The following is a 67428-nucleotide window of genomic DNA, read 5'->3' on the forward strand; positions in this document are numbered from 1 at the left end:
GCAACTTTATGCTTCAAATGTAGTAATGTTCAGAGATAAATATGACACTATTTTGTTAGTTAGATTGTACTTTATTTATCCCCTGGGAAGGTTCCCTCAGGGAAATTGAGGGATTTTGCAGATTTGCAGATTTGCATTTAACATACAAAACACAGGACAAGCACATCAATTATGATGCATTATTATAGATTATGTAGAAGATTATAGATTAAAGATTTAACTTCCCATGTGAAATAGTTAAAATTTGCTTCAACTTAACAACAACAACAATAATAATAATAGTATTTTTCTGCATATTGCTTTTAAAATTTGATGTACATTTTTTGAGAAATATGTTTTTTCTTGGCACTAGGGGGCAGCAGAAACAAATTATGGATACAGCACTGACATATCGTCACTTGTTAGCAAAGTGTTGTTTGTTTACATCATTCATCTGGAGTCACGTCTCTTTTCACCTGCTGATTCTCCAATGAGGTCCAATATTCACTCTCTTTTTGCTATGTTTTTGGTCTCTACCAACCTGGGGGAGCAGCTAAATGTATGTAATAGACCTGCTGGTGCACTGAATCACTGCTGCATTTTGCCTCGCCAATCATTGAAAAGATCACAGTCTCTTCTGTGGTCAAGTCCTCAATACCTAACATACAAAATCTGGTAACATTCTTAAAATAAAGGCACCAAAACTACTTGGTTAAGTGTTGAAACAGTTTCACTTAAAATGAATACTTTCTCAAACCACCACTGACCGTTTTCCTCACAGGGGACTCAAACTTGGGTGGAAGGGTCCTATGAATAACCCGTATAACCATCCCCGACCTCTTCAAGACACAGACTTTCTGGTTCTTTGATTTGCATTCATCTATTGTTACCATCGGCCCGTAGTGTCACAATACCTTTATACACATGTGTTGTTTTCGCAACTAGAGAGCGTAACTGTCACCCTCACACGTTGACCTCCAGCAGATTGGCAGGTCTATTACCTGCTTTGACGTGAGACTGAGTTGCTAACTTTAACCATCTATTGTTTGGTGCTGAGACAGCGTGTTAGATCATGGGATTTTGGAGCTTTTCCACTGTTGCCTGCGATGGCCGAAAAAATGGTGCTGTGAGAGCAATCAGAGTGAACCAACCAGAAGGTTGTGAGCCAGACAGCTAAACAATAACACTCTGATTCTGGCTGCTGATTTGGGTGACAATGCTCAGAGGGTTTATCGTTGAGAGCGAGTTATAAATACATTAGATATCGATTTCTTTTGTTATCAAGTATTTTTACCTCTACCTCTTCAACCACTGCTTTGTCTAGAGAGTTTATGGATGTGTTGTGTTATGCTGCATTCAGGTGCATTGAAGATCAAGTGAATAATTCAGTTGCATCCATTGGTGAGGGTGCAGATTGCAACCAAAGAAATGCACCTTGGCCCCACATTCCCCTTTCAACGTGTAGGGAAACCTACGGGGGCCTTTAAAAACACAAATGACCCCCTCGAGAGCCAGTGTTTGGATTGTCCGTTCTTTAGAAACATGGTGGTGCAACGTGGCAGACTGCGTAGAAGTCTGTAGATATAAAAGGTTCATTCTAAACTGACAAAAACACAGAGCATGAAAACATAATTATGAGTATTATATTCCATTTCTCCCAAAGAACTCAGCACCAGATCTTTTTTGACGTTCGCATATCCAATCACTGGTCAGCAAACACAACACAGATAGGCTCAAACCCGTTGCTATGTGAACAGAGCTACCAAAATAAGCTGCTTTGAGACTATTCAATATAAAGCAATATGGGCTAATATTACCTCCAGCTTTGGGCTTCACCTTTGAACCTGCTGATCCACTTTTACTCCTGTTACACAAAGTCCGGCCCCAAGATTAGGCACTAACATGGTGGCACAGATGTTGTGATCTTAATCCTGCTGCAGTGATTGTGAAACTGACGTGATACAGCGTCTCTTCATTCGTAACTTGCATGTTTTTTGTAAAACAAGCCCGGATAATGCTTTATAATAATAAAAAAATATGTATTTGGGTGAAGTGTATAATAAGCCTGCATCAGTCCATGCTGCATAATTGAGATTAATGTGGAGCCCAGAGATAAGTTCCATAATAGGATCTTCCACCGTGTGATATTGTGAATTGATTTGAATACGAGAGGACGCCGGAGTTGATGCGAATATAAAGATGGATTTTTTTTTTAAAGGAAAATTTGTGCTGAGATACCGCTGCTGCTTTTCTTTTATTGAATGCTCAGTGAGGAACATTTGTATGGGTTTTCTCAGGCACTTTAAATTCAGATGGAGTCACACAGGTAGCTACAGCGGACTGAAGCATCTCGCCCCTGTATGATAAAAGCATGAATCACGCCGTCTGCTTCCCCTCCTCGGCTGCTGAAGGACAATCTCTCTCACACCCCAAAAACATGAGAAAAAATCGTTACATAACGCCGAAGCTGAGATCTAACGTTGAGGGTGGGGTGGGGGGGGGATCCTCAATATTTAACACCTCTCATCCTACATTCACTTTGACTCAGACCGAGGGATAACCTTCTGATCTCCCCCATCAAAGCTCGCTCAGACAGTCACCTCACATCTCCCCCCATCCCTGGATCTAATCGACACTGATTGGCTTATGAAAGCCCTAATCATTGAAAATTACTTTTAATGCGATGTCGGTATGGGTGGGTTCTGAATAACTTTAGGATGACGAGCGAGTGCAGGAGGGTTTTTCTGTGCCTGCTCGATTTGGAGTAGCTGTGCGCAGTCACTCCATATAGATGTGGCTCTGAAAGCTAATGAGACAGAGCGGACCCCTCTCCTCTACGGGGAAGTGGGCAGCCAAATCCCTGATGGGAAAAACACTACAATATCCTTTTATAATCCTACAAGGACACGACGAGCCTCTAGACCATATAGGGGGCTTCAACCGTGACGTTACAGCGTGCTTGGATGTATTTTTTATCTTCTATGGGATCATGTAATATGTAACACTTCTATACAAGCTTATCTGTGTTCCTGACCTTATCCTTCGTCAGTTTCATTTCTGAATTCTGTAATATTGCTATAAGATAGCCACTTACAATGTATCCATGCACTCCACCGCGATCTTATGACCTTATCTCACATGTCGGCATTTTAATGTCTCCTGGTAGCATATAACATAGATCATATCTTCCCTGTCTTGTGCTTTCTTTGGCTCGGGCACAACTTGGCGATGCCTGCTCAGTCGTCTCCTGGATCCAGACACTGAACATGTATTAGAATTTGTATCAGACAACTTGTAAACTGTGATTTTGTTGTTCTGTTTTGTACATGCGACATCTGTTTCATGTCTGTCCGTCCTGGGAGAGGGATCCGTCCTCTGTGGCTCTTCTTGATGTTTCTTCCATCTTTCTTTTCCCCTGTTAAAAGGTCTTTTTTTTTCTCAATATGGCAAGTTTTTCCTCACTCGACCCAAGGGTCTCAGGACCGAGGATGAGGTTCACCGTACAGTTTGTAAAGCCCGCTGAGGCAACGTGATTGTGATTTTGGGCTATATAAATAAAATGAATTCGATTTGATGTGTTTCTTTGCTCAGTAGTGGGTGTCGGTCACCTTAGGCAAGACTGAAATATCTCAGCGACTATTAAATGGAGCTCCATCAACGTTTGCGAAGGCATTCATGGTCCTCAGAGGATGAATTCTACTGACTTTGGTGATCCCCAGACTTTTCTTCTAGTGACAGGTTGCAGGGGTTTCGCCAACGAATCTACGAGTCGACTCTTCAGCTACTGTGATGACTAGTTGTAGCTGTAGGCATCTAGCAACTATTGGTGGACAAAGTGATGGCTACCGCAGCAGAGGCCGCTGACATGCAACTAAACAGGCTCGACCCTCGTATTTGTGGAAGTACTTCAGTGAAGATGGCACCAATTCCACGGTGAAGTGTGGGTTGTGTACGGCTGTGCTGAAGTACGACGGCGGTCAAACCCCCATCCCTCCCACAATGATGCCCTAGTTTTCCTCAACGCTATAAGTGAGCAGGACAATGACAGCAAGTAATACGAGTGTAGTCGGGTGGAGAGAAGGTCTCTAACCATAACTGTAAAATGTGTACAAAAAGACCAAATTTCTATCAACTACTCAAAAGCTCGTGAAAAGGCAACCTGATGAACTCATTCACAAAAGAGGATGTAGTGTAATGTAAACATGCTGTTGTCTATTGTTACAGTGTTTAATGCAAGTTTAAAAAATAGATATAAAGTGCGAGGCTATTGTTTATTGTTATGCCATCTGCTGTCATGGCAACCAAGCTGCCAGCTGACACCTGTGCCCCAGGTGGCTGCATCTCTTTGATGGCAACTAGTTATTTTGTTATTTTGTTTGGAACCAAATCGCGATTTGTTTTCTGGTTATTTTTATAAAATGTGATCCTGCATAGTGTGACATGACACAAAGTCGACTTGCCGACTGCTATTATGAAAAATCTGGCAAATTGAAAACATCACGGTCTCTTCTGTGGTCAGGTCATCAATAACAAACATACTAAATCATTTTTACATTTTTAAAATAAAGGCACCAAAACTATTTGGTTAAGTGTAGAAATGGTTTCACTTAAAATTAATACTTTCTCAAAACTATTACCACAGACTGATTGCCTCACAGGGGACTCAAACTTGGGTGGAAGGGTCCCATAAATAACCTGCACAATCATCCCCGACCTCCTCCAGACACAGACTCTCTGGTTCTTTGATTTGCGTTAATCTGTCGTTACCATTGGCCCGTAGTGTTACAGCACCTTTATATACATGTGTAGATCACAACTAGGTTTGCATAACTGTCACCCTCACCCTCATTGACAGGTCTATTACTACAAGTAATACTTAGTAGTCGTGAAACCCCTAGTTGACACATGTTATAGATAGCTATAGTTCCCAGGGGACAGAACTCGATGGCTTTTCATTAAGCGACCAGCTGTAGGACAAAGTTTTCACTTATTCAGTTACATGTCTCAACGATTGCTGGATGTATTGGCACAATATGAGGATGAATCTTAATGACTTTATGGATCCGCAGACTTTTCCTCTGGCATCATCATGAGGTCATTCAGCATTTATAACCAGTAAATAAACATGTAATAAACGGTATATACCGGGGGACAGCAACCTGCAGCTCTGGGGCCACATGCAGCCCCTTTGCTCCTCTGCAGTAGCTCCCTGTGACTTTGACAAAAAGTGACATGAAAATGAACTATGATAGTTATTTTTATACACTCCACTGAAGGCTTGAAGTGATTCTTACATTCATCGATTGTGAAAATGCGTAGCCTACACACAGAATACTATCTGTTCCAGCAAGTTGTGATCTTGTCAGGGAATTGGATGACCCTGAACTGATATCGTTGTGCTTTATGTTCAGGCCTGAGGGTTGAATGCTGTAAAAAAAAACAAAAAAACAAGAGGGTTACCTCACATTGAGATGGACTTCAGCCAAAATTAAAAACTGAGTTTACTTTTATTGCTGCTATATTTTTTTTTTTTACGATAAAAGTAGGTTACTTTTTATTTCATTTTATTTTCACAAAGACAGGTAGGATTCAAGTCACCTGCACATACTGTAGTTCTGTACCGCTACTCTATTTCACAGTTGGCCTACACATGCCAGTAGACTTCTCTCCTCTTTACTTCACAGGTGTTTTGTTGGTTATAGCATCCCCCGAAGAAATGACAAATTTTAACTGTTGCACAAAAATGGTATTGGGTAAAATGGTATTATTGTATTGGAAATGCCAAGAACGTAATGAGAATAAATAGCCCACTGCAGAGTAGCCACGCATGAAAATATTAATGAATGCTCATTTGGCCCTATTAATAATCTTGATAGGCCAATTTAGACTTTTTAAGCTGTGTTTTGTGGCTCCAGACAGATTTTTTTAGCGAGGGCGGGGGGCAAGAATAGCTCTTTTTGACAGTAAAGGTGGCTGACCCCTTGTATATACTGTAACACACTATGATAGCACATATAACTATATGACTACTGTTCTATGTTGTTGTTGTTGTTGTTGTTGTTGTTTGTTTGTACTGAAGCTTCTTGGGAAACGTTATTTCGTTGCATTGTGTACTGTGTTTATGGCCGGAATGACAATAAAACCCTCTTGAATCTTGAATAACAGGATTTGAAGTGTTTATTTAAGGATTAGTTCCCCCAAAACATAAATATAGTCAATACATACTCATCCTCAAGTCAGATGTAGTTTGGTAGTCCACAAAACATCTCTGGAGCTTCACTGTAAACAAGCGTGGCAGCACTTATGCTTTGAACTTAAGTGTGTCAATAACTATGACTACCTATGAATGAGTCTGTCACTATAAATGAGATCCGTAGGGCCTTTGTGGCGATGGGTGTACATTACAGCAGGACGACCATCAGTGCGGCACTCAACCAGTCAGGCCTTCATGGTAGAGTGGCTGCTCACTAAGAGGCACAATGGCAGCCCGCTGGGAGTTTGCTGAAAGGCACCTGAAGGACTCTTTAACCACAAGAAGCAAAATCCTCTCGTCTGATTGAATGAAAACTGAATTATTTGGCCACAATTCCCATTGATGCATGTGGAAGAAACCAGACACTGTGCACCACCTCATTAATACTATCCCTACAGTCAAACACAGTGCATCATGCTGAGGGATGTTGTTCTGCGACAGGGACTGAGAGATGAGTCGGGATAGTGCAAAAAAAAAAAAATGCAGAAAAATGTAGAGCAATCCTGAGAAAGTCTTATCCGGAAAACATAGGATACAAGTCTGCTAAAGTCCTGAACCTGAACCCAGTAGAGCATCTCTGAAGAGGTCTGAAAAAAAGGCTTTGCATCTGTGCTTCTCATTCAGCCTGGTTGAGCTTGTATGATTCTGTCAGGAAGAATAAGACAACTTCCGAAGGAAAGGTGTGCCAAGCCTGAAGGATCATTTCCAAGAAGACCTTGGGATATCATTGCTGCCAAAGGTGATTTTACCGAATACTGAGACGGGCCTGAATACTGAGCACTGAGAAAATCTATCTACTTTCAAAAGAGGAATGTGAAAACAGTCTCTGCACACACATCATCCTACTCAGTGCATCTCAACGATTCAACAGAAGGAGCGAGAAGGAAAACACTCACACAAAAAACCCGCATCTGCTTCGTCATGCTGGAGGACTGTGTGTAGATTTACGAGGGGGAAAAATGAGTTGAATCAATTTCAGGATGAGTGTAAAGTGTGTGCTCTGTGACTTGAAAGGGTCTAAAAACTTTGCATACGCGATGTATAACATGTCCTTGGTACTCAGTTTTGATCGAATGACCTTCTCTTGCTTGGTGAATTTCAATGCCCTACAGTGTCATCTAATATAGATAATGATCTGAGAGTCTTCTGTTCTGACTCTTGTCCTCAACACCGGGTTTAGTGAATTTATCAAACTTTACACAGCATTTGATGATGATGGTTGGGTCCCATTACTTTGAAATATAGTCAGCTACTGAATACAGATGATACAGTATTGTAATCCATTGTATTATAAAAGAAATGTAATCTAATCTGAACACTTTCTGATTAACTATTACACCTTAAACTAAACAACGAACACAGCCCCAGAAATGTATCATTACAGCTAGGGGTGTCGCAATGTTGCAATTTTACCGATAACAATGATGCTAAAAAATGAAATATTGATATCGTGTTAATAATATACATATGATAATATCGTCTGAATAATTCAGCAAAGATGCTCGGCCTCGTGCATCTTCTATTTATGAGTGCATCTGGTTGACTTTTCACTAGTAGTTTAGTAGCTCATAGAAAAAGTTTTTTATCACAGTTATGGTCACAGACTCTCTCCACCCCCCTACACTCGTATTTTGAGGGTAATACATATCGCAATAATATTGTTATCCAGAATTTGTCTGGGCACGATAATCAGGTAGTGAAAAAAAATTTTTTTTATTCATGTATTTATTCATTTTATTTAGTAATTAAACATTGGCATTTAAATGGCTCTACATAAAATCAACTAGGGCATACAGAAAAATCAACAAAAGAATAAAATACTTAGTAAATGCTTAAAAAGAATAAATAAATATAAGTGTTGGAAAAGGCAGATGAGACAATGTGTATGTTTGAACCCTTTTTGACGTGGCTGATATCCACGGTGACTATTTATCTACAAATATCCATTTTCAGCTATTATCATTAAGCTGTGACCTTTTCCACATTAAACACCTCATTGACCTTTTGCTGCTATTGTTTCATGTCTGGGGGTGTGACTACAACCACAGGAGTGTAATAGGTGTTTTTTTTTATTTTTTATTTTTGCAATTAAAAGTAGGGTCTTTGATAAATACGTTTTCTTTTGCACTATTTGATTTTTCTAGAGGGAAAAAATTGGGGTCAAGGTTTAATTTCATATCCAAGATTATTTATATTTCCTTATTAACATCCTCCCAGTACCCCTGCAGATCTGGACAGGCTCATAATATATGTGACAAGTCTCCTTGTTGGTCACAACCTCTCCGTAACCCTGAAGATTTCCCACATTAAGCCACCATGACTGGAGTTCTGACATGTCTATGATCTGCCCAAACAACTGAAAGCTTGTAAGTAACCAGTTGCGTGATTGGTGTGAACTTTATTATGTATGCAGATGATCTTGTGGTCCTTAGTCCGAGTAGCTCTGTTCTGCAGCAGCTCCTTACTTTATGTTCTGTGTTTGGTGTTGAGCATAACAATTACAATGCCAATAAGACTGTTAATCTTAATGTCTAGAGCCACAGAGGACAAATATTTAAAGTTTCCTGACCTCAAGTTGTCTGATAACTATGTTGAAGTCTGTAATGAGGTTAAATATCTTGGACATTTTGTCACAGAACAAATGACAGACGATGATGATGATATTTATAGAAAATCCCAAAAGATGTATGCACAAGCAAATATGCTCTCAGGCAAGTGAAGTATGTGTACAGCTGATGTGAGGATGTCTCTGTTCAGAGCATGATTTTATACTGCTCACTCATAGTCAAGCGACAGAAAAACAAGCTGACGGAGACTTGAAGTAGCTCATAATGATGCCCTGAGAATATTACTTAAGAGACCTAGACTGAATAGTGCATGTCTAGTCAATACTTTCCAAGCTCTTTGAAGAAATCTCATATGAATTTATTTGCCCACTGACTGTAATGTGTCGGAAAATGAAATCATCTTGGTTTTTGGTTTTATCAAACACACTGCCAATCACAGTAGTGGAGACGTTGGTAAAGCTGTCTCACGTACAGTACTGTAAACTGCTTTTCTCTTGTACACCGTGATCTTTTATTGTGATACTATAGGTAGTTTATTATATGGAGTGTCGCATTTTTAAGGAGCCAGAGTCATTAACACTTTTTGGCCTTCCAGTTAAACTTCATACGAATTGTGACAAGAGAAGCATTTTTAAAAAAAAGTTTGTTTGTTTGGTTTTTAGAATGCCATATCATAAAAACATAATAAAGATGTAATAATATCACCCTAACCAGAGTAACTATAATCTAATCCAACACTTTTTTAGTGTTTTGACTCTACCAGTGTTATAAAAAGTACCCAAAACTCATACTGGAGTTAAACTAAAGATATCATGTTAGAATATCATGAATAGCACTTGAGTAAAAGTCTTAAAGTATCCTTTATTAAATGTACTCAAGTGTCAAAAGTACAAGTAATTAGATATTTACATGTATGTATATACTCTATACATACAGTATATACAATCTGGCTGATTATCTGATTCAACATTCAGCATTTTTCTGATTATCGAAATCAATCTACAAAGTAACTAGTAACAAAAGTCATCAGATAAATGTAGTGGATTGAAAAGTACAATATTGTGGAAGCATAAAGTAGCAGAAAATGCAGCAGCAGTAAAGTTCAAGTACCTCAAAACTGTACTTAAGTACATTGAGTAAATGTACTTAGTTACATTCCATCACTGGACTACAGTGTTGTAAAAAAGTACCCAAAACTCATAGTTGAGTTAAACTAAAGACATGGTGTTAAAGTGTATGTATCAACTGTGTGCTAAAGGTTGACTTATTATCAGTCTGGCTGATTATCTGATTCAATAGTCAGCATTTTTTAAATTATCGGAATCAAAGTGTTTGCAGTATGCAAAGTAACTAGTAACTAAAGTTATCGGATACATGCAGTGGATTAAAAAGAACAATATCTGCCCCCGTAAAGTAGCAGAGAGTGGAAATACTCAAGCAAAGTACAAATACCTCAAAAACCGCCCTGAAGCACAGTACTTGAGTAAATGGACTTCCTTACGTTCCATCACTGCTTATAAATATGTTGTGATCCTTACACAGATGGCAGCCTTCCCCGTAATTAATTATCACATCAGTTATTTTCTTTCATCAGTAATCCTTCCTCCACTGCTCTCTGTTCTCGGCCTGTGACTTCCTGCAGAACATCCTGTGGAAAAACTGTTGCTCTGTCAGGAACAAGAGACAAACACGCACAAAATGACGGAGGGCAGGAGGTGGCCCGAACAGATGGCTGCTCCCTCTACATCGGTAAATTGACCATAAATTCAATTCAATACCCCAGTTTGTGTGTGTGTGTGTGTGTGTGTGTGTGTGTGTGTGTGTGTGTGTGTGTGTGTGTGTGTAAGACACAGACAGAAAGAATGGTATAGCTTGTATGCAGAAATCATTTATTTGGCACAGTCGCGTTGAATTAAGTGAATCTGAATGTTTCCTTTTTCACATCAGCGCCAATAAAGCTAATGCCAAATGATTTCTATTTAACTATTGGCAGGCGGCTGCTCATGCCTATTGTAGCCTGTATGGGAAATGGAGGCTATTGGTTTCCCTCTTGTCACTCCTGCATATTTGGACTGAATGGTGATTGATGGAGTGATAGAGCGAGGAGAATCGGGGGGAGAGAGAGAGAGAGACACACACACACACACAGAGAGAGAGAGAGAGAGAGAGAGAGAGAGAGCGAGAGAGGTGGTTGAGCCTATCCGGAGGAAGAAGAAGAAGAGGAGGAAGAAGAAGAAGAAGCCTCAGCAGTTAACACTTGGCAAAGCGGCTCCACGCAGCCAGCAGTCTCATGAAGGTTTTTATTATCTGACATTACAGTTTTGGTTTTTTTTAATAACATCTCGTGATGTCTGTGTAGTCTCGGACACGCGGATGGGAATGGGATTTTCTTCCATGTAACTTAACGGGCAGCAGCAGCAGCGGCGGCAGCGGCAGCAGCAGTTGTTGGACCGGCGTTTTTCAGCGCCTCCTCGGCTCGCAGCGGATTTTACAAAGCCTCCCCGGAGCCTGCGATGAGATCCAGCACCCTGGACAGAGACTGAGCCTTTCAGCACCCTGGACAGAGACTAACCGTCCTCTGGAGGTGAGCCAGCAGAGTTGAACAGCAGCTTTTTCTTCTCTTTCTTACATGTTAGGCAGCTCAGAGACGAAAGATCACTCTTGCACAATGTGTTGAACGTGTCTCAAGGCTGCTTCGGTTTAAATAAACCAATCAGATCATTATATAAAGGGATAGTTCGGGGTTTTTTCCCCCCCAGCAGGTGAGTTTAAAGCAAAAAATGTGCTCAATGCTGGTTACTTTGTACCGGTCCAGTTTGTGACTCTTGTGGCGCATTTAATGAATTCCTGTGCTGATGTGAGGATGAAGTGAGCTCAACTTAAAGCTTTTTTAAAAATTTTATCAGAAGCAGATGTTTATTTTTGAAGAGTCAGCGCGTGCCCAGGCAGCAGCAGCAGCAGCAGCTCGTGCCTCCGGTCTGCGCGCAAAATCAGCCCATCCATGTTCTGACACACACACACACACACACACACACACACACCACCCCCACAGCAGTCAGTCAGTCAGTCAGTATAAGAAAATATATCACCCTCACGACCCCCCTCGTGCCTCCTTCAACGCACCGACATTTTGAACTATCTGGTAATGAGCACGAGACAGGCGCTCCTCCCTTCTCCAACCTCTACATTTACATCATACAGCGTTTTGCTTTTGCCATCAGCCCAGTGTGATTGGATGTGAGTGGGAAGCCTGTGGGGGTTTTTTCTTTCTTTCTTTCTTTTTTTTTTTTTTTTTGCTCAATGGCACTTCAGCAGCAAACATGGCTGCCTCTTTAACCAAAAGTTCATCTTCCAGTCGATCCATGGCCGTACTGCTGGAGCGTGTTAGATATCTACAGGTACGATCCACCGAATGATGACATCCTGGCAATCAAGACTCAAATGATCAGTCTGTTCATTTTTTACACGCTAGAAAATGACTGTTTTCGCTAATGAAGCCATTTTTCAAGCACAAATGCTTCAGTGCCACATTATCAGCTGTGAGTATTTAATTAAATTTTTTTACATAATTTCCAGCTGCACAGTTTTTATTATGCAGTTGGAGATCAAACAGGGCATCTTCAAGAAAATAACCAACTTATTAATCTATAATGAAAATAATCATTTGTCGGGGCCATAGTAGGGCTCGGGCATATCGGGAATATCTCGATGTTATGTCATTATCGTGATATGAGACTGTATCATGGTAGATTTTGGATATCATTAGTCATGATATTGAGATATTCTTAATGGGACGTCAATGGAGACAGACAAATAATTTTTCAGTCCCGTTTGAATAGTGACATGAACTACACATTTGATGTTTGTCAATTTTAAGTCAATAAAGTCGCAGTTTGTCATAAAACTAATGAAATATAAAACTGTGAAGATACACAATTATAAAGACGACACAGCCAACTGTTGCGTTAGTGGCGTTGTCTAGTTGAACGGTCACCAGAACCAGTAACAGTAGAACTGGTCCTGTGTATTAGCGGCTCACAGATCTAATGAACTATCCTTTCACATGACTTCAGTTGTCACTATGACCAGATTTATTGTGATGTTCATCTTCTTTAGTACCTCTCTGTGCCGAGGTGGCGGCCATGTTGGTGTTGGTGACGTATGTTGAGTGAGACGATGTCGTTCACTGAGCAGTTTAACACAAAACTGGATGATATTTTACTCAAATTATGCAGAACTGTGACTGTTTGACTCGGAAAATTATCTTTTGAATTGACAAACATCACATGTGTAGTTCATGGCGCGATTCAAACGGGATCAAAAGATTGTTTGTCGCGCTCCATTCACTACCAGCCAAAGTTTTTCCGAAATAAGGTCCCACGGGGTCAACCGGAAGATTGTTTGAGCCTCCAAATAGTAATATCTTGGCAATCATTAGTTAAAACAAGAGCTAAAATGATTAGTCAGTTAGTTTTAATCGCTAGAAAATGACAATTTTGCTAATGAATTCATCGTTTAAGTGATTTTTCAAGTAAAAGTGCTTCAGTGCCACATTATCAGTTGTGAATATTTGCTGCTTTTTTGTGCTATGTGAGCAGCAACTGGAGGTTTTATATGTAGCTGGAAATCGTAGAAGGCATTTTCACTGTTTAGGCCTTAAGCAAGAAAATTACCAATTTGTAAATCCATAGTGAAAATAATCATCTATATCATGTTAGATTATGGTTGTCATAATGCCATGATATGCTTTAAATGTCGTCTTTTCCTGGTTTTAAAGGCTGAATTACAGTAAAGTGATGTAATCCCCTGAAATGACCTGTTTGTTTTTACCCGCTTAGTCATAGAGTGCTGCAGGAAGAAGTCCTTTAATATTAGCATTTTTGCACTTTGTGTTCCCTCACGTCAAAGTCAATGGTTTTCAGTTTAATGCCTGAAATAAGGTCCGTGGTTAACACACAAGCTCAAGATATATTCAGGTTTTGTTAGGCGAAATATGTCAGTAAATACCCAACATGTGAATAAAACTAGTGGCTAAATGAGACTACAGAGGGACAATAGACATCATCACGCTCATCTACTCACAGGTCCGCCTTTACAGATGGACTTTAGCTGCAAACTATTCTAACTCTAACTTTACAACTTGTAGATTGATCAATCAAGTGTGCATAGTATAGTGTATTAAGCCGCTTGGTGATGGTGACGTTGAAGTCAGTGCGACTGCAGTGTAGGTCGTTAAAAGCCTAAGATTAGCTTTTACTTCTGGTCATTTCATTTACGCTTCAAAATTCATAGAAGTGGTGTTCATCTGTGGACAAAACATGTAAGTATCACAAACTTGTGAGCTTATTTTAAGCAATGATCCGAAATTCAATTGAAAAATCTCACAGGCTTTTTGTCGAGGGAACCAGGGCGATGCTAACTTCTGGGTAAGCCTATCGTGTTTCGGGATACGGCCTTAAAATATTATTATTATTATAAGGCCATGTCGCCCGGCTCTAATCCACAGTCGTAACCCTCATGTCTCAAGCGTTGGTAAATGCTGTCATATTCAAGTACTTATTTATTCGACACCCTTGTAATCCCAGCAGCACATTAGCTGTTGCTGGGATTAGACATGTGACCTTTTGCTTACCAGCCGGGCGCTTGATATTAATGTGACCACCCGGCTCCCCGTTTCTCACCCGCTCCACGCATCGCTTGGAACCGTCTGCGGCCGCACCAAAGAAATTAATTCTGATAATGTAAAGGGAGAAAAATGCCTGTGTCAGGCCTGCTTTGAATACGAGGTGACCCCCGTGCCTTTAGCCTGCGGCACTCCAACAGGCTCTGATAGCCCTTAACACACGCTCTCACAACACACACGCACACATCCGACTGTGCAAACGCACGGTGATGTAATCCTCGCTTTTCTTAAAGCCTTGGTTTTAATGATGTTCATTAGGATTTTGATTGCGCCGAATGTGTGATAACTCTCGGCCCGGCGTTAAGTGTGTCTGATATGTCGTTCCCAGGCTGTGAGTGACAAGAGTTTAGTGGGAGGAAGCAAGACGTGTGAATCATAGCGGATACGTTGCCACTGGGCTCCAGTCCAGTGTCTTTAAGAGAAAGGCAGCAGATTTTGATATGCCAGTATCGCCTCTGGGTTATTAGGCTCTGGACGCTACTGTATAGAAATCGCAGCTCTGTGTCGTGGGGATGATGAAATAAATGCAAATTAATCTTTCACGCTCAATTTATTATCCAATAAACAGACTATGAATTTGAATGTGAATGGTGGCTCTACAGAGGGCAGAGCCTACAATTGCCTGTTACCTCTCCCCTTAAACTGCCTTTGTCTGGTTAGAAAAGGAAGTCCCAGGGTTGATGGGCGCGTCACACACTGAATTCAGGGCATTTATGTGGCGGCGTTTGAAGCAAGGCCAGTTTAACAGCCATTCGCCACCCAGAGGGTTACCTCTTAACTGGTGCACTGTCACGAAATGTGCCACGGCACAGCACATATCCTTAGGGTCAGCAGTCGCTGGCATCCAGGACACAGCAGGTTGATGGTCCCTGCTTTATTTTTTTTGCGTCACACAGATTGCTTTTCACGAGTGTGCACTTTACATGCCCACTGCACAGCGGCTCGTGTTGCTGCATGCCTGGAAATGCATTTATGGGTCTCTTAAAATTCAGGCCCCTGCGAGAAACCCAATTAAATTCAATATTGCTATAACTACATGACGGGCCCGGCGCGAGAGCCAGAGAGCCGGCGAACGCCCACTCGCCCTCCTCACCCCACCACCCCCCTTCCCAATCATCCCAGGGCTCTGCGAACCCCTCCCCCTCGCCCCGCCGCAGAGTGAATTGTGGTCAATTTGAATGATCAACCGAAGACAATCTGGGAGGCAATGGCTGTCACAGAGAATATTAGGCCGCAATGAGCCGCACCAATAAAAAATCTGTGTGTCCGGAATAGTCAATGTGATTTTTCACTCCCCGGTGTGGTTCTACAGCTCCCTTTGGCACCGATGGAAAGCGGAGAAATGAAAGTGCTCCGTCTTTGCTGTGCTCGGCTCGACTCTGGGCAAGGTTGTGCCATGCTACGCTGAGCTGCGTGGTTCTGTGCTGTGCCTCGCTCTCTGTCATTAGCTGAAACACAGCTGCTGTTGCTTCCGTCGCAGTAAGCACTCGGCTCATCTCATCGGTTCTCAGCCACTGGTTTTCCACTTCAGAATCACGGTGCTTCGGAGGGCTATAATCTCTCTGACATAATGGCGTCCACTCCAATCAATAGCCAAATGGCACGGTGAATCAATAGCAGCCGTACTGTACAATAACGCGGCCTGGGAGTGGCAGAGGGGAAAGCAGCCTGCAGCCATGATATGTTTTAACTCTGGAAACTCTTTGAAAATATACTCCTTAATTATGGATCAAAAATACCAACCTTGTTAACGAGCCATGTATTATGGATTGCTGCATGATCTATGCTAATGTAAGCACAGCAGTTGGAGGAAAAAAAAAAAAAAAACTGGCACCACTTTGCCTCTCTCTCTAATCACTACCCATGCAAACACACACACACACACACACACACACACAAACTTTGCATACTTAACAGTAAACACGGTCAAAGAGCAGTTTCACCCTTTCCAAGATGAGAATTACGTTTATAAAAATTTAAACCCTCTTTAAAATTCCCCTCCTCGAGTCCTCCTTGACACACTTCTGCACAAAGCAGACGTTTTTTCGAAAAATCAGGCGAGACGGTAGCGTTCACACTTCCAACCCATTCAGTTAGCGCCGCGTTGCCGTTTCCCCACCGAGCCAGAAAATTTGTTGGCTTTTTTAAGTGTTAATCAAGCTTTTACTTGAGCCTAGCTACGAGAACTTCGAGATTCAAGAGTCATTTTTATATGTAACGAGGCAGCGGTGATAACATGTCTGCAGTTTTATCTGAGAGGAAAAACACCTACCGAGTGTTTCACATCTGACGGCCCTTGAATTATCCCACTGTCTTAACAGTTTTGTCTGCAGCGTCCTCAGAGATGATATTATGCACAAGAAAAAGGCATAATGCTTTTGGCGAGAATACAAATTGGAAAGGTAACTAGGTGAGGGTCACAGCTAGAGCTCGGTAACTGCTGTTATTCCAGCGGAGAAAAGAATTACCCTGAATGGCAGATAAGAATTTTATCTTCCTGTTGTACGACACTTTAACACGGTAAGAACTGATGCATGATTAGATCCGGCTTTTAAAAACATCACCGCCATCCTCGATGGCAGTTTCTCTGTTGGGGGGCAATTTGGCAATCTGCTCAGCATCTCATGAAACTGAGACGCAACAATGCACTGACTTCAAATTTTGGACCACCAACAAAGATTTTCCCTTCTCACTGTTTTGACTGTGGGTATTTTCTTACCACTAGCTCAGCTAAGGAGTGGAGGACTGTAAAAAAAAAAAAAAAAAAGTCTCTTGTAGCAGAATGCAAAGGCCTGAAAACATAGAGAAATGTTTGGCATCTCATTACCACAGTGTCACTATATACTGTAGCTCGCTGCCACCACTGTTCCACACACAACATAGTTACAGCCACCCATATACCACCCCACACACACACACACACACACACGCTCCCACACATTGAAGACCATGCTTTAAGCAGAGCGTGGCTGTGCGGGTATATAGCGGTGAAATATTGGAGCCATTGCAGCCCTCCAGGCATGCAGTTATCAGGGATACAGAACTGATGGGAAATCAATCAGCTCAAGTGGAGTGGCCTGGCCTGTGGTGAAGAGAGGAGTCTTGTCTTTTCCAGATGCACACGCCTCGATGTCTGCGGCTCACTGCTGTAACCGCTGAACGTGCACGCATTTGTTGTTCGGGCGGCGACGTGTGGTCTGAATTGTGAGACTGTCTGACGTCACCTGAACAACAACAGCGCTGGACGTTGTTCAGATGCTGGAAATGACCTGCGTGCGTGTTTTTCCCGACGAGCATCATCGTGCGGTCGTGCTAGGAGTGATCCATCCTCTCCTGCGATGATGCTGGAATAAGCAAACTGTCTGACTGGATTCTGACTCATATCATGTATTCAGTCAGTCGTTTTTTTTGTTGTTGTTGATGGATGTTGTCTTGCATCGTGAAGATTAAAGAGTCTTTTATTTAACCAGAAAGGTCCCGTTGAGATACAATATTTCTCCTGACAGGGAGCCTTTATCAAGATGGCAGGAGGAAAAAAAACTAACAAAAAATCTTTCATATAAAAGACCAAGGAGAGATCACATCACAAAAACATACTGAAATACGACAAACAGACACAGAATAAGCAGGGATCAGCAGCTGAAAAGAGTCATGGCAAATAATGGCACATATTTTAACTGCTCCAATCACCAGGATAAATAACATTGGCATGGTTGGTGGGGTAGTTTTAACATCTGTAATCGTGAAACAACTGGAGACCTCAGGACAATTTCCTGCTGCGATCGTGGCGACATAAAAGAGGTATCTTTGATGGGAAGTCAGGAAATCTCCAGCCACGTTTTTGGTGACAAGAAACAAGTATTTTAAGTCAAAACGTGATCTTTTCTTCACCCTAACCAAGCCCAAACCTAACCAGAACATAAGCACAAAATTGTAGCAACATGAAATGGAAAATGAGAATTTCTTTTGAGGATCTAGCGTTATTGCTAGTGGAGTTAAGGAAACGTACTGCGGTAATTTACCCAGAAAAAAACAATTAACATACAGGTTCATCTCCCAAAACACAAAGAAGTTCATCTAACAATTCAATAGAAGTTACAAACCTCAAAGTCAGTTTCTTTTAAAAATTGGATGTAGTTCTCCGCACTGCGAGGAAAAAACGGCGAGTCCGTGCTGAATCCCAATACCAATAAGTCTATGCACATGTTTTTAGCATCTTAAAAAGGAGTCATATTTAAATACATGGAGTTCAGAAAGTTCTTGAACCAGCCTATAAAATATCCAATATGTTTCACTTTTTCCCTGAGCAGAATGAAGATGAGCCGAATGTGTTGCGCTCGTCAACGTTAATAAAACATCCTCGATTATATTTTGATGTGTTGAGTGTGCGCTTCCCACAACAAACACTTACAGTTTGTGTTTTCTCCGATTACGTTTGGATCTTGCGGCTACGAGCACTGTTTTTCCTGTGCTTTCAATTGAATATCTATCTATCTATCTATCTATCTATCTACTTGTTCTACTCTTGTGTTTGCTGAGCTCAGTGTAAAGTGGGCGATGCAGAGTGAAGGCACACAGCAAACAGATCCGTTACTTCTCTGTGTCAACCTCATATCTAATTCATGCACTTTATTGTTGCTCTGCAGCTATATGTGTTATGAGGTGCAATGGCAGCAGCTTCGGCCAAAGTCGAATCACATGCAGAAATGAACAGAGCAAGGCGGTGTGCTGCAGCTTGTGGCTCTCAGCCCCCATAAACATTAATATGCCACATTATCCCACAGAGACGGTTTGCTTTATAATGGTTTTAAGTAGGAATGTAAACCTATTTCCGTGCAGAGCTCTAAACGGCTTCATCTTCACAGGAGGCAGGGACAGGAACTGTGTGTCTGCCTGTATGCTTCATTTGCATTTTCACATTTTACGGAAGCTCGCGCAGGAAACGGCTTACAACAAGCGTAACCTCACCGGCTTAAACAGCCCGGACTGTCAGCAGAACAAGCATCCACATTAATCTATCAGGATGCGCGTTGGTCGTGAATTTGTACGTGCACATACATTCCTCCATGCATAACGAGGGTGTCACAGTGGCGCTGCCGCTCCTGGTATCTAATACCATTAGACAGGAAACACACCGTATCGCATGTTTTGCTCCTGTTTGTGCCTCGTTTCCATCCTCTCGTGTCATTACTGCAGGCATGTGCACCTGTCCAGATGGCGAGCGTGCGTATTCGTGTGCGTTGTGTGCTCTCTTTACGAGTGTATTTCGTGAGCATGCATTTGTTCTCTGGAGTATGTGTTAGCCTGCGTCAGTTTGTGCTTGATTATGAGAGTGTGTGTGTGTTTCCCAGGAGGTGTGGACAGGAAGCACCCTATGGTGACAGTGAGATACCAGCTAGGCATTTAGAAGTTTCCTGTTCTGAAAAGCATGAATCACTCGATGCGGTAAATAAGCTTTAATTTAACACTGGAGGTGAGGGGAAAGCAACTGAACATTTGAGGTTGAAAAGTGCCATAATGTTTCTCCACTTCTTCGGCTCTGGAGTTGTGATAGTTCACCAGTTAAAAGCTGCGGATAGGTGACAAATCAAAGGGAGTGAAAGCAGGTGAGGGCACGTAAACACCACCTCTTCAGCAGCTGATAAAAACAGCTCGTTTCCAAGTTTGTGGTGAAGCGTTTTTCAGATAGTCCACTGGGTTTTGAAATGGGTTGTTTAGAATTAACGACTGTTGATCCTTCAGCTCATCGAGGAAATAGCAAAATCACCCAAAAAAATTGAGATACGTGAAGCGAAACCTGCGAGCTCGCGAAGGCAGCCAACTCGACTCTGTCGCTACACTCGCATGGCGACCTCCTGTCACCGCAACGTATATCCAACGCGGCCTTGTCAACCATGGCGGCGTACTTAACCTGACAGGTGCCATGCCCGCCGCCACGCCGCTCACCTGAAAGCTACGCTGTCACTTGCTGCCACTGCTTCTGCTCATGTAGCATTTCAAAAGCTCCTTCGTCACAGATCATTCGCCTGTAGCGTCTGAGACTACCCCACTGTTCATTAGTCTTGTAGAGTTAAAGCTAGTTGTCGAAATTGCGCTCAGGAGGCTTACCGAGATACTTTATGTTGACTTTACTTTGGTACCCATCTGCAGGTTCAAACATGGGCGACGTCACAGATCATAATTGCAGGGAAACATTTTTTCATCACATCGCATCACAAAAGATGGCACACATCAAAATGTCAAAGTACGTTTCACTGGGAGCTCTGACATTTTCACCTCTTTTATTTATTTTTTTGCCTTGGTGTTCTGTAAGCATGCAAGTGACAGCTAGTTTCAGACGACGGCCCCTGGGTGAAGATAAGGTTTGGCCTTCTGGTGGCATACTGGTTAAGAGGCGAGACGAATTGCGAGCATCTGGAAACCAAGCTGATCTGCAAATCAGCCCGACGCGGCTTAAAGCAAAGTGTGCATCAAGGACCGGGCCATCATTGTCTATTCGTATAAACTGTGAGCATGCAAATGTCCTCAAAGGGTGAATCTGTGCAGCTGTGCGTGTGACGTGTCACCATATGTGTGTCTGCACAGCTGTGTGCTGTTTAACTGATTATGGTCCAGTGAGTTGAGGAACACTGTACATGTGCACATGTGTGGCAAATTTCCCCCAGCTGGAGGGCATAAAAATATTATCCTAATAGCCAGAGCATATTGTGCTGACGGTGTCCTGCTGCCCCGTTTATGTATTTACTAATAGACAAAACCAGCCAGAGTGAAGGTTGCAGAAGCTGAATCGCTGTCCGAGCTGAATGCATACAGTAGATAATAAGGCAGCGTCATTGGATCGTCCTCTAAGCACGCTCATTAGAGCAGGGTTGAAACTGTTCCTTTAGAAAATGGTGTTTGGATAGCCTTTGTCAGAGCTGGCGGGGCTGCGCAGGTGTGGTCGTGTGTAATTACCGTATGTTTGTTTGCTTGTAATTAAGTCGGGCCGACAGAGTCAGCGCCCGAGCCGGTGTAGCCTCCGTGTGCAGCGCCCCAAAACACAGGCTCTCATGATTTAATTACCGCGCAAACGTACACACACACGCGTGCACACAGAGAGCACTGAGCCACGTCTCATGTGCTCTCGTGTTGCTCTCTGTATTCCCCTCTCGCTTGTCACTTGCCGCCCTTTGCCAAGCTTTCCGCAAATTCAAAGGCTTTGTGAGGTGCAGGAGGGTGGCCACCATAGCAGGGAATTAACCCTCCTGTATGGGGCCACCTGACCCGATTGTAGGACATTCTTGGCTGTGTGTTGTATGTTTCAGTCCGGCGAGCTCAGTAACTGTTGTGTATATCAGCATCGATACAGATCAAGCCTGACGAGGGGGAAAAGTCAGACCCCCTCGGCCCGGCTGAAGCCAGCACTGGTGGACTGATTAGTCTGCAGCGGCTGCTGGTAGTTGTTGCTGGGGGGATAGACGCTGCTTCGTATGACTGTGGCTCTGAAAAGGCAGAAGCAGCTGCTGCTGTGTCACTGCCCCTGGGCGGTGGAGGGGGGACTCTCAATATACAGGGCTCCTCTTCCCTCCGTCTCCCCTGTTCCTCCCTCGCTCTTCTTTTCACTCTTTCGTTCTCAGAAGCACTTAAACACCAGCACCAGCAGACAGAAGATAATGCAAGCGCACGCACACACACACACACACATACGGCAGCGATGCACTCTCACGCGTACCGCTTCATTTTCTGTGTGTGGGCTCGAATACAAAAGGCTCGTCTGTCTTATCTCGGCCTGTTGTCTTTCTTCCTGCGCGTGTGTTCGCGGACGCACACAAGCATGCGCCCGCGCACACTAACAAGAAACCAGAGGAGAACTATTCTACATATGAATGTGTGTAAGAGCTTGTGGGTTTTTCTTGTTTCCACAGACGAGCAGTTTTTTTTTTTGTTTTTTTTCTCGCTGGCCTGTCTCTCAACCCAGCACGGTGCTAATAGGCATTCTGCAAGCCACTCTGCTCTGCAATTAGCCGAAAACCATGGGAAAAACATTGATAAACAAAGATGAAACAATTCACGCCTTGCTTGCGCGAAGCCCTCAGTCGAAGTCAAACGCTATTATCATCCCGGCGATGCATTTCGGCAGGTGGAAGCCCGCTCTGCCAAACAGACACTACTATGCCCTTGAAACACATCAAACAAAAGCAGATGCAAGTGCCTGTTTGTTCAAACACTTATTAAAAGCCCATATAGGCCATTTATGTGGGTGTTGTTGCTGGAACCGGAGCTAAAGCGGTGCCGGGTGCTTCATCCTCGTCCACACAGCTCTCTGGCAGTGTGGGCTCGGGGGCTGCTGCCCACAGTTTCATGTCAGAGCCAGATACGGGGACTGCAGCCACCACCAAGGCTGAAAAGCTCCATCATCCAGCAAACACGCTCATCTATCCTGAGCTGGCCGCAGAGGAAAAGAGATGGCTCGAGGAATAAAAACAACAAAAAAAAAAGAAGGAGAAGAAGAAGAAGCAGCACGTGAATTGTCCCCTCTTTCTTTCCTCAGCGGCTTTCCATCTCTCCCTCATCTCCAATTCCCTCGATTTCTCTCATTTCAGGGTATTTCTTTCTTGAAAATGTTTACACTTAATGAAACCCGACCAGCCTACTCCCTGGAGTGATGCCTTTGAACATTATTCTTAGCCTCAGCAGATCAATATCACCACGTTCCCTGTCCGTCTGCTCGCAATCGCTTAAACTTTGTAGTAATGAATTTTTTTTTCTAGCCTCAAAAATCGAGAGAAACCAGCAGCATCTAGGTCCTCCGGTAGATTTTCTTTTTTTTTTTTTTTATCTGAACACTGTCAGGCCAAATGATATCTCTGGTGTCTCATATAGCTCCTAATCTCTGGTCAATAATTGAAGTGTAACAATAATGAAACGCTCACATTCCCTATCACAGCAGTCACTCACGGTGATGCAAGTTGATCGAAATCCGCAGAGCACGCTCGGAAACCAGATGAGGGGCAGGGTTGCATCACAGCGGCAGACAGACAGCGTGTTATATTGGTCAAACAAGTGCTCTGCTAGCACTCTGTTTACATCAGATCTGGTCAACAGGAGTCAAGGAGGTGAATCGGAGGCTGACTGGTGCCGTGCTTCACTGGACTTGCTGAGTTTTACAAGATCTCTGTCGATTGCTGTGACAAGCTACAAGCGACATTTCTACACTCTTGACTGCGCTGGGGAACCCGCTGGTCTGGGTAGAGCATGCCACTAAAATTCCCACAGGGCCTACACTGGAGTTTACAGTATGTATTTGCACGGTGATAAAACGCAGAAGTAAAAGCACGAGAATGAAGTGCAGGCAGAAGAAACCACCAATTAGGATGAATGAGTGGTGAATAAACCAGCTAGAACACATCATGAGTCATCATCGCTGCATCCTGAGCAACACAAAATGTGCCTGCCCCTGTTGTTTGTGCTTTGAGTGTAAAAGATTGATTGAAGAAAATGTAATTTACAAAAAAAAATCAATCGGCACTTAAGAAAGGAGCTGATTAGTCAGCCAGTCAATTAGTCAGTCGACGGAATAAAATCGGCGCCTTTTTTTGATTATCAGTTAATCGTGTAGTCATTTTACAAACAAACACATCCGTACAGGTTGTCAGTTACTGTATGAGGATCTGCTGCTTTGCGGTGTCTTATTTGATGTCACATTTTTATCTTTTAAAAATGTTAATTGGACAAACCAAGAAAGATGGAGATGTTTCATGTTATTCAGACATTTCATGTGTGGAACACATTTTTTGCACTAATTGGTAAAAAGTGATTCTGAGTGATTTCTCTGAATCTGAGGCAGGAAATTGGAGGCAGAACATCAGAATGATCAAACAATGCAGGTCCGACTTATTTCCACTGACAAGACTGCACTTACAGTGCAAACAGGAGCTATTCTTATACAAATCTGAGGAAAGGAACAACGTGCTGATAAAGTGTTATAAAGCAGATCATTGGCCTTGTGGGGAGTAGAGGTGTCATACAACTAATTCCTCCTTACACCTTCTCTGGCATTACAGGGTTTTCAATTGAAAATGCTCTGAGTGGTTTGCCTCCGCTCTTAAAACATCTGCTATAACTGTCATGATGAGAACAGAGAGGGAACAGGAAAACACAAAAGATGACTGGACTAAAAACTGGACTTAAATATTAACTACACTAACGTGGGAATGAAGTGCAGGTGGAGTGAGGTGGAAAACAGATGAGGGTAATGAGGGGGAAAACACTGGGAAGAGGGAACAGATAGGCTGGAAAACACTAGGAACAGAGAGGGAACTGATGGGGAAGAGGCTGGTGGCTATAGAAAAACACTAGGAACAGGGAAGGAGATGATAGGCTGGAAAACACTGGGAACAGGGCTGGGCTAATGAAGCAGATGCAGTGCAGGTGTGGAGAGTAAGCAGACTGGGGAGGAACACAAAACACAGGAGGGAAACAGAGCATAAGGCACCACAACAACCCAGAAAACACAGATAAAATGAAAGTGAAATGGCAGGATCGTGACAATAACTTCCAGGAGAGAGTCTGAGAGTGAGGAAGAAAGTTGATGTGACTTTAATACATCAGAGTCACGTCAAATAGATTTTCAACTCTCGCTGCGGTTGTTTAACAATTACGACAACACCTTCAGTGATCCGAAGCTAATTCATAACATTCTTGACGGAGTCCTTTTTAAAATCAAAACCTCTCTGAATGTCAATTCAGAACTGACTATTGTAGAATGTATGGCTGAGCTGTGGCGTTGCAATGGATTTTATAAGCACACCTATAAAAGAGCCCACTGAGTTTGTTTTTTTTTTTAAATGAAAGTTTGAAGCGAATACCGAATACAAACAAGAATTCATATCAACTCAAATGGAATTCTTCTATGTTACGACTTTTCTCATCCCGTGTCCTTGGATCCTTCTGTGTCTATACTAAAACTAGTTTGCACAGTTAGCCTCCCCATTTTTCACTCCAGAGCAGATCAACATGATTCATGACTATTGTCCGACAACAGCCTTGTATTATGTTCCCCTCTCTCCCTACAGCCCTGTCTTCACAACTGCGGTTTCTGCCTGATCAATGTGTGTTCTTTGCGACTCCATCTCTTTCTAATTAAGATATTTCACTGCGTCCTCCTCATGGATTTCACAGAAAGGTCAAGCCGACTGTTCTCCCATTTAGGTCTCAGAACGTTCATAAAGGTCTTGTTCGTCACAACACCGTTCCGCGCCCGGCATTTTACACGTGACCAAAATGTCACCGACTGAACACATTAGGGGTTTTGGGAAGCGTAAGGCCGGTGCCTCGCTCGACCCGCTCCGACTCCATCAGACTCACTTACTGCCGTAATCACCTCATGTTTCATCTGAGCTTTCCGATGGGACAAATGATAGCTATAAAACACAAGGAAACAAATTAACCACCGGTGTCAAGATTTTAATGGTTCCAATTAGTCAACACTTTGGGGAATGTGCATTATTAAGAACGATAGCGTGCCACCTCCAATCTGTAAATTCCACCTAGTTTGCAGCAGTCAAAACGAATGTGTCCGACAATTTTTAGGCTTGTCCTACAGGCCTTGCTTTGCCGTAACTAGTGCTGATTAAGCGCACTGTACATGATACGAGAGCAGGGTGTTCAATCAGACTGACATCACCACCCCAAACCCACACACACACACACATCTCCTCATGCCAACATCACTGAGGCTTATCCTGTTTTTATGTCAAGAAGGATGGCGGCTAAATATCCAGACAAATATATATTTTTATGCAAACATATTTTCTCTGCTCTGTCTGCAGCTCGCTTCTTCCCTCTTAAGTGTTGCCCATTTGTAAACCAGCTCGCAACAACCAAGCCAACTGAATATCAAATATTTCACCCTTTAACTTTTCCTACTTTAACTTCCCGTCAGAACTGAGAGTTGTGATTTGAATGCACATCTGCCGGCAGCTCCTGACTGATTTGTTCCCAGGTTACATCATTTTGATTGTTATTCTTTTTGGCACCGTCTCCAAACTCTGCAAGGGTCTGACTCCAGACAGAGACAGTAACCAATTAGTTACCCTAAGTCTGCTATTTCCAAAGGTTGTGGAGCCAGCCAGAACGACTTCTGTTTTTCCATCACTGTATAAATAATCACAATTTCTTGTTTTCCTTTAAAAAACATTAAGTACTTTCAACAGCAACTGAGTCTTTCAAGACTACAGTGCCGCCAGGTCACCGTTTAAAGTTGAGACAAACTTTGACTTGGTGTGCATCACGCAAAACCAAGTGTCTGGCATCAATATGTACCTTCATTAGCCAGTTGCCATTGAAAATGACTTGTGGCCTGTTGCATTGTCACTCATAGGTGTCATTGACAAGAGGGGGAGGAGGGGAATGACAGCGTGTAGCACCGACAGGCAAACAGAGCATTGTTCTGCTAAATGGTACCGACAGCAAGACGTATTTTAGCCACCTAAAAGAAGGCACACCTAAAAAATATATATCCATTCAAGTGTAGCTATATTTTGAACAATTTTGTCCCTTTACATTGCCGTCAGCTTCCCTGTCGGTGCTACACGCTGCTTCTCCACACAGGGGGAGAGCTGACAGTCATCTACTGCAGGTGACTGACTAGAGATAAGCACCTTGTACAACCCCCATCAAAAGACCCCAACTATCACTTTAAAACTGGAGTCTGTCATTGGCGGCTGACCTACAGTAAGTTGTTCAAACAACAGATTTGTTAGACATGTCTTTACTTCTCCCCTTTCAGGTCACTCTGTTTGTTCCCTGGCGGTTAGCTGACGTTTGCTAGTGAGTCACAGTTACATTAAACTGTGTTTAAAACAATGAAAGAAGCTGGGATGTAGTTTTTCTTAGTTGGTAGGGTGACAGAGTGTTTGTTTGTCTTGAGAAAATGTCAGTTGATAAAAGATTGTTGCCCCTGTTGCCACGAGTAGTCTGAACATCATCTGATATATAAACCAAAATACTGGAGGAATTAAATCTCTGACCTGATGATCGTTTCTAGAAAAAAGAAACAACAGTGTCTGCACCAAATTGCATGTAAACCTATCCAACAGTTGTCGAGACATTTCCCTCTGAACCACACGTCAACCTCATAATGGCACTTGAAGAAGTCTAGACAGGGATTCAGAGAGACTGTTTTTCACTCCATGAGTGAACTTTTAGCCCTGCTGATGGAGTTAAATGAAGATTCTCTAATGCCTGCCATCAAGCCACTATTTCAGCTTTCTCTTCCCTGACACTGTTTTGCAGGGGCACCATCGCTTTATTCTGGGTCTAGTGCTGCTCAAGACAATTTTCATTGGTTTAAAGAGTTAGAAACAAGGCAGTGTTTTTCCCTCCTATACCAGAATGAGGACTGCTGCAGTCAGACCTTTTCTCCAGGCAGACGCAGTGCTGCAGAGATCTGATCTGACGCCCCTCATAGTAGAGCTAGAGGGAAAGTCAGTAGGATTCTTCCTCTGGGCAACACAAATGTTTTTACACAATTTAATTTGAGCTATTTTCGTCTGGACCAAAGACATGGACTGAGCAAACAACCAACATTGCCATCCCTAGAGTGTAAAGCTGCTGGCGAGGCTCATAATATAGAAGTAGTACGCTATAAAAAGAAGGTAAAAAAAACAATGTGTTTGGAGTTTGTAGCACTGATTTAAAGAAAACACAAGTATCATCATTACATAAAACAATTTCCTCTTTCTGTCTTTCTTCTTTGTGAAGAAAGCCAAACAAATTAAAACGATAACCTAAAGACATAAGCAAATAACAAGCTGACAACAGGGAGAAAAAAACACAATATGGATACAGTAAATGCGCGTAGGGCAAATGAATGCATTGTTTCTGTAGAAATAAATCTATTAGAAATACCGCGCAGGCCTTGACTGCTTGCCATTGCAGATTTAGACGTACTATATTGTTTGGTAAAGCATTAGCACACATTTCTGGGGACATGCTGGACCTGTGTTAGCAGAACATAAGGAATAATAGCTGCTGTTTGCTGCAGATATTACACGGCACAGACCCATTAGCCAAATGGCACTGGAATAAAAATGCCTTTCCTCCACAAAGAGTCGTTTGGCCTCAGAGGTCTGGAAATGGCTGGGCTGCAGAAGATCCATTTGAGCCTGACTATTGATTGTCCAGAAATATGTTCTCCCACATCTGGCCTCAAAGCTGAGCTCCGGCTAAGACCGTCACCTTGTGTACCTCTAACTTCTGCCCACGTCCAGTAGCTCAGCCACCCTTTTCTCTCCCTTTTCCACCTGGCTTACGGAGCTCCACGCTACAGGCAAGAGAGGGCACCCGGGGGCACTGCTTTGCCCACTTGAGCACGTCTCCCTCTACTCGTATTGACGAAGATGCGTGTCGTCTTGCTGTGTCACATGGGGATCACAGAAGGTCCTCACCCTACCCACACCCTTCAAAAAAAACCCATCCTAAAAAACCTTCCCTCCCCACCTATCTCTGCTGCTTGCTCAGCTGAAATGCCTCTAGGGAATAGAGGAAGGGCAGAGGAGACAGACAGTAAGCAAGCAAGCGTGTGTGCAAATGATAAGGAGAGTGTGTGTGAGACATATTCGCCGTCTGAGCCCGCGTGTGAGAACTTGTGTTTGTGTCTCACAGCGCTGGCATGTTAGCGTGCGGGCGAGAGACATGGTATGTCAGATTTAAAGTAAACCCGTAGAGAGATAGAAGCGGCGGAACAGACTTAAAAGCACGACGCCTTCGCCGCCGCCGCCGCCGCCGATGAAGGTGTGCGTCTGTGTGTGGATGATAGAACGCTTGTGTCGCTCATCGTCTTTCTGCTCACGGCCGCGGTTAATTATTCACCGGGGTTGTGCTGCATAGATGAACTGAGGGGCTCTGGGATAAAGGCACTGGAGGAGGAAGATGAAATTATAAAATCCCAATGACGGAACTCCGGCTGAATGGTAATTTCTTAAATTGATTTTGAAGAGGTGCCCAGACAGAACCAGCACAGGGAGACATTGAGATGAGGAGAGCGAGAGGATTCCTCCGCCTCCCTCCCCGCTCTCTCTCTCTGGACATGTTCCAGCCCTCTTCACCTCTGGCCTAATCTGCCTTTTTATCCCACACTTAAGCCTCATCACCACACGTCTGTCCTTTTGTTTCAATCTCTTCTACTTAACCTCATCTTCTCACCTCCGTCTACTAACGTTTTCTGGTCACATACCTCCACGATGTGATTATCTTATTAATTGTCTTCTCGTTTTACTTGACAATCGGAAATGTGCCGGACCTGAAAGTTCAAGTCTCGAGCAGAAGTGTCCTCTATTTAGGCTGACGATGTAACCTGAATCAGCCAGAGGAAATGAGCGTGAAAACACTTCTGTGACAAAGAAATGGAAATGCTTTATTAGGCCGGGGGGGTTGAGGAAGTTGAAATCAATCTGGCAACAAGTGATTCATAGTTTAGGCTGGTTTATTCGTACGTATGGATGGAATCAGATTAGAAACCACAGATATATTGAATATTAACATTTCTTTGTGTTGCAACTTTACATTTCTTTGGGTTCAGTTTTCAACTTTACCTTCTGCTTATCTTCCGGTTAGGTTTTTGGCACAAAAACTACCTGGTTAGGAAAAGTCCAGGTCTCATTAAAAACATCTGGTTTTGTCGCTACATACACATCTTGAAAATTGTCACAAGGTCTCCTTAAAAACATCCAGTGACATCCAGAGACGCCGTGGTCCCTTGTCAAACATATCCAGTAGTTTCACACTTACAAATGTACAAACACCGTCTTTAACTGTGGTCACTGGCTTTGCAGCCTTCTAGCCTGTAATTCCGCCATCGTCCCCTCCACCTCCTGACATGGAAGTCGTGTCATGAGCATGTAATGTGAACATGATATGCCACAATCTGTGCAAATGTCAACATGGTACGTAGAGTATACAAATGTGAAGGCATCCGTGGCTTTTTATCCTGGCGACTGGGATGACAACGAACACAACATCTGCACAGAACAAAGGGTCCTGATTTCATTTCGTGATCTGGAATGGGTTTAGATGTGCTTGTGTATAGATTTTTACGTCAGTGTGTAGCACGTAAGTCTGAGCAGCTGCATTCTCTACTTTTAAATTGAAACCCTGATCTGAGTGCTGAAGGTGCTGACTCATTATACGCCTTTGGATCCTTGTAGCTCAGCCCATTCACACATGAAGTGTGTTCAGCCTTGGGTATTGTGGGAACTTGAAAGTTGAGGTTGAAAAAGTTGAATTGAATGATAATGATGATGCGGTGAATGCTGTTCAACATACAAAAAGCACCCATCAGATGGCCAAAGGATTAAACCCAAGGACAAATCTATCCTGATGCTTGTGTTCAGATATTTCTTGAAACGTGGTATTTTAATGAACGGAGGTACACAACATCCAACACTGTTGATAAATGGCTGCCTTATTGTGAATAATTAAATAAGTTAAGACTTAAATAAACGTAATCACATCAGACAAAATCATTAATTATACTGACAAAAATAACCATTGCACACAAAATATGTGCATTGTCTAACAAAGCACTGGTCTCATCACTTGTGGAAAAAACACAACAGTGAGATGAGAGGACTGATATCAGTCTCATGTGTGGATAGACACCAAAAAATTGGTTCCAACTCAACTCCGCCTAACATCGCTCATTTCTGTCTGCTCACACACTTCATAAAGGAGTTATGTGATAATTGGTGAGCTTCAGATGTGCTAGCTGCCTTATTTTTGATCATTTTTGAAAAGAACCAGGCCAACTTTTTCCGTCCTTTGAAAATGTGGCCGCTTTTGAAGTATTCCCTTCGACAAATGAATATGAATGTGTGATACTTTTCTCAAAGACAATGCGTGACCCCAACAAACAGTATGATTTGCGAAACACTGATGACATTCTTTAAAACTTAATGTCCATTTCAAGCTAAAGCCTGACATGTTTTGTTATCTGTTGCGATGTATCACATTCTTAGATCACCTCAGTATGGTTGAGTAGAACCAGCACATTGCCATACTACAATCTATCATGGATCTGCTCGATTAAAAAAGTAAGGTGAAAAGATGTAATGTGTGATACGCTAGGGCCAGATCCTAATACATCTCTAATACATCCATGTTTTTCTATCTCCTTCAGATTAACAGCACTTTGATAATACCTGGATTGGCACAGTAACGCAAGAGTCACCACAGCTGAAGTTGGCATATTTAAATGTCACGTCTGTTTCCGTAAACCCCATCAATGACTGCTGACGACGTATGAGGGTATTGAAGGGTTGTCCCATTTCATAGGGGGATATTTCAACCACTACCCCATGTAGGGGCAAGAGGGCACTCAAAAACTAGGGTACAGGTAGAAAATTTTAAATGGGATTATTCCAAGATGCCCCAAAATGTATCATGTCAAACAGTCTTGTCCACATTTAAAGTGTAAAGTGAAGAAGTTTGCTCTTATCCCCAGTCTCAAGTCTCCAGACTAGCCTCGCATTGAGTTTGTATGTCAACAAATCGACAGCTTCTCGAAAATCCATACAGCCGCAGACATTATCAAACAGCGCTGAACTTTTAGATGCGGTAGCCGAGGATAATAACAACATTATCATGTTAGCTCGTCCACATACATGTTTGAAATGCCTGTACGCACCGTGCATACCTGTTTATCTGTTTACATCCCTGTGCATGCTACCTTATCATTTAATTCAAGCCCTCAAGGGTAGATAACTGGTGTTGAAGCCATCGATAGAAGCGGCTAGATGTGGGAGGGGAACTTCACACTATACTCCTCTCACTCAATAGCTACTGTTAAGTTGCCATTGAGCAAAGCCCTTAACCTCCAGCTGCTCCAGTGGAGTAGCTCCGTGGATCTGTATGGATGGATCAAAGGATGCTGAGTTTACTTGAATTAAGTAGTTTCACATCCTTCCTCTTCTTACACCACCTGTACACGCACTGCGCGTTCACGCTTCAGCGCACAAGCCTTACAGAGACGCTCTCAGATCCTCCCTCAACAATTCTCCCTCTCCGTCTTTCAGCTCCCTTTAGCATTTCTGCCTCTCCTCCCCGTCTGTATCTTCTCTGTCGTCCTCTGTGACCACCGCGCCATCGCGGCCGTGCCTGTTACCCTGTTATCCGTGCAGCGGGCCGCAGAGGAGAGCGAAAGGCGCGGTGATTGACAGAGATAAGGCCTCTAATTAGAAGCAGTGATTGGGGGCTCTGGAGGGGGCTTAGCTTCCTGGCAGGCAGAGACAGAAGAGACAGAGACGTATCCAGGGCGCCCAACCCCTCCCGCAATTAGACACACATCTGCTATCAGCGATCAGCTCAGTGTCCCTGGAACGGGGAGACGCTCTGCAGCACGTTGCCTGTCAATGTCATTCATTGTCCCTTTTTCCTTCCCTTGTACAACCCGCAGCCACCCCACCCGATGGATCAGGGAGATACTGATAGTGCCACGCAGACACAAACACACACAGTGCGAGAGAGCAGGATGAATATTCATAGACTTTAAAGTATGCACGCAGGAGGACAGAGGCAAACATATAGTCATGCATATACAGCCTATAGCGCACACTAATGCAGAGACGGTGTTAAGTCTTAAATTGTGCATGTGGTATAAAATCGTACACACAGGCAGACACCACCAGAGGATGAGTTTCAGCAAATGGGATAAATGCACATGCATGCAAGAGTAGGCACACCCGCTCTGCCTGTATATGCACACATTTAGCATACAATTAGCATGCAGAAGCCTGAGTCAGTGCCCTCACTGCAGGCTTTGAATTTACAGTGTGAGAGTAAGATCAGCCAGAGGAGATTTTACAGCGCGGGCGAAATGTCACATCATCTCAGGGCCAAGTTTTATGGCTCTAATCTGGGTGGCTGACACAGACGCAGCACCCACTAGCATGTTCAGAATGGAATAATTGTACATTATGACACACGCGAGCATACATCACGGGGGGGTTTCTTCGCAGCTGGAGTGTGTTGTCGGATAGAGCCAATTTATGAGCCGATAGGTCTGCAGCCTAATTCCAAATATGAGGGAGCCGTCATTTGAATAATCTACACCGAGGGAGTGGAAAGGCTAAGGGATATTTAACATGATGAATAAGCCAGAGCCGCACAACTTGTGCTATCTGCCAAGGTCTTAAATCTAGAGTCCTAGCCAGGGGTGGAGGGATGAGAGCACGAGACTGTGGATGGAGTCATGTTGGTCTGATGCTTTTAGAAAGAGAGAGAAGAGAGAAAAGGCCAGACGGTTGAACTGAGGGATAAGTTCAGGAGTGAGGCACAGGGGGCTGGTTACGCATAGACGGAGATTTCTCAACGGAGACGTCCGCTGAAAAGGCAAATTAGTCTAGGAACAGGCATAATCCATGTCTGTGAAACTGGCCACGAGTGTTTTCTCTCCAGGGAGTCAGGTCTTCATTATAGCCCTCGTCTTTAATATCACACCTCGGTCTCTGCCAGGAGACCCGTCGCCTCAGCAACAGAGGAATTTGGCTTTAACATGCTCTGTTAAACATGCAGTGCTCGTCGGCTACTCAGCCTCCTCCAGTGCGTTACTGTTTCAAGTCATTATTTAAAAAAAATAGTATCTTGTGGAGGTTCAGTTCTTTTCCTAAGCACTTGTTCATCCTCCCTTGCTAAGTAAATATATGAACAGCGTGAGCTTAGCTGTGAATAAATGACCTTGAGCGAGGTGTGCTCGGCGAATGCTCGGCATAATGGGGAGCGGGAGAAGATTGTTAGCTCGGCGTGGGGTGAGGAGGGCAGAGCAGCATCCCCTTAGCGCAGGTCAAACAGGCTCGGTGAAATAAGGAAGAAATCAGGACAGCGAAGACAGAGAGGCAGAGGAGCAGAGTGGGAAGGAGGGGAGGAATCTGTGAGCTCGCTCAAGGAGAGAAATGGGAGAATTGGAGCAATTCCCCCTCGTGGATACTCAACGTTTATGACCAAAAAGAGAGACAGAAAGAGGAGAAGGGAAAAGAGACAGTACGTTTATTCTTTGTGCCTGCCTTTGTGTTCGTCCCTCACATTGATGTCTGTTACACGTTGGTGCTTTAAAGTTAGAGGCACAGCTCTTTAGGATTTCAGGCAAAATCCTTACTCTACTGCTAGATTTCCAAGTCTGTTCCGACACATGATTCATCCTACTCCAGGCGGGGGAGAACTGAGGTACAGTAAATAACACAGACGCAGACAGACTGACCATCTGGGAACATAAAAATAACTAGTTTGCTATTAATGCCGCCAAACTTTTTGTGCCTGCCTTTTTAAAGCTAGCCTCTGTGAGACATTACAGTTACTTATGTCTTTATGAAAAGGTGAAACGTCATGCTGGGGTTGTTTGTGCACAAGCAGCCCAGTCGCCAGGATACAATGTCAGCAGGTAATGTTTCTGTAAACCAGTGATACGTGTCACCGAGAAGACAAGCCAGTGACCACAGTTCGAGACTGTGTTTCATTTGTAAGCACGATATTTTAAGGACAATTTTTAAGGACAATTTTGCGTGTGGCGACAAAAAACGAATACTCTTTTGGAAGTAAGGAAATGTGCGGGCCTGTTTGCGGCGACAAAAGCAGGTATTTTAAGCCTAAAAGTGGTTTATTTTTTATCCTCACCCTGACGAGTAGTTTTTGTGCCTAAACCTTACCAGACCACGAGCACATCCTTGTCACAATCAGAAAATCAAACCTAAAGAAATGTAAAGTCACAGCATAAAGAAGTACATTGGCAACATTTATGCGACGAGGTAAATGTTTCCAACACGAGAACGTAGTTATTGACAATTTTGCTACTGGATGCCAACATTTCTCAAATTCTCGCAATACAATCTGGGCATAGCAACTACATGAAGTTAAAGGTATACTATGAAGGATTTTCCTAAAGAAACAATGTTTGGCTCATACAAAAGGCATCCGTCTGAATCGTCCTTTATGACCTGCTAAAAGTTTATGGTGGTGTTCAATGACCCTGCCCTCTACGATGGTTATATGTCTGTGTGTCTGTCTGAGTGAGGCCAAGGCAGATCACAACCTGAAGGGTTGTGCTGAGGTGTGGGTGTGTTGATTTGAGCTGAAGAACTCAAGGGTTTCTCTTTGTGTTGACAAGGTGGTGGAGACATGAGGCCTCAGGATTAGAAGGGAGGAGATATTCTTAAGCAAGCTGCACTGCACTGTAATTTACTGTCATATCATCTACCAAAGAAACCAACACAAACGATGGAATGACTTGTTTGCAAACCTGAGGCTGCTCTAGCTAACTAACCATCCTACAACCTGAAAATGTTGTAGGATGTTACTCAGCCTAACCTCCAGTTTCCACCAGCAACGCCACGTTTCAGCTCCGCGGACAATACGCGAGTCTATTTTTTGACAAATGCGAACCGCAGCCGTGTCAATCTCCAGAGAGCAGGTCGAGCAAAACAGGACATCGGACAGCAGAACGGCATGATCAGTTTTTAAAGTAAAACACCCCGTGCAGACTCAGGCTCCTCAAAAACTGTCTAAAAGTGGTAAATGACACTTGACTGTAATTCTTGCTCTGGCAGTGAACGCTGTCAGCATTGGACGTACATCATGATGAGCAGAATTGTCCAATATGGACATAATTTCTATGGGCATGATTCTGGGCTGCTGTAGCTTCTACTGTAGCTGCCAGTACAATTTTGTAGCAACCAGCAAAAATGTTGTCACTCCGTGTTAACCACAGAAATGATGTCTAATCTTAGTGGGGAGCTGTAGTTGACATTTTTCCGCATTCAGTTTCAAATTTCTAAAAGTTGAACACGGAGTGAAGTGCTATTTAATATGTAATAATTTGATTTACAGTACTTTATTGTTCTTTGAATTTCTTAGATAGTGTTTGCTTGTTCTCACAGAGCCGCTCTGTGTTGACCTCTCCATGACATAGTGACACAGTAGCACACACACACACACACCAGAGTCTAAAAGCTCAGTCCTGCTGCATACAAACTGAATGTAGCAGCTCAGTGAATGTCTCATTATCATTATTGGAGCGCTCTAGCATGTTCTACTTCTCCTGTCAAGATGCATTGCATGTTTCTGACTTTTGACGTAGTGATAATTAAAGCATTGCTTGTGATGTGCCGAGGCTCTGGAGTCTCATTGAATCTGTGGCTGTGCGGTGGAGTGAGGGGGGCTGAGTATTTATGAATGGCCTCTAACAGCAGGGGACAGATGAACTGTTGGATTTTCCCTGCTCTCGTTTCCCCGCCTGCTCCCTCTGTCTCTCAGCCCCCGCCCCGAGTCAGTGTGCAGCATCCCATTGTACGTGACATTCAGCCTCAGTGTGAAAATCAGCAGATGGGTAATTTTGTTTGTGTGGGTTAGTGTGGGTGTGTGGGAATGTGTGTTTCGGTCTGTGCGTGAAGCAAAGAGAGTGGGTGAGAGAGAGCTAAGGAGCAGGGAATAATTTATGACCGCTGTACCCTATAATTAGCAAAAACTAAATTGCGTGTCAATGTAGGAGGCAGTTAAATAGGGCTGCACGTCTGTCAGAGGACATTACAAACCTCAAAAAGAACTACAGTAGCAGGCGACAGTGTGTTTCAACTGACTCTCTCTGAGCTGGGGAAAAAAAAAGGGCTGTTGAAATAGAAGCCCGTGGCCTGAATGATTTTAGACCCAGTTTGGCGAGACCAAACCGCCAATAACTTGCTGATGAATTGCTAATTCTCAATTACTTTTCGGCGTTTAATCTGTTAATAAAGGCGACACAGCGCAGCCCACAGGCAGAATCACATTTGCAGACACAGAGCACATTCTGAGGCAAAGACAGCAAATTGCTGTTTTTTAATTCTTCCTCTATACACTCCGACGCCTATGAAAGTGCAGGCTAGCCTGCGGTGAGTGTGCGCGTGCGTCAGCCTAGCACTTCCACAGATGGAGGCTGTTCTCATTTGAAAAGGCTGAGGGCGGTCGGCTGATTGATCAGATTGACTTTTTTGCTCGCAACAACCCCCCAAGCTTTGTCTGAGACCTTGAGTGAGGATGGGACAATATTTTTTTCTCACCACTCGAATCAATTCATGACGCAGCGTTCACAGTGTGACTCAAGCATCATTAGAAATAACAAAAGTTAACCTTCGCTGTCAACAAAGAATGATGGAGGAACAAAATGTTATTTAATTCTAAGCAAAGGGTATGTGGCAAGTCCTGTTATTAAATCAGTTTTCAGAGGTGATGTTTCGGCATGCTCACGAGAAGTCATTTCGACAAGTTTAAATGTTCATTTGAGATGTAGAAATGATATTTCAACTGGGTTCAAAATTAAAATGCCTTTCTTTTACATGGCAATAGATAATTAAAAAGACCGAAATACATCTTCTTCACGGTCGCTGGCAGTAGTACAGCAGCTAATTCAAGGTAAATTCAAGTCATAGCTCAGTCAAAAATATTACAACTTCCTAAAAACCCTAAAACCCAAAGAACTTTGAGCATCCACCAATAGAAAGCAGTGATACCGCTTTGACCCAAGATAGTTATAGGACTGGTTAGCATGTCACAGCAGTTGATTCATGCAGACTCATTCTGTTGTTGATGTCCACAGGTGTTGTATTTTATTTTGAAACAATCGATACTTTAAAGTTTTTTATACATAAAAAAAGACTGAAGAGATTACCTTTCTGTTGCTCTGGTCACTTACAGGATGTATCTAATAATCCGAGGACTTATATTCGATCTCCAAAACATAACTAGGCCACATGAACTTCTGATGCCAACACACACACACTGTACCGGCACCACTTCCTGCATATCAATAACCAACGGTAGCAGACTAATTAACAGTTTATGATTCTGATGCAGCTGAGGGGGTTGTCGGTTGGCTAGCAGTAAACTAGAAGGCAACCCTGACAGTCTAATTAACTGTAGTGTCTTCTCTGACAATGGAGCCCTGTGCTTTAACCATCTGGCTAAACGTAAACTTGGAGGGGGAGTCATTCGTGATTTAGCTGTGTATCCTGTGGATGTCTCGCTTTGGAGCAAAAACTGTGTCAAGGCCGTTGAACATGGTTGTTTATGACTAACATATCATTATACCATACACTTTAAGGTGCAGTAAGCATCATGTTAAGTGCTGCATTGTGTTTTTCAGCCCCATGATGCACACAATCAATTTTTTTTTACAACACGATATATTGTGGCATACAGACAGATCAATAGTTTTGGGTCAGAGAACAGCGACAGATGCATTTGCACGCATTACTTTACTAATGTCTCAAGATAAAAGCCGACTGAGCCTTTGCCAGGTGGGCTGGTGAATTTAGCAACACATAAATGATATACCCGAAATTTTGTTTTGTTTTTCTTTCCTCATATGTGTTGTTATTGTTGCCTCTATTTATTTTTCTCTTCTCTCATTTGTCTTGGCTTGTTTGAGTCTGGTCCTCCGTCGTGTCCTGTGCTGTTTGATATGATTGATTGATTTTTTATTGTCGTGTCATGCACATAGAGTGCCCAACCCTCACAGACGTAGTGATAATTACAAGACAACAAAAACACAGTTGCAGCGGTCATAGATTACTGGTTAGTTAGCTAGAACAGCCTCAATTCATTACATTTCATTTCATTATTTTGCAGCTGAAAATATTCTGCCTCCTCTCCAAAGCCTGACAAACAAGAAAGGTTCCCTTCCTGAAGCACGGCTCAAGTTTTTCATAATCATCCAACCAAAAGAAATCAGCATCAATGGAGGACATTTTAGTAAAAAGCACATCTCTTACGTCATCGTAGACGGGACATCAAAACAAAAAATGAACCTCATTCTCAATTTTATCCAGCTCACCCAACAAACAAAGTCTGTCCTTCTCTGGTCTCCAAGGCTGATGGTCTTGTTCCTGAACGTAACTGTGCACACAGGGATGTTTTTCTCTTTGGTTTAAATTATGCTTCACGTAAGTTCTACAGTATGTTATATATTCATGGTCATCACTTTTATTGCACTATGAATAAAATAAAATAAATATTGTATACATTTACACATAGACTGACGTGTATCATTCATTTTACAAATGTATAGAATTTTTTTTTTTTTTTACAAATCTGTCTCGGTATTTCACACTTTAATTGTCACAGTTGCATAATGAATACCTCTGATTCTAATTGCCCATTTTAATGACTTCTCTGCATTGTTGATTATTTGTAAATTACAGCGTAGCATTGTTTGAAGAGCATGACATAACAGCAGTTTATTAGCGTGCCCCATCTGCTCGTGGGCCTCTGTAGGGCTGTTTACATCAGACAACCTGATGTTGGTGTCATTGTTTGATGCGTGGCTTCACATCTTCCTAATTGATAAGAAGATGCCTGCGTTAAGAACGGCAGAATGCGCTACAGTCATTCAGTGGGTGGATGTCAATGGTGCCTGATGGACCTTACAAAGCATATTGTGTAGAAAGGTCTAAGTGATGCGATGGTAAGAATTGTTAAATTAATTACTGGCAGCATTAATATCAATTTATGCCAGTCAGCCATTTTATTGACACCATAAAGTCACCTACCATCATAATCCATTTTGGAAGTGACACGATTATTTTCTTTAAAGTGCACATAATGAAACGCTTGATCGCTAATTGTCACTGAAAATCTATTATGGATGCATATCTTGAGACACTGGCTCCCCCCACACGTCACTATCTCCTAACACTGGCCTCGAACATTGTGGACCATATTTTGTAGCAGCGGTGCCAGGAAACAAAGGCTGCAGTCAACTGGGCCCGGTCCCAATGTCCACACTTTGAAACACATTCTCGGGGAGTCGTTGAGGAACTGCGGCTGATGAGCGCCGTTTGTCAGTTGGTTTTCTGGGTTAGTTATTGTTTCCTGTTTTATTTTGTAAGGTTCATCCTCACGTGTCATGTTGTGTTACTTCCCTCCCTCTCTTGTGCTTGTCCTGATTTGTTTCGACTGTCCCTGATTGTCCTCTTGTGTATTGGTTCCTAGTGTTTTTCCACTCATTACCCTCATCACCTGTGTTTCTTCGCCTCACTCCACCTTCACCTCATCCTCTCATCAGTTTAGTTGTATTTCAGTCCAGTCTTTAGTTCTGTTGTGTTTCCCTGATAGTCCTTTGTGTTTGCCTGTTCCTTGTGTGCCGTGATCCTGAATGAAACTTCATCCATTGCCAGGGCCGCAGGAAGTCAGTCACAGTTGGGGGTCATAGTAAATGGTGCGCGACATTCATGTCTTATGTATTAAGTTGAAAGGCCAGAATAACATGTATCTGATAGTTATTAACAAATATTTTTTGGCGGTGGTGAGTTCGGAGAAACTTTGTGAAGCGCTGTTTCTGACAAATTCTTAATTATTTTGGCCGTCTTGTAAATTTGGCATGTTATGGCTTCGTTTTAGGGGGTGCTGCAGCCCCCATTAGTTCCCACCTCCAGGTCCATTGCACTCCTGCCTGTCATCTCTTTACATTTGTGCCCACCCTCTCTGCCCCACCATGGCACCATTTTGAAGCCTTTATGTCCATTTTCTGTCAGTGTGCATTTCTGTAGTTCGATAGTTCATAGCATTGTAACTTCAAACATGGGGTTACGATAATCCAGATGATGGTGCTCTTGAATATGTGATTAATCTCCTTATTCTACATAAGAGACATTTTATAAATCACTGTCCAACATCTGACATTTTCTCCCACAACTGATTCTCTATCTAAATCACTATCTATTAAAAAAAGTAATAAGCTTTTGAAACATTATCTTTCTTCCCTGACACCTCTGAAAACAGGAGTACACATCCACACATAGAGGGCTATATACAGCAGTCCTATGTGTGTGTGTGTGTACTCCTGTTTTCTTGCTTTTATTGTTGTATAATTTAAACTATAAAATTAAAAGCCCTAAACCCCCGAGGTAAAATGAACTCTGAATCACAAAGTGCTGTCCCATTCCTATTTATACCATCTGGGTCCCTTGTTGACTCTCACTCAAACACTTAACGAAGTCTGTAAGGTTTATTGGGCCGCAGTCTTTTTAGCTTACAAAGATTCCTAACTGAGTGAAATGCCGCTGTTATATAAGGGTGGGACCTGTTTTAAATGTGTTAGTTTAGGCCACCATCATCCCACCCCAGCCTACTTTCTTTTACCAGTTTGGATGCATCAGTCTATCCACTTGGCGCTCTTTTCAAAGCGCTGCGTCGTAATCAAATCCAGTCCGCTTGCTTACACTACAAAAACTGAAGATCCAGCCAAGTGTAATAATCTAATATTTAGAGACAAGAGACATGTCTGTGAAATGTCCACTTCAAGGCTAGAAAACTTATTTTGAGCAAAAGAAAAACATCTAATTTCCACACTGGCCAGGGGATTTCTTGCACTATATTTCAAACTAAGGGAGATCATCTTATTCTTAGATTTTGATACAGTCTTTTGGGGGTACACACTTGGGACAAATAAATTATTTAAGGTTTTAGTGGTTCATTCATAAAAAGTTCATTTATTCTGTTGCCAATGGAGTGTCAGATGGTTTATATCCCATAAAATAATCATACGACCGAACACTCTTCACTGACTATGCCAATAATATCAACCATCAGACATCTACAGCAATACAAAACAATGTGCTGGACACAAACAATGAAGACCCCTAACTCTGAACTCAGTTTAGAGAACGCCCAAATCCACACTACGTTTTCACTGCTACCTCGCACCCAAGTCTCATTATGAAGCACACACACGATCATGCCGTTAGCTAGTCATTGATAGTCAGTGATGCACAGCTGAATTAAGGTGGGTCACACACACTGTACCCACAAAAGGCCTTGGGCAAATAAAGTTTATTAGGTAGGATGAAGGGAAACTTGACAGGGAAGAGGAAAGTAAGATGGCAAATGAGACTAGAAAAGAAAATAGAAAGGGGTCAAACAAAGAGAAGGAACAAGTGGAGTAAGCAAGGAAACAAAAAACAAGGCAGGCAGGACTTATATCTGCAAGTTATTACTTTTACCTTTAAAACTTTTAACTGTCACTGCGGTGCCACGATTACATAAGCTGATACATCTGGGTACCTGATAATTGTGTGAGGTGATGAACCCCCTGTAGTCATTGTTGGTGATTAATTGTATCACATTAATTCAGATATTTGATTAGAATTTCTTGGTTCTGGGAGTTAAAGTCATTTGCGAAATGTTGGCAAATATGTCACCCTCAAAAAATAATATATCAGGAGCCTGCTATGCCAAAGAGCAATTAATGAATTAGTCTTTGAATACAGTTCTGTACTTTAAGCTGCTTTAATATCCTCAAATATCAGATCGTATGTGATCTGGGCCCAAAAACTTGGATGAAATACAAAATGTTGTCAACGCTTCCTGCTCCCATGGGCCCTACTGTGAGTGCAGTCGATTACTTAAGCACCACAGTTGTCTTTTCCTAAGACATCTTACCTTGATGTCCTTCATGACAGTTTCCAACAAGGTCAAAGCAAATTGTTAAGAAATGATACATAGAACGTAACTTTGACTGTGTGACTGTAGCGCTAGTATCACAGATCACTAGTCTGCTAATTTCTGGAGTCGCTTTATTGCTTTTTGGTTCTACTATTCACCCCCCTCCATTGATACATTCAAAACCCGCTTAAAAACCCATGTCTTTTCCTCAGCCTATGAATTATCATCATGAAGATGGCTCATCACTCTGTGCGTTTTTATCTGTTCCTTTGTTTTATTTAAATTCTTGTGTTTTTATGTAAACTTTGGGTCTAAGCTTGTTGTCTTTTAAACGTGCTCTAGAAATAAATTGCTCCTATAAAACGCGACAAATCAAATTTTTGGATAGTTAGCCGGGTCCATGCCCTGAACACTGCTTTTTTGTTCCATTTTATGATGCATAAATGTTACATTTGAGAGAATCCGGCCAATCAGAGTAAAGTAACAGATGTTCATGTTCACAGTCCTGAGAAAAGGTCTAATCAGGCACCTTGAGTGAAAACACCTGTGTGGATGTGAAGTAGGTGTGTGGAGGCTCTAAGCTTTACTCACACAGTACGCATCATGTTTGCAGGTGTCTGACAGTAACACGTTACAGTAGTGTGACTGTGTGTGACTTTTTCAGTATTGAGTTGTGTCGAGGATTTTTGATGTGCATTACATTACAGCTAATAACCCCATTAATGCTGTTCTCCTTCACAGGGACTAGTATTATCTGGGGACCTCTTATGATTTAGACATTTCCAGCCCACATTTGTGTTTCATTTGGCACATTCACACATTTTTGATCTAATTTACAGTTGTGTTTGCCACTCTCTACATGTGTTACAAGCATGAAAACACATTTGCAGCTCATTTGGATCAACTTAAAGATGCTCTGCGGCTGTAGTTGAATGTGACAACCTTATGTTGCTCTTAACCTTCTCTGTCATCGCTTTTGAGCGCCAATAAAGCCAAATCTCTCAATCTGACAGCAGAAAACAGATGTTTAAAAAGAAATACAGGGTGCCCACTGGTTCAGTTGTCAGAGCAGGCGTCCCATGTACAGAGGCCCTGTCCTTGCTGCAGTGGCCCAGGGTTCAAGTCCGACCTGCAGCCCTTTGACGCGTTAGTAGACTCAGTTTGTTTGCTGTCTTGCAGAGCATATCATGGGAGTTCGCTGTTTCCAGTTTGCACTCAGTATGTGGAGACACAGGGCTGAGGCGTGTTAATTTGGTGTGGGAGGCAGGAGAGCCAAACAAGGCAGGAATACGTCTGCTGATTAATCCAAAATTGTATTACTGAGGTGTTGTGGCATCTTGAGTGTCCTGTTAACCGCTACATTCATGAGTCACCTGTTCAGATTCAGTGGGCGTGCGAACCCTGCGCCTTCACAAGTATCCTTCCAAACACTCGCAAATACGCAGTGTGTGAGAGCTGAGCAGCGACAGCCAACACACTGCCAAATTATCCCATCAGTATCATTACTCATCAACCGCACACTGCTGAGCAGATTGACAACAGCAAAACCAAAAGCTACCACAGTCTGTTCACAATGACAGTAAAACTTTTAGCAGGCGACACTCACGATGAGGCCCGAAGGAGACGGCTGGTCGGATATGAGCCGCATCCAGCTGACATCAGCAACTAGAAGTGAGATTATCAAAGTTGTACATATAGTATAAGTTCCACTGAGAATAAATAAATATGATTTGCATGATGTGTTTCCGAGACGTACAGCACTTCTGAACTTTACAGTCAAACTCAACCACACATCAGCAGAAGCAGTCGCCGTGAAATTCGACGCTCGTCAAGCGAGCAGCACCGCAGACGTCATCTGATCCTGACTGAAATATTGTCTTCCGTCTCATTATCATACAAAGCAGGTGCCGCCTTGTGCAAACGCCTTGCCCGCGAGACACACTCAGAGTTTTGGGACGATTTGTCAAATACCCGGTTTTACTTTCACAGATGCCACAGAGAAAGCACACGAACAGAACGCTCATTCGCTGCTGAACATTTCCACTTAAGGTAAATGTACTCGGTTTTAAAAAGCTACAGCCCTTAAAATGGGGAACATTTCTTGCACCATCAATACATTTTATTCACTTGCTTCATGGAAAATAAGTTTTCAAGGCTGGATGTAAGATGAAATGACTTGTTGAAAAAGACATTTTTTTTTTGCTTTTTTCTGCCTGTTTTTCACACCCTCATCATAAATCCGTGCCTGGTAATATTTAAATCTGTTTCCTCTGCAAAGCTACTCCCAGCTCATTAGCAGCACTTCAAATCCTCCCTGTATCGCATCTCTTTTGCCTTTTATTCAATCACGTGGAACAGCAACCCTTGCTCTCCCACATCAATCTGTCTCTCCCTCTCTACGCGTCTCATCTCCGTCCTACCTCTCTCCAGTACTTTTACTTTTCTGTCCGAGGACGATGCATGAAGGTGACTGGCGTTGCCCTTTTTTTCCTGCCAGTTCACATCTGTTTTATGCAAACTATGGTCTGAGCGGCAGGGCGAGTGGGTGTTTAATTGAGATAGAAAACAAGGAAGAATTTCTCTGCATTTCACAGCCGTGATTTGCTGCATTAACGCAACACAAAAATGATAAATACTGAATGGGACCTGTGAGGTTTTGATGTCTTTGGGAAGTAATTTCGCCCCCGAGTGCAACAGAGAGCAAACAGAAAGGAAGCGTGACTGGAATGGGGTATGGATGCCACCTCCCTCGGGGCGGCCAGATTAGAAATGGCGACAGTTAATACAGGAGGAGGAAATGCAAGGCATGGCAAAAGAGCAAGCTTAGGAGAGGAAGACGAAGAAGGGGGGAGGGGGAGCGGGTTATTGACACAAAGATTAAATGGATCTCCCTGTAAAACCGCTGGATAAAAATCACTTCTGTCCCCGGCTGATCGCACACCCAAATTATCATTAGAGGAATGAATATGAGAGCCGGTGTCGCACAGGCAAATCAATATGCTTGTTAAACTCTTGCATCGGTGCACGGTAGAATTAAAAGCTGGATGAGTGCGTTATAGCGCGTTGCCATGGTACAGCTTCAATGCCATGCAGCATATGTTGTCTGTGTGTGTGTGTGTGTGTGTGTGTGTGTGTGTGTGTGTGTGTGTGTGTGTGTGTGTGCGTAAAGATGAGGGGTAATGGTAATCACTGCGGCACTTTGTGCTCTTTTGTGGCCCTCAATTTAAAAAATTAAAGGGGGCGTCCAACAATCACTTGAGGGGACAATCCAATTATCAGTGTGAGGGGTAGTTACTGTATGTGTTTGAAGGTGCGTGTGTGTGTGTGTGTGTGTGTGTGTGTGTGTGTGTGCGTGTTTTTAGGGATTAAAAGTAAGCTTAATTATTCGGGAATTCCTAATTGTTATTGAAGTCACAAAAACTAAAGCAGCTGGGATTTATATGCAGTAGTGCTTCACTGCCTGCAATCTGTTTAGTTTTTGATATTAGAGAGTAAATTAGGGGTTTTTATAGGGGATTCTATCATTGATCAGAGCTGACAGCAGCATTAGGGGCTAAATGAATTTTTGGACAACTAAAGTGTCCGAGCTCACAGGCGTAACCTGCAATAATTCTGAAATGGAGCGGGGTTTTCCTTTGTCGGTGTCACAATGGCAAAACGGCGAGGACCCAGATGCAGACACATAGAGGGCAGGCAGGTTTAAAAGAAAAAGCGAGCTGTAATGAGCTGATGAGTGATGACGAATGAATGAAATAAAAAATCCGAAGTCCGAAAAAACTAAATCCAAAACGCAAGTAACAAAACAAGGTCAAAGGTAAAAAAACTAGAGTGAGATATGAAACTGAGAACAAACCAAAGAAAGGAGGAACAAATTAGGAACAGGGGGAGCACAGGAGGACCGGGGAACAGGTGAACTAACAAAGCCTGAGGGAACAACACAGGCTTGAGCGCAAACTAAACTAATGAGGGGATGAGGTGCAGGTGGAGAGACACTGGGAACAGGGCAGTGCTAACGAAGCTGATGTGAGAAAGGTGTCGGGGGGGGAGGAGCACGGGAACACAGGTGAGCAGAAAGTAGAGAGTGAAAACAAGACACAAGAGGATATAACTACAAAATAAAACAGGAAGTCAACAAACCAAAAAAACCCAAACCATGGAGGAGTAGTAGCATCAGGTTCACACTGACAGTGTTTCCCATTTCTCACCGGGTTTATTTCATTTAGTCCTTTTAAACAATGGCTTTTCAGTCAATAAAAGCATCAATCAGCTCGTAGAGATGCAACGACTGACCGGCCAGAGGACCTCCATCGGCCGGCTGATCCGTGTCAGATACCCCCTGAGTCTGTGCCGGTCACATTTACACACACGCCACCCGCCACCCAAGGGGACCGCCATCCCAAACTGAAACAAACAAACTAAATATTTGATGTTATTTACCCAAAACGTGTGCACTCGTTCCATTTTCAAGTCAGTGTGAGAGTCTTCACAGTCTCTCTCACAACCTCTCTTCTCTGCTGTGTTTCACTGTGACAGACACGGAGCAGAGCACAGGGACGTTACTCAAATTGTGATCTGTCGCACCCGTTTCCTTTTGGGAATTTAAATTATTGTAGCTGGAGGTTATGAATTGCACTTTTACTTTGAAGTTAATCACAGCACTTTACAGGCAACCTCCTTCCTTTTTAACTTTCACAATAAGAGTTACGGATATACCAGTACACACTGCGTAAGTGCTTATAAGAGGGAGCTAAAACGCACTTCAAGATTTCAGTAGCAGGCCATTCAAATAGCTTACAACGTGTTTTAGTTACTTGATAGTCAGTGTTTTATCATGAACATACAATTGAATGTTTGTGTATGAAAATGAAGACCATTGGAAACAGCTAAAATCAGAATCGGCCAGGATAACATACAAAGATCAGCAACTCTGCAGCTCTTCACCTTTTTCTTTAGCACCTTCTAGCTCGATGTTTGGGTTTTATGGCCCTAAACTTTACTGTTGTTGTTTCACTCTCATCGCTCACCTCAGCCCTGTTTCCAGCCCCAGCAGACAGCTGTTTTTCACCAACAAAACCGCTCAGATAAACCCACTCTGCGCTACTTGTCCAATATCAAACAGAAGGCAGACTCAGTTAGCGACTCGCTGGTGAACAAAGTGGAGCAGTGAGCGGCTAAAGCATCAGATATTTCCAGCATGAGTCGGTGGGAACCAGAAAATAGGTCAAAGGAGAGTAAATATTGGCTTCAGATTTTTCAGATGTGCAGAAACAAAATTTGGAATTTATGCTGATTTTGCTCAGTGTCTGCTGGATGTGGAAAATGTTTATAATGGCTGTTTGCTGACACTTGTCTTATCAATTTAATCGTTTGAGAATATTTTGAGTTGAGTTTACAGTTCGCTCTGCCAACCACATATCACTAAGAATCAGTTAATGCTACTTTAAAGTCCTCATTATAACTGTTTACAGTTTTCTATTTAAATAGAACAATGTACACTATTTTGTCAATAACTTTTGATTAATGCTTTAAAATGATTATTTATATTTCATTCACATTCTCTCTGTGGCCTTAAGCTTCAAACTATGGCCCTCCCACCCCTCGGGCGTCAGTTTTGCACATGAAGAGCATCTGTGGTCAAGTCAAGTTAGCAATAATATGTAATATGCAACATCTGGTTAGACTTTCAAAATAAAGCTTACTGACGATAAGTTTAAATATAATGACATAAGACTTGTTGTTAACGTTGTGAAAAGGTCACGGTTTGGTTACATGTAGGTTTAGAAAAAGACTGTACTTATTTATGTTACATAACTTAAAAACATCAATCTTGAGTATTAGTCACTTATGGGATGCACAGCCTGGTCTCCAGGGTGTGACCCATCCAATCTCCCCAGCCACCCTCGGATATTTGGACTTGTGTTAATCTTTATACTACTGCACTCCTGGGGCGCTTCGAGATGTGACACTAGTAGCTATACACAATGGCTGCACCTGATTGGACAAACGCCACTCGGGAGCTGTGTGCCAACAGGCAGCTCGTTTGGAAACGTCCTTTCATATTACAAACATAGCTCAGCAAAATGTGCGTCTGAAGACAGTTTGGGCGAGAAATAAGCCATGCAGGTGCTCAATCTGTCTTCATTCTAACTTGACAACGGTTCGTTTATTATAGTTTTCCAGGAGTTTCATTGAATTCATTGCGCAGCCTGCTACATAGAGAATGAACATGGCATTAGAAACAATAGATCCTGTGGACACAGACCGTGAGCGTGAGAACAGGCAGTGTATATGCAGACATAGGGCAGGAGAGAGTAGCCTCTCTACACAGAGAGATGAAATGAAACCAGAGCTTTCAGATTTAGTCCAAACGGATGAAAAACCTGATTCCAAATCACACTGACATTTCTAAAAATGCAAATGAGCAAAAAATCCATTCTTGGAGCAAAAGCCTTGCTCCAGAGGATGTCATGCATTTCACTCCATTTGTCTACAAAAGTAATGAGATATCTGATGAAGAACAATGTCAATGTATTATTGTTTTTCACAGCACCATTTCCCAAAAGTCCAGTCCATCACGGGCTAAAAGTCACTGGATTGATACGCCAGTTAGGAGGCGGGGCGAACAGACAGGAATAACTAACATCTTTTGCAGCTAAAAAATGAAGGGAGAAGAAAGTGTTGGGTCAGAGCTCACTCAAAGTGTAATGGGTTATTAGACCGTTGACAAGATGCCGGCGAAAACATCATCGCTCAACTTTGATAAAATCATCAAGAGCTGAAAATCTAATAGCAAGTGGTGGAGTAGAAACCCGTTGATCGCAGAATATTGATGGTGAACCCCAGGATTCACTTTTCCAGAGAGGCAGATGAAAGAACCCGTAATGAGAGATTGCATTCGGTTGCAGGAGCCGGTGGAACGGCAGCTCTCGGTGTCAGAAACTCAATGTATTGACTTGATACTTTTGATATCCGCCTCCTTCTTCCAAACTGCATGGAAATGACACGGTTATTAAACAAAAGGTTAGCGTTTTCCCCCAGCTGGAGCGGCATCACTTTTTGGACACCATTCAGGAGCGTCTCTCCTCTCATGTGTATACGTATCTTCGCCCCTGTGTCGGTGACTAACTGCCGGGTGGGATGTCAGAGGGCTGCTCTTCACTTTGATGATGACTCACAGTGGCATGGAGCCTTTGATCCTCTCCCCAGCTTTGTGAATAAAGAATACACTTTGATTGACGCTGCGCACATTATGGCCGTTTGAGAGTTGGCAGGGGAGAAAAAGACGCGTCTGTCATGTTGAAAAGCCCCCCGTCTCTGCTGCCGAGGGCCAAGTTGCAGGAAAGCACTTTTGAGCTGCTTTCAACATCCAACTCTATACAATGCCTATTATGGGAGCTCACCCTGCATTGCATCTATCTATCCCTTTGTCGTGTGCAGCTTGCTCGATTCCAGCAGCGTTTGATCAACACCCACGGCCATTTAAAAAGCACAGACAGCCGGAATACAGATTTGGTTAGTTACAGTTATGTGCTGAAATGAACCCTTCAGTGCTTATCACGCGCACAATGTGACATGGCAAAGTAGAGTGTGGATCAGCCTTAATCAACCATAATGGGTGATAAAATGAGCTTAGCCGCCGCTACAAAACACGGCTCCCTTCTTAGTTTCAGATCCTCCTCAGTATTCTCACCCAGTGCAACCTCATAAGCAATTACAAGCATATTATGCAGGGATAACAAGAAAACAAGAGGACGGGAATCTAAGAGCAGCAAGTAACATACACACACCGTGCGTATTGTGTTTCCGCTAAATGAGGTGTGTGCTTTGAATTGAGCGGACTAGGTGGAAAGGAAGAAAAGTAATGAAAACAAAAATGCGAAAGAAAAAAAAAACAGCGTGTTTGGAATTTCAACACGGTGATCCATTAGATACAGTAGGTATACACAGTGAATAATGCATCGCAGAGGAGGTTGAGGGGGTTTTACTACGTTAAGGAAATGTGCCTCAGAGATGTGACTCGGGGAATCAAGCTGACACCTCTGAATACAGCCAGGTTGATTACTGGAGACACGTCTTAGTATGTATTCAGGGATTTGGAGGTATAATACCGTGCCATGTTATGATCAGTAAAGGATGTATGTGATCACATTATCAGGATAAAGACGTGACCTGCAGATTGCCATCTTGTCAGCAACCCTTCAGGCGTGCTTTTGCCTTGCATATGTGCGTTTGAGCATTTGTTGTGCTGAGCTGTGCTCTGTGTACTGGGTAAATTCAAAGCAATCTGCCACCTCCCTCAAAACTAGCCGAGCGCTGACAGTAACACAAAGGACGGCGCGGAACACCTGCTGAGATGATGGAGATGGCTGGCAGCCAAGCCGACATATGGGTCTCATTCTGGCCCTAATGAAGACAACCTGACATAAATATCGGACAAAACGGACCGCTCCGGAGACCCGCGCCGTCCCGCCGCAGCGTCGCTGACATTGACGTAAACATTTGATCATCCTCGGGGTGTCGAGGCTGGAGAGAGGAGAGCAGAGGCGTGGAGGGAAAGCAGAGACTGGGCTGTAACACGATACATTTACTGCATATCAATGCGGCTTCCCAAAAGCATAAACACCTCAGTCTTCTTTGAAGCCTACAGGTAACAGAGCATACTATCCACAGTTGCAGGATGAAATGATTCCGCGGCTGTAAACAAGTGCTCGCTCACACTTTTCACAAGGTGTGTGAAGTGTCAGAACGTCTCAGTGTTATAAAGAAAAGCTGCTTTAGGCCGGGAAGACTTCGCTATCCTTGAGCTCTGAGACTGTGTCAAAAAAAGACGGACATCAAACGCAAGAACGCGGGTAATTAAGTTAAGTCAGTGCTTGAAAGGAGACTGTTTTTGTGCATATTCAAAAGCAGCACCTGGAAACAGCCCCGCTTAGACATCTTTATTCTTCCACGTTAGTAGAGAGTGGATGCATCCTGTGCCAGAATGTTGCTCTTCCAGCTGCACTGACTGTCTTCTTCTTTGGCCCTAATAGACCTTCTCACTGTTTTTATAACAATTGGAAAAACAAACATGAAAAAAAAACAACCAGTGATGCCTCTGGCAGCCCCAATCCTTGTCCTTGTGCTCCACGTGGAAGCCTGCGGCCAGTCAGGGAGGCGAACAGTTAATATAACCGCCGACAAGGAGGCTCTGGCTGTTTGGAGAGATAATGGCCTGGACCACAGGCACAATAATAGCCTCCCTCTGCAAAGGAATGTTGCACTGTCAGTTCACAGTCCTCCATGTTGCCTATTTATAGTTCCCCATAATTAATACGCTGTAATTGAAGCATATAAGCAAAGCTGAGTACAGTACACAGAGGCCTCGTACTCTCGCAGGAAAAAGATGTGAAATGATAGTCGTTACAGTTGTCATATCTCATATCAGTGGACATTTCTTTCCGTCTTTTTTCTGTTTCTGCGGAGACACCGAGGGCTAATCTCCAGCCTCGAGTTATACATTATAAATGCTGGACAGAATATGCAAAACAGAGCTGGCACTTCTGTCATCGTTTCACACAGACAAAGGCACTTTTCAACCGAATACGACAGAGAGATTAATAATCATCTATTACTGTCAAAGTTCATCAGCTTCCTGTTTCGTAGGGAGCCCATTCAGCTGCAATAACATCTCAGAAGGGCTGAGCGATATGTAAAATATATGTCTTCATCGCGATATGAGACTATATATGGTCCCAGATCTGGACATTGTTATATTGTCGCATGTCATTGTGTTTTCCTGGTTTTTAAGGCAGAATTACAGTCAAGAGATGTCATTTTCTGAACTTATGAGACGGAGATAAGTATTTTTCAAAAATCTTATTGAGTTGATATTTTGTGAAAGTGCCAAAAGTTATCCTTTCAATATCATCACAACAACAATATGGAAGTATTTGGTCAAAAATACTGTGATATTTGTACACGTATATTCCTTATGAAGTGCTTTTGAGGACATTTCAAAATATATTATCGTATATATTGAGAAATATATATGGTGCATCGTGATATAGACTTAAAATACCACAGTCTTTTGAAGGCCGTATCGCCCCAGCCCCAGAGCACAGAGGCCTCAAGCTCTCACTGGAAAAAGTTGTGAAATGATAGTCGTCACACTTGTCAAATCTCATATCAATGGACATTTCTTTCCTGTTTCGGCGGAGACACCCAGGACTTCTCCTCAGCCTCGAGTTATACATAATAAATGCCGAACAGAATATGCAAAACCGAGCATTGCACTTCTGTCATCATTTCACACAGACAAAGGCGCTTTTCTACAGTATATGACAGAGAGATTAATAATCATCTATTACTGTCAGAGTTCATCAGCTTCCTGTTCCGTCGGGCGCCCATTTAACGCCAAATCACGCCAGCAACATCTTCGGTTTCCGTGTTTCTTCACAGCTGATGTCCTGATTCCTTAGAGGTTTAAAACCATCCAATAACGCAATCTCGTGTCATCAGTCCGGCTGTAATCTGTTCATCTGGAAAAAAAAATCTGTCCTTTTTCTTTTTTTTTTTAATTAATGGAATTTGAATGATGATGTGATGTACTGTATATGTGGAAGCAGCCTTCCATATAGCATGTTAATGATCCACATCATTCTGCTAATCAGTCAATTAATCACCATCTTATGAATTTAATCTCTTACTTAGGCCCTGTTCTACATAATGGGTTTTAAACATTCAAATTCACGCTCGGGTTACAAATGAGCCTCATTCTGGTGCCGCGCTCATCTTAAACCGGGCTTCTGTTGACAGCCTTTGATCTGCGATGTTATATTTCTTCTTCAACACAGAAGGACATGTGACAATGACAGAGCACAATGAGTCCATTGAAATGTTTGCGCAGGAGTTATTAAAGCCCGCGGTGGGTTTCTTTTTTATTATTCTGTATCCTTTTTGTGCGTACATACAGTTCATGTTCTTCAAAGGTGTATTTTTTGATGAAAAATAACCTCTCAACAATCTTTGGATCGTATTCAAGAAGCTCAAAAGCCCATTTTGCTTTGGTGATTTCACACCGCGCGGCAGAAAACAAACTCATGTTTATTTATCACATACTTAAGTCTCTCATATCGAGAGCTCAGTTAGTCAAAATGGGAGTGAAATAGAAGTCTTTGATTTAGAGAAGTAAATATATCGGTGGATCAATTTGTAATACGTGCCTGGATTGGCTTTCTCAAATGGGTTCAATCAATGGCCATTAAGGATTGGCAGTTTTGTGGATTAAATTATCAACGGCGAGAACACAAGGCTTCAGTTTTTGTTTGTGATATTAAAGATCTTGACATTTCTTATTTTGTTGATGTTTTTTTCAAGGCACCCTTTACAAAGGGGTTTTACGTTGTTAGTTGTGTTGTGTCAGTTGTGATTTTATTGATGGAAAGTGGCTAAAACGCTTCAAAAACAGCTTGTGAGTTGCCGGGTTGTGAAAACTCCCTTTCGCTGGTTGGATAATGTTTTTTTGAAAAGTGCTGCAGAAAACTTGGGTGAATATTTTGGGAAGTATTCACTCTCTTGCCAAGAGTTAGACGAGAAGATCGATACCACGATCCCGTCCATGTGGCAAATATCAGTGCGTTGCCTTACCTTAGCATAAAAACAGCTAAGAGAACAACATGACATATTAAGTGTGAAACCCACGGGTATCAACCGATCACTAACACTCATAACGGTATTATTACCAAAAAGAAAACCTGGCAACGCAAGATTTGTTCTTATTAATGTTTTATAATAACTTAAAATCTCCATCTGTTATATATTATCCTCCGAGGGTCGTAGAGGGCTGGAGCCAATCCAAGCTGACGTTTGATAGATGACTCATCTATAAAGCATTGATTAATCATTTATTGCCCGTTGATATAAAGCCAGTGGAGGCACTTCAACAACTTTACACATTAAACTAAATTATTGTCATGGGAAGTACAATTCAGCCGGTGGAAACAGTTAGATAAAGTCTCCCTACACTCTGGAGGGAACTTTCCAAAGTCTGAATGAATAACCTAGATGGTTCATCATTTTACGCCTTTATGAGATAGTAGAGTAGAGAGATGACAAGAAATGGGAGAGAAAGAAAGGTAAGGACTTGCATCAAAAGCCCCCGACTGGATTTGAACGGGGAACGTAATGGCTCATAGTCGGTGTCTTAAAGGATAAATTCACCCAAATATGGAAATTCAGTCATTATGGAAAGTCGGGTGAAGTTTCGTAGTCCACAAAACATTTCTGGAGCTTCGCAGCAAAACAGTGTTGCAGCATGAAATGGCTCCACACATCTCGTATGGAGTAATCCAAGTCTCTCGTAGCCGATAATCCCACATTGATTTGAAAAGACAAGATTTTCACCCTCGACACATGAACAAGCTTATTCACTCTCTTCAGACGGGGTGCATGCAAACACTTTTGTCTTCAAAGGGGGTGTAAATGATGTCTTGTCAAATCAGTTTGGGATCTCAGGGCTTCCTGGGACTTGTATTATGCCAGACGAGCTGTATGAAGCCATTTCATGTTTTTTATTTAGTTGTTTTTCATGCTTTGAAACAAGTCCCCATCTATGTCAGTTTTTTAGGAGCAACGCTGTTTTGCCGTGACGCTCCAGAAATGTTTCGTGGATTACGCAACTTTCCATCAGCATGAGGTTGATCAGATAATGACTTTACATTTTTTTTGTGAATTCATCCTTTAATCCCTACGCTCTGCTATCTTTATGGAAAAGCAATACTAACTTACTGCAGTGAAACTTTAAATCAACATTTAAATCATGTCTTTGTAACTTGTCAGATTTTCAGGCTAAAATTATCCAGAACTATTAGATATTGTTATTTATTACTGTCCGGATGTCAGCTAAAATTCCCCTTTTTGTGAGAGTGGTGGCAGATTTAGTGATGGCTACTGTACAGATAGAAGTTTGATGGTCACTTACTGTATCTGTGGTTATTGGAGCGCTGCCAGTCCTTTCTCTGAATGACACAGTCATATCTTGATTTGAAACATACCTCAGCCGACAGAAGCACTAATGTGATTTATTTGTGTTCCACTCGAGGGATCCAGTGACAGGAGGAACGAAACAGAACAGGACACGGCGACAGACAAACTGTAGTTTCCAGTGAAGCTCACAGAAATCACACGGCTCTGCTCTTTTACCTGCCTTGTTTCCTCTAAATGCTAATATTTAGACACGGTGTGTTATTTATGGATGAGGCCAGTGCACAAGATGGGCTCCTGCTGGCTAGTTAAGCACTCAGCATCTGTACACTTTTTTAAATTTTTTATTTATTTTGGAAAACGTCCAACTGGACTGTTGATGAGGCCCCACCTGACCCAACCCGTCACACGCTCCGACACACACATCAGCTGGAATACTAAACAGGTCAAAACGGAAACACCTTGAGACATCATTCAACAAAAATAGACTGTAATTGGAGACTGTGAATGGAGCTTTAACCGAAGCTGATGTAAAATGTGGGGAATGTTTTCATCATCAACACACATGAAGGAGACACATTAGAGTTATAAATGGTTTAGTGTTTGTTTTCAATGCGATTGTGCCGCACACATACTGCAATTACAATTTTCTTCAGGTGCTCCCTGAATTGTTTGGCTTTGACCTTTCCCCCTTGACATTATCGCTGTCACAATGGAAGTTATCTGTGTTACTGACTGTTGGCTAGGTAGCTAAGGTTACTAGTGAACTATGACTTGTATCAAGTGTTGAACCTGAGATCCAAGATTCAAGATTCAAGTTTATTGTCACGCAGTACAAAGACTACAGGCTCCACTGCAGAAATAGAAGATGATTTAATATAATGTATAAAGAAGTAATACATATAATAGCAGTAAAAGCAAGGAATGGAAGGTATAAAGCAATAAAAAGTAACTCAGATTTAGGATGAATGCAGGTTTCACCTATTGATGTTTGTCTGTAAGCATGAAAATGACTTTATTGTAATTCAGCCTTTAATATTCGGAAAAGACAACACTTAGGTCATCTCATGATACAACGAAATCCATAATCCAAGTCTTGATATTTTGCCTCTTAAAATAAACTACATTCAAACAATGCTCCCAGCTCAGGCCCAGCAGGACTGCTGGAAACCCTGCCAGATTTACTGAAACAGTGCAGGAAATCACTTCTTCGCCATCCACACCCTCGGCTGAGGATAAAATGCAGTGCCAAGTAATGCAGGGGGGGGGGGAAAGAGGTGCTGAGCCGTTAGCTTCTATATGAGATTTTAAAATTGGTTTCCACAATTTCTTGTAATAAATCCTCTATTAATTTAACCTCCCTGAATTAAAACTAGCGGGCGTTATGGCCCCAAATATGCCGAATATGATAACATCATCATCGGAGCATACTGAGCCATGCATCCAGCTGCCTTCTGACACATCGCAGACAATAGAGAGGTAATGACATCCTGAAGCAGTCCAACTGTAGCATGTGCAGCATGTTCTGCCCTATCAATAGTGAAACAGGCTATATTTGAGCCAAGCTGACACATTACTTGGCTCCTCATATGTGGAGGGCCGTTGGCAGTGAAAACTGTGTTATATGGCCCAGTAGTGCTGACAGGTTTCTTTCTCCTTCTCCTCTGCCCTCCCCCTCTTCTCCTCTTTATTTCTCCCTCTTCCAGGCTGTGGAGAGGCTGGCACGTGGCGAGAGGAGGAGGGGAAGGATGGATCTTCAGCCCGGTGTAAGAGCATCCCCCCAGGGAAGCCGGCGTCGGACGCAAGGCCTCATGGGCCGTTGACCTGCTGTCTTCTGTGATTTATGGCGGCTGGGGGCCTCTGGCCACTGCAGACTCCTCTCCTCTCTCTCCTCCGTTTCCCTACGCACACACTGCGGGAGTGCAAGGAGCCACACACACTGCACCACCGGCTACAGGAGTATCCAAAGAGGAATTCCTTGCGTATGCTGAGCTGCAGCACGGGCGCGCATACATCCACCGCTTCCTACACGGTCTCATACAAAAATAAACAGCTCCATAAACATTTCTCCGCTGCAGCGCCGTGCCCCGCAATCCCATCACACGTGCATTAGACAGAGCCCGCTCTCCGAGTATTCTCCATTTGACTGCGTGTGGATTACTATCAGTCATGGTGTGTCAGCTGTAGAGCCCTCGGTGTAGCCGCTGCTCACAGGCAGAGGCGGATCAATGGAAGTGCGCTGAGTAACGAGGTGATGTTCCTGTTTTCACATGGTCTGAGAGCAATCAGCAGGCAGCACATCTCCGCTGAATCCACACACGGCTCGGCCCCTACACTGCAATAACCGTCCTCCTCTATGGACTATTAGTGCCGTGACTTATGGTATTATTTTAATATTCGACACACTAGCTGGACATTTGCTCCTGTGCACACCAGAGCTGTCAGAGCACCTTAAATACCCTTTTTTTCTCCTGCCGTAAAGGTCTGGAGCGTGCACAGTGCCGTATTTACCTTCTGGACTATTATTACTTTTGAAAGCTGGGGACTGAGAGTGAGAGCCAGCAGGTGCCCTCGCCATGGTGTTGCCGCCCCCAGACAAACGCCACGTGTGCCTGACCACCATCGTCATCATGACCAGCATGGCCTTCATGGACGCCTACCTGGTGGAGCAGAACCAGGGTCCGAGAAAGATTGGTGTGTGTATCATAGTGCTGGTAGGGGACGTGTGCTTCCTCATAGTGCTGCGATATGTGGCGGTGTGGGTCGGCGCCGAGGTGCGCACCGCCCGACGAGGATACGCCATGATCCTCTGGTTCCTGTACATCTTCGTCCTGGAGATCAAGCTGTACTTTGTCTTCCAGAATTGCAAGGCTGACAGGAAGAGCTTGGAGACAGTGGCCCGCAAGGCTTTGACGTTATTATTATCTGTATGTGTACCAGGCTTGTACTTGGTTCTAGTGGCTCTGGATAGTATGGAATATGTGAGAACTTTCCGGAAGAAGGAGGACATGAGGAGTCGTCTGTTCTGGGTCGCTCTGGACCTGCTGGACCTGCTGGATATCCAAGCCAACCTGTGGGAGCCCCAGCGGACAGGCCTGCCCATCTGGGCCGAGGGCCTGATGTTCTTCTACTGCTACATCCTGCTGCTCATCCTGCCCTGCGTGTCGCTCAGTGAGATCAGCATGCAGGGGGAGCACATGTCGCCCCAGAAGATGATGCTGTACCCAGTCCTGAGCCTGGTCACCATAAACGTGGTCACCATCCTCATACGAGGCGTAAACATGGTGCTGTTTCAGGACAGCCGCGTTTCCACCATCTTCGTCGGGAAGAACGTGGTGGCCATCGCCACCAAGGCATCCACCTTCCTGGAGTACCGCAGGCAGGTGAAGGAGTTCCCCCACCCGCAGAACGCCATGGCGCTAGAGCTGCAGCAGAACTCTGTCAGCCACACGCAGCCGCTGCCCAACGCCACCAGTTTGCCACACGAACCTTCGCCCGCGCAGGACGTCATCGACACATGACCGCCAGTGCCGGAACGAGCTCTGGACCATTAGAAACTGACTGCTTTTTATGAAAGCTCCCGGAGTGGAGGTAGATAGAGAAATCAGCTGCATGACAGGATGAGATTCTGCTCTTGTCAAGCCCACATGAGCTGCTGTGAAACCATAAAAGAGATTTTCAGCATCACCTGCCTGTCAGAACATACTGTAGACCTACACTTGATTCTCTGAGTGCAGCGTGCAGACTTTAGAAATCAAGTCGAAGGTTTTTATTGTGCTATTGTGTTTTTAATTGTTTCAAATGTTTTAAAAGTTCAAACTTTTATTAAGAGACAATCTCCACACTGCGCAGCCCGGTGACATTATGTTGTGTAAAATGGACGGTTGGTCCTCCTCTCCCCCCCCCACCCCCCGGTGAGTATCTTGTATTTTTTAAAGGTCACTTTTTCGACAGTGTGGCATTTCCTTTGAATTCCAGCACCAAAGGACAAACCACTCAGTGTGAAGCACTGACGGAGAGGAGGAGCAGAGAGTGACAGGGGTCAGTCGTGGGGGGCTAACCGTGCTGTGATACAGAGCGAGGTTGGTGGCAGACGAGTGCGATTCCTCCTGCGTTTGCTGAGAGAGGAGCTCTGTGGGAGCAGCTGCCTCGGTCAGCACCGGAGCTCAGCACTTACACCATCCACTGCAGGCATCCAAGCGTGTGTTTTACTCTGTGTGTGTGTGTGTGTGTGTGTGTGTGTGTGTGTGTGTGTGTGTGTGTGTGTGTGTGTGTGTGTGCGTGCGTGTGTTTGCGTGTGTGTGTGTCTGAGCAGGCACCTATGGAGTGTGTATGCCATGTTCGCCACAGGAGGTTTAGGATATTTCAAATTGTTTCGGGGGGAAACGTGAGCGGTTGATGTGTGTGATGAATTGCAAACGAGACAAAATATGTAGAGATGTCAGAAGAAAAAAAAAAAAACAATATGATTTTATTTCCGTCCTGTACATTCCTCTAAAACTAGCTCAAGCCTTGAAGTCAGAGGATGCAGAGATCAGAGTCCAGAGAGCGCCTCACTGAAGAATTGACAAAAGATAAAACAATAACATACAAACAGAAAATACTTTTTCTGATGTTACTCAGTTTATTATTCTGATTATTCTGATTATTATTATTATTATTATTATTATGTACATTCTTTACTTGTTGGAGGCAAATGATGTTTTAATAAAAGTATAAATAAAAGAATAATGATGAGCGCATGGTTTCTTTTTCTTACTTGTTCATTGTATTTTGAGCTAAATCAAGGAGTACTCGGTGTTGTACTTGAAAGCGACACGACAGCAGAGCCATTTCTGTGATGTTTTACATGGAAGAATCCACACAGCACATGAATATTTAGGCTGCCTCCTCCTGGACTCAGGCATTAATTTTCTACCCCTCAGGCTACCACGTTTTGGGGAAAGCAGGCATTGAATTTATCCTTAAAAATGTAAGAACCTTTTCTCAAATTGTTTCTCCCTGCTCCTGCCTCTTTATCACCTTCCCCACTTGCGGTATTGTTCCGTTAATCTTCCCCCGTCATCAGTTATCAAACAGAACTTCTACAGCCGATGAATCGCCTTTCTTGCTTTTCATGGAGAATTGTATTAACTGACCTAACAGTGTGTGTGCGGCGGGAGGAGGAGAGGTCAGCCGCATGAGGGGAAGTCGCTTATCTGTCGACAGGTTAACGAAGGTTAACTGCTGATCTCAGCTCACGGAGACGCACTCTCAGACTCTGAACTGCCCCCACTCCATTAACGATGACTGTCAGAGTGACAAAGAGGCCGGGTGATCACCGGAGGGGCGGCGTTTCTCTTTACTTTACATGATGTCGGACATTTTTAAAGAGATCATTCAGATTTCATCCATGGTTCTCAAAATGACTGACTGGACTACAAAGACCAGAAGCTTCAGTCCTATTTTAGATCACAATAGGTACACATGACCGCATTTAAAGGGGTACTCCACCACTTTTACACATTAAAGTGTGTATACAGGTCTTGGGGAATATTCCTGCATATGTGAAAAAGTAGTTGTAGTAGCGTTTTCTGAACCCTTTTGTTCCCTGATATCTACCACTGGTGGCTGAGTTGGATTTTGACGCGTGCAGATGAAAAGATGAGTAGAGGAGTGTTCAAAGTCGGTCCCTATGACCATTTATTGTTACAGGTTTGTTGGTTGGTTTTACAGAAAACTTGTTGTAAATAAAAATAAAATAAACTGAGAAAGGCTTTCAATATCAAAGTCCATAGGCCACATGGTATCACACACAGTCATGCACGGACGCACGGTCAAAAAACTGTATGCCCTCTCAGCCACGCCCAGATGCTGTGGCTTCAAGTTCTTAAGTCCTTCCCCCTTGGGCTCCTCCTTCAGCAGCCTCCCAAGCGACCTCTAGATGGGGACAGACCTGTGGCCATACACAATCACTCACTCAACCATTCACTCAGTCATTTGCATATGCAAACGCACACGCATGCAGACACACACACGCAGAGCACATGCACACATGCACACTTTCTCTCACTCACAGACTAATAACAAGAAAGAAAATATAAGAATCTACAAAAAGCTCAATTTGGCTCCTACAGTAATATGAAGCCTTTTGTGGCTCCAGAGGAATCTGCATGCAATCTGATAAATGTCCTCCAGTGATGTCACTCAGTGGCTAATTTGCATTGTGGGTAATGTAGGCAGCAGGTTTTGATAAAGGAAGAATGTGTGAAATAAAAATAGGGGATATTGATATCTTGATCATTTGTTTGTAAACTGTCCATAATGAGTCCAACAGTTTTATGAGAGCAATACTAGACCAGAGGACTGGTTTTCAAAACCTGCTGCCTACATTACCCACAATGCAACTTGCCACCGACGACATCACTGGAGGCTTCCTCTGGAGCCACAAAAGGCTTTACACCACTTTTTTTCCCTTTACCCTTTAAACTTTAGCATTGTAAATATTATTTATTTAAAGGTGTTATTGATAACATTCTGATAATAAATGTGCCATTCCATGTCCCCCCTTCCATCGCATTCACGTTACAACACCGCAGCTGTTCGAAGCATCTGCCCCCTCAAGCAAACCTTTTGAAATTATTAATTCACAATGATAATGTTTTTAAGGATACTTTTATTCTGCAGCTTTCTACAAGCTCTGTAGATGCGTTTTTGTTTTTTTTAATGATATGTCTACATAGAGACGTTATCAATATGACCTTAAAGTTCATGATTCGCTGGTTAAAACTACAGGAAGAGGAACATTGTAAGCAGGTTTGCTCACTGTACTGCCAAATATCCTTAGCAAAGCAAAGACAGCCTTTGCAACAGCTTAATTATATTTTTATTTATATTCAGGTACATTTCTGCTTGGTTGGCAAATTGCTGCAGCATCCGAGTTACAGTATATCTGCTTACTTACAAATAAGTTGGGGTTTTTTTGCAAAATATGCATAATGCATGAAGAGAAGACCTCACAACATCTCGATTCAGGAAGAAACTATACAGAAAGTCTTCTCACTGAAGTGCTGATTTCATACCCCACGCCCACTGCATCCGAGCTCATCTACCAACCAGTCAATTAAAGATCTGTTCAGGGCGCACAGTATCTGTACAAACCCTTCTCCTGACTCTCTTCTGTAGAAACATATTGACTGTTCTTGGCGTTGGAGTATTAAATATTTCTGAGGTGTATCTCTAAGGGCACATCCTGTTCATTCCTTCTGTTGTCAGTTCAGCTCCTGTCTTACAGTTACTCTGCACCACAAGGCCTCATTACAGACTTACGAAATAGAGTATATTATAGCTTTGATGTAAGTTTTTGCTTTATGCTGGGGATTTCCTGCTGTTGAATTCTTTACCATGCTCACGCTCAACAAGTTTATATGTCTTATTTTTCTTTTGCAGAGAGTTAAGAGCAACAGAACATAATAAAAAATTCAGAGAGGAAAAAGCATTAAAAAAAGTTATTCAGGATCATTCTGGTTCACAGTTTTAACCATGTACTCAACCAGAGCAAACAGTACGTGGTCAGACAATTATACAAGTTTGAAACTAACCTCCAAAAAAAAGCCGCAGCCAAACTTATTTGGAAAAGAAAACAAATTTCAGTTTTCACACCAGAAGTGCAACATTGAGCAGAACATTACCAATGCAGAAAAAATACCACTTCATTGATTTTACTTGAGAGAAAAACTAAGGAACATTTTGGAAATTGTGTGCATCTCCATTCCTCTACATCTCAAGTATGACAGAAAATATACCAGGGAATACATTTAACATAGTGATTGTTTACTTTCCAGTGTTTCTTAAGCATCCTTGCTGTAGCTGCTTTATAGAGTAATAACGCTACTTAATGAGAACTATGCTCTGTACTTAGATTTTTTTGATATGCCATTAACTAATGGTTAAATAATTAAGTGCTCACGTTAATGAAAGGCTAACTCCACCGACTTTACACAAAGTGTGTTTACAGGCCTTGAAATGTACCACTGCATATGTGAAAAAAGGAGTATAAAGCATTTAGTGGCTCCAGAAGAAGCTGCATGTAATCTGATATACTGCCGCTAGTGATGTCTCTCAGTGGCAAAGGCATTGTGGGTAATGTAGGCGTCATGTTTTCAAAATGAAGCAGAATGTACGGAATAAAAAAGGCGATATCTCTGATTCTGCTGTATCGATTTTTGGTCATTTCTTGTCCATAATGACTCCAACGGTGTTATGAGTGCAATGCTTGACCAATGGACTGCTTTACCCATAATGCAACTTCCATCGAATAATATCACTGGAGGGAATTTCAGAAACAGATCAGAAACTGGTGTCCATCAACTTTGACTGCGTTTGAGCTCCATGCATCGATGACCACCTCTCCTCGTCCTTCTGAAGTCCTGCACTCTGTGGGCTCGGAAATCAGCTCTGCCTGTCGAGTGAAGCAGCTTGTGCCGGGATGTTGTGGTGGACACAGGTCTCTGTAAAGATGTGGGCACAGCAGTCTTGATTTTCCTTGAAATTCATCTTTTTAATTTTCCTGCAACCGGACCTCCCTGGGCAGTCCAGCTGAAGGGTCGAAAGATGCGGTGGGCAGTGAATCAAGTTATGGAAAATGGGAATTATCGTTGAGGTGTGACAAAGTTGATGGTCTGACTCAAGGACATCACTTTTTGCATCACTAAATAATTTGCTGTTTAGTGCAGTGGTCCATTTTTTCTGTTAATCTGTTTGTCACTGTGCCTAAAGTCACTGTTTTTGTATGCAAACACTGTATTAGTGTCAATCATTTGTTTCCCACAGGAAGACACATTACTCTCCCCGAATAATAAATCCCTCAAAATCTTGTCACCTTGCACATTTTATTGTCACACCCGGGCCTCTATATTTAGAGCACCCTTGTTAGCGGGGACAGCCGTTAATCTTGGTTTGACTCTGTACAACATAAACAAGTACATAAAAAAAAAAATCTAATTACACACCTCATGCACCACAAAATGATTTGTTAAATGTAGATAGACTATAACTCTAAATGTTGAAATGGCACAGGTATTATGTTTAAACTGTAACAGACCCAGAGACGCAGCACTGTGACGCGACTGAATGTCAGAGATTTCAGCATCTACATTGACAGCTGATAGTCGCAGCTCACATTATTGAATCTCTGTCTCAACAGGAAATTCAGCAAAAACCTGCAGAACCAGTTCCAGGAACTATCTGTAACCTTTACGTCCAAAGAGACCAAATCTTCGTTGTGGTCTGATCACAGCTCATTGTTAGGCTTACAGCATAATACCACTTTTGTTTGAATAAATCTTGTCAGCTCAAGTAGTTGATGGGGGGAAAGTAAATGGCAAAGTTGTGAATAGAATAAATTACCTGTGGCTGCCTCAGCAACAGATCACCTCTCTGAGACCCCCTGAGCGGAGGAGGGATTCATCCATAAATCACCAGGCCTTCAAATCAGGATTGCAATTGTGCTTTCTCCATATGTAATAAGCCGGTAAAAGCGCTTTTTCTCTCTCTGCCTGTGATTTACTGTGTATCTATGACTTCCTGAAGCACTTAGTCTCAGCAAAATTAAATGAGGAACAATCAGAAGTCTGGCGTTTCCACTATTACAAACTCTCTCCAGACCACTTTGGATTTGCTGACTTGTAAGAGTGTGTGCTCTCAGTTGTTTCACTGGTTTTTCTCTCTGCTTCACACTTGTTAGTAAAAGTCTCTGTTCTCACACCGTAATCACTTTGTTGGCTACACACCCTGTCAACTGTACTGCCCACTGCGCACAGTCATCTATATGGAAATCACTCTTTGAGGGAGCCTCTGTCATAAAACTGCAACAAATTTATGGTCCACTCCAGGCTTGGTCAACAAACAGTGACCTTCCGTCCTTCCAACTGGTGCTATAAGCTGGTGAGACACTGAAACTGAGTACATTTACACAAGTGCTGTACTTATGTACTTATGTATGATGTATTTTCCTCTAATGTCACTTTATGCTTTAACTCCACTATAATTACTTTACTAAATAAGATGTAAAAGTACAGTTGAAATGATTAGTCATTAAATTGATTAACTACTTTAATGTTTTGTGTTCCCTCGCAATGCTTTGTGTTCCCTCAAGATACGTTTTGTGTTCTCTTACAATACTTACTGTAAGAGTTTCCCTCGCAATACTTTGTTATTTTGCATTACTTTTTCAAGGAAGTATTTTAAGGGAACACAAAAGAATTGTGAGGGGGCACTACCCTAAAAGGAGTCCTAAAAACGTGTTTGACATTGACCCTCTGGGGAACCTGGATCAATTGATTGAGAGCATATTAATCGACAACTACCTTGATAATCTTTCAGCATTTTAATGCAAAAACATTTCATGGTTCCTGTGTCGAAAATGTGAAGATTTACTGCTTTTTCTTTCAATTATTTAATTACTATTCATTTTCAATAAACTGTATTTATCGTTAATAATTTTGAGGTTTGAAGGCGTTGTGAGGGAATTTCTCAGTATTTTCAGAGATTTCACAAATCAAACAATCAATCGGTGAATGGAGAAAATAACCAGCTGATTAAACCCTAATGAAAATAATCACTAGTAGCAGTCACATACAAAATAGGGGGGATGAGCCCACTGATACTGTGGGCTCCTCCTCAGACAAAATATTCACATCAAACCAAAAGTAGAATGTTGCCATGGAGTCTGGCTACAACTTGAGTCTCATTATTTTTGGCCTACATTTGTTCCCAATTTGGTAAATAACACTATTAAAAGTATGCTGAATTAAATATAAGCAGTTTCTGTTTGTTTCGTTGGATGTACAGACGACTGTCCCTGGATTACTTTGATAATGAAGAAAACATAAAAATGTGACGATTTTCAGGTAATAGCAGTCACAGAGGTAAAAGAAGATGATTATTAGACCTACATTTGGTGCCAGAAACACAACACTGAATGCTTATGCGAAGCTTTGTGGCTGCATGACTGCTATACAGACTTTACAAGGCGATAATATGTCAATGTTGCACTAACAAGTTGTCGGGCTGCCCCCAGGTGGCCAAAAAATTAATAACGCTTAAATAAGCCAATCATCAGAATACATTTAGAAATCTATTTATTTATTTATTATGCAAACCACATATATGTTGAAATTCAGCATTTCTTTATGTTAAAACTTTAAGGTTAAGTTTTCAGTTTCATGTTATGACACTGCTGGGTTAGAAAAAAGGACACGTTTAGGCTTAGAATACCAACTTTTGACTTCACAAACACGGCTGGATATGTCCCAAGGTCTTCGCCACAAGCAAGGCTGAAAATCCTTTGATCTCATTGAAAATATCTAGTGGTATCATGCTTATAAATGTTGTAATACTGTCTCATAGACATGGACATAGACATGTCATTCACTGCCAACTCACCCAAAATCCAGAACTTTTCCAAGATCACGTCATGGATTTATTTCACGTCATGGATCTTATTTAAAAAAAAATATGAATGATGGAGTAACATCTTTGAATTTTTCAAATATATGCAATGA

At 42.7% G+C, this 67428-nt stretch overlaps 1 protein-coding gene across 1 annotated transcript; it reads left to right on the forward strand.

Annotated features, from left to right (window-relative positions):
* The first annotated feature begins 11054 nt into the window (after positions 1-11054).
* Positions 11055-60573, forward strand: tmem121ab (transmembrane protein 121Ab). The gene is made up of 2 exons (XM_084378312.1): positions 11055-11383; positions 57592-60573. Exon 2 carries the CDS (start codon positions 58462-58464, stop codon positions 59404-59406), a length of 945 nt encoding a protein of 314 aa, XP_084234438.1. The 5' UTR covers positions 11055-11383; positions 57592-58461; the 3' UTR covers positions 59407-60573.
* Positions 60574-67428: the final 6855 nt, after the last annotated feature.

Source organism: Pagrus pagrus (genome assembly GCF_965226575.1).
Source record: "Pagrus pagrus genome assembly, chromosome: 16".
Classification (NCBI taxonomy): Eukaryota; Metazoa; Chordata; class Actinopteri; order Spariformes; family Sparidae; genus Pagrus; species Pagrus pagrus.

Coding starts and splice junctions, on each gene's coding strand:
- tmem121ab (XM_084378312.1), top strand. CDS start 58,462: ATGGTGTTGCCGCCCCCAGACAAACGCCACGTGTGCCTGACCACCATC.